This window comes from Amblyraja radiata, chromosome 8, assembly GCF_010909765.2.
Source record: "Amblyraja radiata isolate CabotCenter1 chromosome 8, sAmbRad1.1.pri, whole genome shotgun sequence".
Taxonomy (NCBI): domain Eukaryota; kingdom Metazoa; phylum Chordata; class Chondrichthyes; order Rajiformes; family Rajidae; genus Amblyraja; species Amblyraja radiata.
The window spans coordinates 36406212-36478300 of NC_045963.1; the positions used below are offsets into that span (position 1 = coordinate 36406212).

At 43.0% G+C, this 72089-nt stretch overlaps 1 long non-coding RNA gene across 2 annotated transcripts; it reads right to left on the reverse strand.

Moving 5' to 3' along the window:
- Positions 1-12740: 12740 nt before the first annotated feature.
- Positions 12741-40906, reverse strand: LOC116975750. Of its 2 annotated transcripts, none has more exons than XR_004412748.1 (4): positions 40725-40906; positions 27959-28064; positions 27710-27818; positions 12741-13025 (listed from the first exon to the last, which is right to left on the reverse strand). It is a non-coding gene; the product is annotated as an uncharacterized LOC116975750 (long non-coding RNA). The 2 variants fall into 2 exon arrangements; XR_004412749.1 differs by having other exon boundaries at positions 27959-28098.
- Positions 40907-72089: the final 31183 nt, after the last annotated feature.

Here is a 72089-nt window from a genome sequence, read left to right on the forward strand (position 1 = left end):
AGCCTTATCTCAATGCACCCTTGAAAGTAAGAATGTCACCATTTTTCGATTTTTATGGTTATAGTGATACAGGTAGTGGCCAGTTACTGCATCAACTAAGGAGAACATAATATTTCTGTGAGACTTTCTTTTAAAGGTTTTGTAACCTGACTGATCCATGAAAGAACTATGGCACAATGGTAAAGTTGCTGCCAGAAACCCGGGCTTGATTCTGACTACGGGTGTTGTCAGTACGCAGTTTGTTTGTTTTCCTGGTGACCGCGTGGATCTTCTCCAGGTGCTCCGGTTTCCTCCCACACTCCAAAGACGTGCTGGTTTGTCATTTAATTGGTATCGGTAAAATTGTAAATTGTCCTTAGTGTGTAAGACAGTGTTAGTGTATGGGGTGATCGCTGGTCAGCATGGACCCGGTGGGCCGAAGGACCTGCTTCCACATTGTATCTCTAAAGTAAGGTACTAAATTAATTTGGTCCCAATTGGAGTAAGGAATAAAGGAAAGCAGCATTGCTTACCTTCCATAACATGACTGGATCCTACTCCGCCTGCCCTGCCAACACACTCAGACACTGCACTAAGCATGCAGCTGCAATTCCCTGGTTTGGCATCAATGGGATCAATTGGACTGGTAACCTTCACTAACAGTCCTTCCATGAAGCAGATCAAGATATGGACAGTAGATTGACACAAAGTGCTGGAATAACTCAGCGGGACAGGCAGCATCTCTGGATAGAAGGAATGGAGAAGAAGGAACAGATTTAAGGAAATGTAAGATGTGAAAACGAGACAACGGGGATGGAGATCAAGGAAAATGTAGAATTGTTAGCTTGGAGAAGGTAACACAAAGCAATCAGAGATAAAATGTAAATCTCCCTCTCCCCTGATTCAGACTGAAGAAGAGTCTCAACCTGAAACGTCACCCATTCATTCTATCCAGAGATGCTGCCTGTCCCACTGAGTTACTCCAGCGTTTTGTGTCTACCGGTCTAAACCAGCATCTGCAGTTCCTTCCTACAAGAAATGGGTGGTGACAGCTTCAAGCAATGGAACATAACACCCTAGATAGATGCAAAGTGCTGGAGTAACTCAGCGGGTCAGGCTGCAACTCTGGAGCCTGCTCCCTTCAAATTTAGGCAATTCATATATTTTTTTACATGATTCTAGTTTTTAAACAGTTCAAATGGATTTAACCAATTGAAAACATGCTTGAGATAAATACAAACAAAAATCACTGCAAATGCTGGAAAATTAAAAAAAAATTGTTTTAATCATTCTAGAAATACTGCAGTTCAGTCAGCATTCACAGAGGGAAGAGTATAGTCCATATTTCAGATTTTTTTCATCAGGAATAACATAATAAAGACTAGCATTTACATGGAATCAGATGAAAGAGAGACATCTTCAATAGTAGACACATCTGTGAAATTATAGCATGTGCCTAAAAAGATCAAAAATGGACACTCTATATGGCAGTGATTATGTTTCTCCAGGATACATTAAACGTATCAGGAGCTTGTGCAGACTTGGTTGAGGCAAAGTTAAACCTGAGGGAGACACAGGGAAGAACAAGATAGAATTGAACTTAAGTAAGAAAGAGCCTTGACACAATTTAATCTTTAAACAAACTATAAAAGGTATACTTTATTTGTTATCCAACTTTCAGATGGGTAACATTCTTGAAAATTTTAATTCCAGTATCTGTAACTCTACGAACCACTTATGAGTCACATGTTGGATTTGTTGATGTTCAGAATAAATTAGAAATAATAATTCAACATTGGTTTTCAAGTTTAAATGGTGTAAAATTTAAGATATTTTAAAAGACCCAGCCAATGTTTCCTACTATTTTCTGCCATCAATCCATCAAGGATATATTCTGCAACTGCTTCCATCTCACCAACCTTTTTACACAAAGGATGGTGGGTGTATGGAACTAGCTGGTGGAGGATGGAGTTGAGGCATGGACTACCACAATATTCAAGAAACATTTAGACAAGTACATGGGTAGGATAGGTTTAGATGGATATGCCCAAATGCAGGAAGGTGGGAGTAGATGGGACAAGGTAGGCTATAGGGCCTGATTCCATACTGTGTGACTATGATTCTATGACTTTATGACCTCATTCCCAAGAGGCTAATGTGGATCTGAATGTGGACCTGGTCACCACCACCATCCCACACGTTACTAACCACTAATGACCACCGACACATGAATGATTAGAACCGCCATGAACCTGAACACCAGCTATGCCTCCCATCAATGAAGCAAGATTTGCATCCTATGTTGGTGAAGAAAGGTTGCCCTTCTACAATTTGTAGTTAATTTTAAAATTTGATAAAATATTCACTTTTATTCATTCATTTAGTGTCCAACATTAATTGTTCCTGAACTGTGGAAACAATTACAAACTAAATACACTTGGGATATAGACAGACAGAGTAGGTGAAGATAACAATTATTCTTCCCTGGAGAACATGAATTAACCAGATGGTTTTACACATAATATATTGCTTTCATTGTCATTATTGCGTGGACCAAACTTTAATTCCAGATTCCGTTAACTACTTGAGTTTAAATTCTCCAGCTGCTGCGGTGGGATTTGAAATTAGTCAATAGTCCAGAACTCTGGACGCGATCCCAGTAACTTAACCACTACATTGCTGAATCCCAATGGAAACTTATTCCCCCTGTGGCTGCCATGAATATTCTATTAGTCTGACCATGAACGACAATCAACAGAAACAAAGTTAGATTCAAGAGATTTTTTTCTTTCTGAAATGATAGATAGGGGGTCTAAAGAAATGGAGGTTTAAAAGTACATAATGCAGAAACAGCAATTTAGTAGATTATTTAGGTTATAACAAAAAAAATATTTTTTGAAAAAATTATAAATATTTAGAGCAGAATACTTCAAATTACTTTGGGTTAGTAAGAGGGCTGAATTCATTTCCTGTGACCCCATGGTTAATTAATTCAGGTTATCCAAGCTGGCAGGACAATATTGGCAGAGGTTGTATTATATAACAGACTGCTAAAAAGAAGAGAAATTCCATGCAGCTCTAATTTGGAAACACAGCTAACATGTGTCAAATTATTTTTATACTCAAGCTATGTCAGTGATTTATTCATACCATCGGAAAGAAGGTATAGGAGTCTAAAAACAGTGACTCTAGGTTCAAGAACAGCTTCTTCCCAACAACCATCAGGCTCTTGAACACTCCAAACACTAGTGGCACAGTGGCGTAGTGGTAGACTTACTGCCTAGTGTCGGGGACCCGGGTTCAATACTGACTATGGGTACTGTCTGTATGGTGTTTGTGTTCTCCCTGTGATCGTGTAGGTTTTCTCCAGCTGCGTTGATTTCGTAGTGTCTAGGATGCGAAACTGGTTAACACAGAAAAAGTGTACAGTCGATCGTTGATTGGTGTGGACTCAGTGGATCAAAGAGCTTGTTTCCATGTTGCATCTCCAAACTACTAACTCAACGATGAACTGTCATGATTGCACTATGGACTTTGGGCCTTTTGCACTAGTATTGTTTTCTTTAACATATAGATTTTTAAAATTTTTATTATGTTACCCATAAGTACTGTGTTTACAGTCCGGTTATGCTGCTGCAAGTAAGAGTTCCATTGTTCTGTTGTCAGTACATATGACCGTCAACACTCTTGACTTTTGACTTGACTCCTAAATCCTAAGACTCTCTACTGCATCAGTTGCATCTATGGAGGGTCCAATGTCAGTTAAGTTGAGCCCAAGATCAGCTCAGCCATGACCTTATTGAATGGAAGGGCAGTTTTGAAGGCCCTCTTAACCTGCTACCTCTTATCTCTTCTGTTCTTTCATGGTCTCCAATAGTTTACAGCCACTGTTGAAAATGCAGTTTTATCCAATTTAAAACAGAAGGGAAATGAAGTTAATGTCTTAGGTCAGAAAGGTACTGACAAAAGGTCTTCGACCTGAAATATTAACTCTTTCTCTTTTCCCACAGATGTGACCTGACCTGCTGAGTATTTAGAGCATTTTTTTATTTTTTTATTTTAGAATTCCGGCTTCTGTCGTTTCTTAGATTTTTCATTATAAAGCTGGGAGAAACTTTGTAGAACTCATGTATGCATAGCAAATATCAGCCAGGGCGTGGAATATATTTTGTTCATAGAGGATTGTGAGTGTCTGGAATGCACTGGTGGTGGTTAAGGCAGATACGATAGCTGTGTATAGTAGACTTTGGGATAAGCGCATGGATTTGCAGGGAAGGGAGGGATATGGATATGTGCAGGCAGATAAGAGTTGGTCTTGGCATCATGTTTGGAACAAACATTGTGGGCCGAGTGTCCTGTTCCTGTACTCTACTGTTCTATGTTTACGTGAAAGGGCAGATAGGTAAGGGGGGGGGGGGGATGATCGGTAGTGTAATTAAGATGCTCCTGAACGACCAGCAAACAGCCGGATCTCATCCCTTACAAGTGTTAGCAGGGCCAATGTCACTGTCTGCCATTAAAAAAAAGGATGTGTTAACTCGGCCTTGAAAGCAGCAAGCTAAAGGACCCATGGCTTGCTCTCCAGAATGAAGTCCAGGTTGAAGGAGTTTGGAGCATCAAAAGGAGAGCTGCTGGAGGAGTTGAGTGGTTAAACGGCATCTGTGGAGGAAAATGGGCAGTCATTGTTTTGGGTCAAAATCTTTTTTCGGGAAAACTAATGAGAAATAGCTGGCAAAAGCTTCATCTCTTTATACTGGATAGTTCCCATCTACTTATTCAATCTAGTTGAAGGGTCTAAACCTGAAAAATCAACTGCCTGATCCACTGAGTCACTCTACTTTATTTCATGTGAATTCTCTGCCAAAGAAGGGAGAGGAGGCCAATTCACTGAATGTATTCACAAGAGAGTTAGATATAGTTCTTAGGGCTAACATAATCTAGGGATATGGGGAGAAAGCAGGAACGGGGTACTGATTTCGGATGATCAGCCATGATCTTATTCTTCTGCACCTATTTTCTATGTTTTTATATTTCTATTTGCAAAAGATTCCAGCATCTGCAGTCTCTCGTGTCTCCAGAAGATTGGAAATCTGATGGTATCTTCTGACGATGAGCCAAGATGTTTTTATGCTGTTTTTTGTCATTAATAAGGAATAGTGTTGATTGTCTGGATGTCACTAAGAAGTTTTACACCTTCCTTGGTGACAGGTCCATCCCAGCATACTGCCACCATGCAGCTTCAAGGACCTTCTTCCCCGAATGCCACTGGTGGCCAAGATCTTCCTGAATTTCTGGTGTCTGTCGCTTGCTTCCTTCTCAGCATCACAGTGGCACCCTCAAGAAGCGCAGCAGCTGAAAACAGCATGAATTGGCTCCGATGCAGGTGGATGACAATGGGCAGATCCAGCTATTTCACTGCGGACATACTCGCCCTTATTCTCATGTTACTACCTTGCAGCTTTGTCTGCAATTGTATTCTTCACTATCTCCACAATCCCTCCCCACTGAAATCCATTTAGTAATCTCACAGTTTAGCAATCTGTGATTAATTGCACATTTATCCAACCAGGAGCATGGTAGCCAATTGTAGTTAATATCATAAAACCTCAAAAACTCTTCCACCCCATCTCCCACCCGCCACCCGCCACCCGCCACCCGCCACCCGCCACCCGCCACCCGCCACCCGCCACCCGCCACCCGCCACCCACCACCCACCACCCACCACCCACCAACTGAGTTTCTCTGGCCCAGCATAGATCAGGATTTTTCTTCCTTGCCTTATAAGTAGTAGGTAGGGAAGCCTGTCAGTTAAAGAGTCTATTACTGGCTTCTGAATCCTAAATGAATCTGAGCGCTCATTCCTATCCTTCAACTGCTTGCAGTTGCACGGATATAAACTCCAGACTGTGCTGCACGATGTCCATCAGTGAACTGCACAGAATAACAACCTCCGGGTTCATTCTAAAATAGCAAGTATTCCCTTTCGTCTAGAATGTTCCATATGCCGTTTCTGCATATCAGCTGAGGTGGTCAAGACAAAACTGTCTGCAAGCCATTCATTCAATATTCATTCATTAAACTGTACATTAGTGAATATATTTAGATTGCAAAAAGAGGAAGATAATAATATCTACTCCACTTGCATACATTTAAACATTAACAGACCCATACTCATAAACATAATTAACTGAACCATCCTACAACAACTAGAGAGTAGACCTGGGCTATTAATTACCTCATCGGAGACCCCTGGACTATCTTTGATCAGCCTTTACTGGCTTTATCTTGCACTAAACATTATTCATGTTATTCCCTTTAGCATGTCTCTGTACACTGTGGATGGCTCGATTATAATCATGTATAGTCTTTCTGCTGACTGGTTAGCATGTAATAAAAGCTTTTCACTGAACCTTGGTACACGTGACAATAAACTAAACTGAACTAAATACATGTTAAATATTAACAAACACACACAGGATGCATTTTAACCAACAGACACACACACACATGTTAAAATGTCCACACACATATTAAAATCTAACAGAGACACACATTTAAACACTAATTGCCTCACGCACACAGCCACACACATACACAGAAAAATGAAGCGGTGTGTACACATGCTAAAGCACTATCAAATGCATGCACAGACACAGATTAAGGGTGGGAGTATTTAATTTATTTGCTCCTGTAATTATGAGGTTGAAAGCCATGATTCCTCTAGATGTTATTCTTGCGGGGAGGAGCTCAGTGTTAGAAGGTGCCAAGAGGGTAATTTAATCTGTTCATTAATCCTTTGGATTTAATCAAAGTACCGTACCACAGCTGGCCAGACTCCAGCATGACTCATCAGCCTATTCTCCTGTTACCTTTATTTATTTTATCCTAAGGTTACACATTTCTCACGACGGACCAGTACCCGCAAGACGTAACATGCCGCTCACTCGGAATGGCTCGGGGATGTGGGGAGACATTCCATGGTACATCATACTGCACATCATTCCTTGTCCCGAGCTCATAAGCTGGGGCAGCTGCCGGTGTGGTAAAATTACAAACTGGCAACCTCTAGAAGAGGCCAACCATAGAAACTTGCAAAGTTTGACAAATACATTTACTCATCCAGATGAATTTTGGCAGATGCAAGATGATACAAGTTTAGCATCAAGCTTTCTGGGTACAATCCCAGCTTTGATAAACCACCTGAACCTGGACTTAGTACTATGCTGTTCATATGCTGTTTCTGTTCAAAGACTGAGAAAAGGATGGCATAGTGGTGCAACGGTAGAGTTGCTGCCTTACAGCACCAGAGACCCGCGTTCGATCCTGACTATAGGAGTTGCCTGCACGTGTTTGCACATGGGAGTTTGCATGTTCTCCCTGTGACCATGTGGGCTTCCTTCGGTTTCCTACTACATCCCAAAGATGTGGGGGTTTGCCGGTTAATTGGCCCCTGTAACTTGCCACCATTGTGTTGAGAGTGGATGCGCAAGTGGGATAACATAGAACTAGTGAGAGTTGGTGATCGGTAGTTGGCATAAACTTGAAGGGCCTATGTCCATGCTGTGTCTCGAAAACTAAAACTTGAAGACGCAGTATTTATACAGGTTACACAAACAGAACAACTGGGAAACATTCAGCATTCTTTGCTTTTGTTATAAATATTAAGCATCTGGAGTTTTTTTATGTTTATAAGCCCAGTGTTTTATCTTGCAAATGGATGGTTATCTTTTCTGCTGTATTTTTACTGAAGGCTAATGCATTTGTTAAGACTCTACATGAAGCTGTTAGGAAACCAAGCAGCTGTCACAAGAAGTCACAATATATTTTTTGTATTGTAGTTACTACGATTAATGTGGAAACATGGCAATTGCCATGGCAGCGTCAAACTCCCATAAATAACAATGTGGTAATGACCATGTCGATCTGCTTCAACGATGCTGAGTAAGGCATCTTCTGGGAACAGTTTCCCAGTAGTGCTCCATGAAAAGAATACTGTCCAGTTGCATCACAGCTTGGTTTGGCAACAGTTCCGTCCAAGACCAAAGTTGTAGATGTAGCCTAGTCCATTAGACAGACGCCCTCCACGACACCATCTAAACTTCACGCTACCTCAGAAGTAGCATACCATCATCGGCTCTGACCTTCCTTCCATCGAGAGGATTTATCGCAGTCGCTGCCTCAAAAAGACTGGCAGTATCATCAAAGACCCACACCATCCTGGCCACACACTCATCTCCCTGCTACCTTCAGGTAGAAGGTACAGGAGCCTGAAGACTGCAACAACCAGGTTCAGGAATAGCTACTTCCCCGCAGCCATCAGGCTATTAAACCTGGCTCGGACAAAACTCTGATTATTAATAACCACTTTCTGTTATTTGCACTTTACCAGTTTATTTATTCATGTGTGTATATATTTATATCATGGTATATGGACACACTTATCTGTTTTGTAGTAAATGCCTACTATTTTCTGTGTGCTTAAGCAAAGCAAGAATTTCATTGTCCTATACAGGGACACATGACAATAAACTCACTTGAACTTGAACTTGAAGTGATCACATGGTTTGGGTGGGAAGGGATGAGTGAACCATGCAGTTGCGGAGGGAACATTTTATGCAGAAGGTGGAAAGGAATGCAAATGCCACAAAATTGCAGTGCTATAATTAATGTTACGAAGGCTAGGTCATGCTAATTTTACAGATGAATGATCTAAGCACGGCTGACCAATTTTCATATAAGCCGAGAGCATGAGTTATCCCCAGCTCTGGAATTTCAATGGTGTGTATGAAAAGCTGCAGTGTCCAGGCAGATCATGGGCTGGTGTTCCTCAAGCCTAAGGTACAGACAGATGTACCAGTGTCGGAATGAGATGGAGATATGCAGTGGCAGGAAACAGGTAACTCTGCAGAAGAGTGGGCAGAGAAGTGGCAGATGGAATATAATGTAGCAAAGTGTGGAGTCATGTATTATGGTGGTTGGAATAAAGACATAGATTATTTTCTAAATGGAGAGAGAATCGAGAAATCGGAGGTGCAAAGGGACTTGGGACTGCTGGTGCAGGATTCTCAAAATGTTCATCTGCAAGTTGAATCGGTAGTAAAGAAAGCAAACACAATGCTAGCATTTAATTTGAGAGGGCTTATGTACCAAAACAGGGATGTATGTAATGCTGAGGCTCTCTAAGGTGCTGGTCAGGTCGCATTTGGAATATCATGAGCAATTTTGGGCACAATATCTGAGGAAGGATGTGCTGGTTCTGAAGAGGGTCCAGAGGAAGCTTACAAGAATGATACCAGGAATGAGTAGGTTAACATCTGGTGAGCGTTTGACGGCACTGGGCCTATACTCAGTATAGTTTCGAAGAATGAGGGGAGACCTCATTGAAACATGCAGAATAGTGAAAGGCTTGGATGTGGAGAGGATGTTTCCTCTAGCAGGAGAGTCTAGTACTAGAGGTCAAAGCCTCAGAATTAAAGGATGTTCTTTTATGAAGAATTTCTTTAGTCAGAGGGTGGTGAATCTGTGGAATTCTTTGCCACAGAAGGCTGTGGAAGCAGTCAGTGGATATATTTAAGGCAGAGATAGTTAGATTCTTGATTAGTGCGGGTATCAGAGGTTATGGGGAGAAGGCAGGAGAATTAGGTTAGGGGGAAGAGATAGATCATTAATGATTGAATGGTGGAGTAGGCTTGATGGGCCGAATGGCCTAATTCTACTCTGATTACTTATGATCTTATGATCGAATGATTGAACTCCTGGTCACTCCTGCCGACTGAACACAGGTACTCCCGCAATGTGCATTAGGTTTCCCCAATGCAGAGGGGACCACATTGTGAACAGCAAACACAGTTTATTTGATCAGAAAAAAGGTGTGAATGAATTGCTGCTTCACCTGAAAGGACTGTTTGGTCCTTAGATCCAATGTGAAAGTTAAAAGACCTGTGTTGTATCTCCTGTTGTTGCGTGGAAAGGTTCTGTGAGAACTGAAGAGTTTGGTGGAGATGGCAGAGTGAACCAAAGGATCGCAAAGGGAACATGTCCATTGGAAAGTAGAGAGAAGATGCCATGTCTGATGGTGAAATCACATATAAGATTTAGTTTAGTTTAGTTAGTTTAATTTAGATTACAATTGTCATGTGTACAGAGGTACAGTGAAAAGCTGTTTGTTGCATGCTATCCAGTCAGAGAAAAAAACTATACATGATTATAATCATGCCGTCCACAGTGTACAGATAAAGGATAAAGGTACAATGTTTAATGCAAGTTGAAGTGCAATAGAATCCGATTTAAGATAGTTTGAAGGTCGCCAAAGAGGTAGATGGGAGTTCAGGACCGCCCTCTAGCTGGTGAGAGGGCAGTTCAGTTGCCTGATTACAGCTGGTCAGAAACTGTTGCTGAATCTGGAGTTGTACATTTTTAACTTCCTCTTGACTGATGGGAGAAGCGAGAAGAGGGAGTTACCAGGGTGAGACTGATGCTTCATTATGCTGGTGGCCTTGCCGAGGCAGCGTGAAGTATAGATGGAGGCAATGGAAGGGTGGTTGGTCTGCGTGATGGGCTGGGTTACATTCACGACTCTCTGCAATTTCTTGCGGTCTTGGATGGAGCTGTTCCCAAACCATGCTGTGATACATCCCTATGAAAAACTTTCTACAGCATTTCATTAGAAGATGGTGAGGATTGTTAGGGACATGCCAAACATCCTAAGCTTTCTTAGGAAGTAGAGGTGTTGGTGTGCTTTCTTGGCCATGGCTTCAATGTTCTTAAGAATTGGTCAAGGACAAATTGATACTGATATTTATTCTTAAGAACTTTAAGCTTTCAACCATCTCTAATTTGGTGCCATCAATGTATTCCGTGTGTGTGGACCTGTTCACTTCCTGAAGTCAATTACAATCTCCTTAGTCTTGCTGACATTGTTGGAGAGATTATTGTCTTGGCACCAGGTTATAAGCGTGGCAGAAATGACAGAAGCTGAACCATTGAGTGCAGAGGCTAATAGTATGAAGAGTAGGAAATGACAATCTCCAGCCTTGCACTGTTTGGGAAGAGAGGAGGTGAGAGGACATGTGTGGATGGATGTGTCAATGGTTCAGGCAGCCATGGTGCATCAAGAAGCAAGACATTTCAGCAGCATCTACGTAAGAAGTCTTGTTGTTGGAGTAGATCTGAGAAACACAGAAGAACTGAGAGAATGAAACAATATTCTTACAAGAGACAGGGTTGGAGGAGTTGTGGTTGAGCTAGCTGTGGAAGCCTTGGACTTGTAATGGATATCTGACACTATCAAGTTTCCCGAGATGGAGACAGAGAACAGGAGAACCTTTGCTGGTTCCTGGCCCAATGTTTATCCTTCAGCCAACATCAGAAAACAATTATCCAATCATTATCTCATTGTTGTTTGTGGGGTCCTACCAAATACAAATTCATCGGCAGGTTTCCTGCAGTTGAGCAGCGAATGCTCTTCAAAGATCTGTCATTGATTGTATAGTTTCTGTGATCTCCAGAGGCTATGAAATGTGATAGTGTGAATCTCTCTGTCTTGATACACACTGTTTTTCTTTCATAAGATCATGTGATAGAAGCAGAATTAGGCCATTCAGTCCATCAAATCCACTCCACCATTCAATCATGGCTGATCTATCCCTCCCTCATAACCCTATTCTCCTGCCTTCTCCCCGTAACCTCTGATATCCATATTTTCCCTCATGAACTTTATTTTCCCTCATGAACTTTACCACTGCTGTGCCAAGCACCTTAATTCCCCTTGCTGGCCCAAGCTTTTCCAAGCTCTTGGCTCTTTTCCATAACCTTGACCAAATAATTATCATTCATACGCATGACTTGATGTTGGCAGAGGTTTTTCCTCAATGTATACTTAAACCGAGTCCAACCTTGTCCTCGTTTAACCTCACACATGTGTACACTTCTCATAGGGATTTCTTGTGGTTAGCAAGCGAGAAAATGGTTGGTACTGAGGTCACCTATGGAGACTTGGATATAAATGGTACAGAAGGATACGGGCCAATCACTGATAAATGGGACTAGCTCAGTTAGACAATTCGGACAGTATGTTCAAATTGGGCTGAAGAGCCTGCTCCCATGCTGTCATTCTATGACCTTATTGCCAGTTCAGTTCCATAAATAAACAAAGCATAGTCCAAGCTCCATGATGCCAGGTTGATGAGACCTAATCATCACAGGTCGAGGGCAAACCTATTTAGATGTGAAAAAAATGCATTAAAGGATTGCTGTAATAGTTGATTAGTAGAATACATGTTCATAACTCTCTGATGGGCATTGCTTTGTAATTATATTAAAATTATTGTTTTGCTGGAGAAACCTGACTTACTGTAGCTGATACAGGTACCTCAATGATCAGTTGAATTGATGTGGTGATGTCGATTTAAAAACATCGATTTCCAGGCGGTGGGGAGGGGGGGGGGGGTTGGGTTGCGGTGGGGTGGGGGGGTGGTGGTGAATAGCATTTCACACAGCTTTATAACGGTCTGCATTGGCTTTAGTTTTGTTTAGAGATACAGTGTAGAAACAGGCCCTTTGGCCCACCGAGTCCAATCCGACCTGCGATTCCCTAACACTAACACTATCCTGCACACTAGGGCCAATTTACAATCGTTACCAAAGTCAAATCAACCTACAAACCTGCAACTTTGGAGTGTGGGAGGAAACCAGAGCTCCCGGAAAAAAACCCATGCAGGTCACGGGGAGAACGTACAATCTCCGTAGAGATAACATCCATAGTCAGGATCCACACAGCATATTCCTCCTCATGAGTATCGCCAATATGGTGAGGGTCTTGAGACATGAAAGGAGCTCCTCATGTGACGGCTGGTTATCACAATGCATGTAACAAGATAGGAAAGGTGTTCACTCCCATGTAAAAACTTCTGCTGGTTGAAGAAAGCCAGCCAAGCGATCCCTGGCCTTGCATGTCTACACCAAACACGACTATAGCAGGGATGAAAATCCACATTAAAGGTCAATGGTAAGGGTCAATGTGTCTTGATTTATGTCCCAACAACTGCCTAGGTTTTGAAAAACATAAAAATCAGTAACAGTCATTTTTTAAGCATTACTCAGAGAACATACACAGGATTATTAAATATTACAGTTAATGGCAAGACCCTTAGCAGCATCGATGTGCAGAGGGATCTTTTCATATCTCCAAGTTCATAGCTCACTGCAGGTGGTCAAGAAGGCATACTGTATGTTTGTCTTCATTGCTTGGATCATCGAATATAAGGGTCAGGAAGTCATGATTAGTCTAATGTCAGGGCTTTGGTTAGGCGGCAGTATTACATGCTGTTCTGATTGCCCCATGACAGCAAAGATGTGGAGGTTTGGAGAGGGTGCAGAATGCTGCCTAGATGATAACGTTGCAGCTGCAGGAAGAGGTTGGATAGACCTGGATCCTGTCTATGCCTCTCATAATTTTATATACTATCAAGTCTCCCCTCAACTTTCAACTTTCAAGAGAAAACAATACAACTCGATAGAGCTACATCACAACTTCCTGATTCCTGTGCTCAATGTCCCTAGCAAAGGAGGCAAGCATACTACAGTATATGCCTTCTCTACCACCTTATCTACTTTTGTTGCTACCTGCAGTGAGCTATGAACTTGGGAATAACAGCAAGCTTGACCTCAATTGTGAGAAGACATACAGGTTTGTAGGTTAATAAGCTAGGTAAATATAAAAATGATCCCTAGTGGCTGTAGGACAGTGTTAATGTTCGGGGATCGCTGGTCAGCTCGGACCCGGTGGGCCGAAGGGCCTGTTTCTGCGCTGTATCTCTAAACTAAACTAAACTAAACAATCCAAGCATGAAAAACTTTTTCACTCGGAGGGTTGTGAATCTGTGGAATTCTCTGCCTCAGAAGGCAGTGGAGACCAATTCTCTGGATGCTTTCAAGAGAGAGTTAGATAGGGCTCTTAAAGATAGTGGAGTCAGGGGATATGGGGAGAAAGCAGGAATGGGGTACTGATTGTGGATGATCAGCCATGATCACATTGAATGTCGGTGCTGGCTCAAAGGGCCGAATGGCCTACTCCTGCACCTATTGTTTATTGTCTATTGTCTGTTGAGTGGCACAGTGGATATTGTCTGTGTGGGGTTTGCACGTTCTCCTGTGACCGTGTGGGTTTCCTCCGACTGCTCTAGTTTCCTCCCACATCCCAAAGACGGGTGGGTTTGTAGGTTAATAGTAAGATTAAACAAGAACTTACCAGTTCGAATTTCTGATCGTTATTTTATGAGGAGTACATTGAGGGAATACATGAAGAACCCCGCCAGGACGCATGCGTGTCATTTTTCAAAGCAGCGGTGTGAAATCACAGATAACTGTAATGACTGAACATAGTAAGATTAGAGAAGAAAATACCAGTTGAGTATATGATCAAGGATGGGAGCGGAGGGCACGTATTCCCCCAACGTACTCCTCATAAAATAACGATCAAACTTCGAACTGGTAAGTTCTCGTTTAATCTTACTATTTTACTTCGGAGTCACGTGAGTGACTACGTGAAGATTTCAAAGCTCTGTGATTTCATGCCGTGGAAACGAGTCCATGCATCACATCTGCCTTAATTGACTGTGGGAGGAATTGTGTTAACATGTTTAGACATGAATCCAACATTGAAATCCATGATAAATTGTTAACAACAAATTATAGCCCCTATTTATGGGGTGAAATTATATTACCAAACTTAAAATTGGCTCTGCAAAGTTCCAGTTTAACTACTGGTTTGTGGTAGAATAGTTGGAACATTTTCCCCTGATCCATCCTGCTGTCTCGAGGATTTGGTTCATTGGTACATCCAACTCCATAGCTGCCGATGTAGCTGCAGCCCTGGTGGAATAAGATTTGAATATGTTAGTATCCACCCCAGCTGTTGTTAAAACCTGTTTCAGCCATCTGGAAATAGTTTGAACCGACACTTTTTTGTGGGTTGTTTGTGGCTGATTAGTAGTGCCATCTCATAGCCTCAGATGTGTTTGGTGTTCTCCATATATAACAATAATTGTCTTATTATACAGAGACGATATCTGTAGGGTAATCCCTAAATTCTATTTTGAGGCCTGATGATCCCGGTCTGTTCTGTTTGGCTAATTCGTAATATGAAACGTTATATTCCTGTTGAAGAAGTCATATAGTCCAGCCTTAACATGTACGACTGTACCCTTAGTGCCGTGACCAAAGCCATCAGCATGACTGTTTTGTGCGTCAGTCTTTGCAGGGACAGAGCTGTTGCTGGAGACCAATTCCTTAGCAACGTTAGGGCAATACTCATATCCCATTTTAGAGAGTACCTGGTTCTTGGGGGATTGATATTAAAAATTCCCCTCATAAGTTTGGTTACCAGGGGTGAGTCCCAACAGAATGACGCTCTGATCCTCGCCATAGATATGTTGAAAGGGCACTTCTGGCGCAGTTAATGGCACTGTAACTGAGCCCCTCATCATAATGGAGGCCTGCCAGGAATTCCAGAACAGACGTTATGTTCATCGAACTGTAGGTGATGTTGTTTCTGTGACAATATATCTCCCATTTCCTGGTGTATACCAGATATAGTTTTTGGTGGACTGTCTGTGGCCCGCTGAGATAATGTTCAATGTTCGGTCCGCCAGTCCCAGTTGCAGTAGAGGTTTCTTTAGACTCTACAAATTGATAGGTCTGTTGTTTTTGACATGGATGGGTTCCCCTGTTACGGGATGAACCAATAATCTGGTTGTTTCAGGATGGTGATACATGGTTAAAACCCATGTCGAGTATCACAGGGAACCATGGTTAAGTAGGCCAATCGGCACTACCAATTAACAGATGCTGAATCTTGTTGTATTTTTCGTAATACCCGACTGATGATGCAGAAAAGGAGGGAATGCATAGATAAACAATTGCCCCCTCAATGCAGTGAAAAGCATCTGTCCCTGCTGTCCCAGGGTCTGGTTCCCAAGAAACACAGTTTGGTAACTGGTGATTAAGTCCTATTTTATTGAATTTACGTGACGATGTCTGTCACTGAATTTTGTGTTACCTGGTAGGTAAGTAGCTGATATTCAAATATTTCTCTGGATACACCATTACCAAATTGTATTAGTCAGATTGTCACTCTGTAGTCTAACATGCTGGTGATTTATCCCAGAGCAGTACGACTTTAGGCCATAGAATGCACCCCACATTTCCAGGTAGTTTATGCCCAGTGTCTGTGATAATGATGCCTCCTGTGCCTTTCATCTACCTCCACAGATGGAGATGGAAATTGGTAGTACCCCAACCAAGCGCACTGGCATCAGTTTGTAGCACCACTAAGGGTTTGCTGATAACGATAGGGTTGGAACAATGCCGAATGTTATCCCTCCACCATTTTAATTCCATAAACTTTGATTGGTGGCTTATTGGTCTGTCGAAATGACCAGTATTACTTTGAGTGTTTGTATTTTTGCCCTTTGTAGATTTTTGGTAATACAAAGGTCCAAATTGTGTGGCTGGAAAGGCAGACACTATATGCCAATTACCCTTGCTACCAATCTGATAGACGGTTCACTGATGTCAGTGGGGTTGTTGCAGGCCTCAGTTAAGACTGTAGCCTTGTCCTTTGGTAAAGTCACCGACATGTGAGCTGTCAATAGCGAACCCCAAATAATCCATTATGTTGGTAGGCGTTAGTTTAGATTTAACTGGATGGATGATAACCCCAGTTTTCACCCAATTGTTTGGTGGCTGTTACAGCTAGTTAGGCCAACACCAAAGTTATGCCCACAATTAGTATGATCATATGATTATGTATTTGGTAGAGCTCTATACTCCCAGAGCTGCCCCATCCAGTTGAATTTTTTAAAATAACGTTTGTGATCAGTCCGTGTAGGCACTGAATAGTAAGCATCTTTTAGGTCGATGCTAGCCATGGAGTAGCCTTAGGAAATCAATTATTTAGCAGTTACCAGTTCCCATTTTGTACTGAATATATAGTACAATGTATTCAATTTGGTCAATTCGATGATGATGCGACTGTCACCATCTATTTTGTTTTTGGTAAAGATATAAGACACAAATTCCAGCTAATCGTGTTGGGTTTACCCATTACCCCTTTTGCACAATTCAATGGTATATCCCTGGATACTGCTTAGGATATAAGTGTCTGTAGTTGATATACACCATGTATCCAAAAGTGTGTAATCTCCCACCAATGTGTGTATTATCCACTCTTCCTATAATTTGTAAGGGACCAGACCCACCTACCTCCATTGTTACCAGTGGAAGTTTGCTTCTTCTGTGTGGTCTTCATGGAGGTTGAGGCGCCGGTGTCTGGGTTTGTTTTTGGGTTGGGGGTTTGCGCATCTTCCAGGAAGGCCGGTCTGGGCTATGGTCTAAAAGACCGCTGTCCTGTATGCCCGGCCTTTGAGCTTTCACCAGCTTCTCTTGTTCTGCTGGTGGGTGCATAAGGGTGCTGTCTTTGGCTGTAGGAGATACTTAATGTTGTCGCCTTTATGAGCCCCAGGGCTTTCCTAAGTCCTGCTCCGACATGTTTCCAGATGCTATTTCCACGACTGGAACATTCAAGGATTCACAGTTTCCTGGTCCCAAGTATTTTTGCAGTGGTGTCCATCGTGGTCTGGCTGTATGTATTTGGACACCATGACCAGTAGATTTTGCCTTCCTGCACCCCCTGCACACTTGTAGTTTTGTTCGTCAAAACCCCTCTTCAGGGTCAGCCCAGAATTGACCCCCCAGTACTCCCCTCTGACGAGGGAGATGCACTGTGCAGCCCTACAAGAGGTGCTGCTGTGGGTTTTACATAGTGCCCACAGTGACTAGACTCCATCTCCCGGAGCCTGTCATGTTGGAGCTCGGCACCATAAGCCGCTCCAACCGGCTCCAGCGCTCACGGTCGCTGGCCGCTCGCGGCTGCTCAAAGTCGGACTCATCAGTCAACGACTCTTTTGGTTTTCTTCTTGCCTTCCCGCCCAGACGCAGTGTTTAATCTGGCCGGTGCGGGGGCGAAGTCGGGCACAGCTGTTCCCTTACGGGTGATTCCTGTGCCGCCGGCCGCTGCTGGCGTCCGCAACTCCACGGACGCCAGCTTTGTCGCAGCTCTGGTCGACTTCTTTGCCTTGTGCATGTTTTCCCCACCTGTAGAACAGTATGGGAACAATAAAGACCGCAGTATCTCTTACCTGCAGGTCCAGGCTTAAAATTTGCCGTTATGGGGGAACGTCCTTCCACCCCTCCTCCTGCCGTTTTGACTTGTCAAAGCCAACGGCTCCGTTCTGTATAGTCTCCCGCCCAGCCATGGTGTTTAATCTGGTCGGTGCGGGAGCGAAGTCGGGCACAGCTGTTCCATTACGGGTGATTCCTGTGCTGCCTGCCGTTGTTTGCACAGCTCTCCATGTTTCCCCACCTGTGAAACAGTATGGGGAGAATAAAGACCGCAGTTTCACTTACCTGCAGGTCCAGGTTTAAACTGTCGCTACGGGGGAACGTCGTTCCACCCCGCCACCTGCCGTTTCGACTTGTCAAAGTCAATGGCCCCATTCTGAATAGTCTCCTGCCCGGCCGTGGTGTTCTGGCCGGCGCGGGACCAAAGGTCGGCACAGCTGATCCATTACGGGGCTTGTGCCTTCAGCTGCTGCTGGCTCCCGCAACTTCGCGGGGTCCTCCCCAGCCAGCTTCACTCGCAGCACTTGTGGACACTATTTTGTCCAGCTTCCCCCCCCCCCTGTGTAAAAACAGCGCGGGGACAAAAACTACCGCAGAGTAAATCTCTTACCTGCAGGTCGCGGTTTCAAACTTACCGCTGCGAGGGAACGCTCCACCCCGCCTGTCGTTTCGCAAGCGTGAAAGCGATATGACACGCATGCGTCCTGGCGGGGTTCTTCACGTAGTCACTCACGTGACTCCGAAGTAAAATTAGCCTCTGTAATTGGTCCCTCGTGTGTAAGTAGTGGAGATGAGAAAATGGGATAGCATCGAAGTAGTATGAATGGTCGGCATGGATGTTGTGGGCTGAAGTGCTTGCCTCCATGCTGTATCTCTAAACTAAATAGTTACCTTCACCTTTTATTAGGATGAAAGATTTGCTTTCTCATCTATTAAACTGCTGACAAATAGCAGATTTTTACAGTTCTAACTAAGAACACATATCCAATCCTCTCAGCTGAACTCTATAACACTTTGAACCAAGCAACTTTGAACCAAGCAATTACTGATAATTAACAGATCTGTTTTATGATCAATAATGCTCTAAATTGTCTTTTAAGCATATAAATGCAATGTAAGCCAATACTCAGATCTAGATTCTCCCTGCATCTGTCTGACATGTTCACATTTACTAAAGATGAATAATAGAATTCGGTTCACTACTGTAGTGGAAAAATAGTTTCTCCAACAAAGCTGTTTGGCTTCAGGGTCCAGAAGCAAAATCTCTCTGCTTTGTCAGAAAGGATAATTACCTCAGAGAGATCCCATAGAAATTAACAAACTTTTGGAAATAATATTCATTCACAATACCTTATGGGAGAGACATAGCATTTAAGTAGATCATCCGGCAGAAAATAAATAGACAGGCATGCTTTCCTCAGGAACTGAGTGTTTGACACTGTAAAATCCTAGACTAAGTTCTCCCTGTCTTCACTCCCACATAAATAGTCCACGGCTTTAGGCAATAAACACAGAATGGAGGTATTGTTTAAATCAACTTTGCTTCCTAGTCCTAATCTTCTACAGTTGAAAACGATTCATTTGATATGGCTTAGCGTAGATTAAATCATTGCTTTTGGCGGATCATTTCCATCATGCAAAGCCCACTTAATTGCACCAGGAATCATTCGGTGTCTGACAGCGTTCTTCTGGTAAAATGCCACATCCGAGTTAACGGCCTTCACCACCTGAAAATTACAGAAGGATACAAATGCATGCAGTGGGAAATCAGGTACCCTGTCAATGAATTGGCCCGAATATATTAATTTAAGTTTTGTTATCCTTTGAAAGAAATGTTCATAATATCTTTGAAGTAATATCAGTGAGAAACAGCAACCTGTACAGGCAATTCATGGATACATGATACAGAACAGAATAGCCACCAAGCATCCAAATTATGGCTTATCCTCAAGGAACTCGGTAATAAAAACAAAAACTACAAACGAGTTTTCAGTAATCTGATGTAAAAATTCAACTGCAAGGCTCCAAGATATGATGGAAATATTGCTGCTTAATATAAGCAGTCGAGTGAAATGTATTTGAAGATATGTAACCTATCGATAAGAAAAAATATTGGTGAGAAATTTATGTCACTGGATGAAAAGACTTAACATACCTTATGTTCCAAAGCATCAATATTCTCTCCATAATTAAAATATGCCTTTGTCTTTTCACAACAGCAGCCACTGCTATCTGATATGTGTCAGCAAACAAAGGTCTCTACTCAGAGTATTCCAGATTAACTTTTGCTGCAGTAATGCTATAAATCGTATATTTTGTAAAGAGTCTTAAATATCAGTGATGTTCTGCAGATAATACTTGTTCTCGATGAAGTCTGCAATGACCTGTGCAAGTGCGGCACGGTGGCGCAGCGGTCAAGTTGCTGCCTTACAGCGCCAGAGACCCGGGTTCGATGGTGACGACGGGTGCTTCTCTGTACGGAGTTTGTACATTCTCCCTGTGCCCTCGTGGGTTTTATCTGGGTGCTCTGGTTTTCTCCTACATTTCATGATGAAACCAATGATAGCAGAGGCTAGAAAAAGGAGATCCTGCACATACTCCAGTCAAATAACTCAAGGCAATCCTGAAGTAGTCCAACTACCTCCTCAGATCACTGGTGTATTACTCAGATCGTTGCTATCTTGCATTTCAATCTCTGTTTGTAAGTAGGTTGGAACAGCACTGACAGATGATCAGACTGTGACCTTCACATTGGCTTGAGGTATTATGTGGACCACCTGTCCTTACACAGGGAAAGTACTGAAGCTACGTTAAAAAAACTAGTGGATGTCATTTCCCAATTATTTTCCCAGACAGGGACTATTGCATTTAAGAAACATTTAGAAAAGTACATGAATAGAGGAAAATGGTCCAAAAGCAGGCAGGTGGGACTAGTGTCGATGGGATATGTTGGTTAGCATGGATAAGTTGAGCCTAATGCCTTTTTCCATGCTGCATAACTCTATAACATAAGTAAACCATGTAGATTTACTAATGTGGGCACACACCACAGAGTGAAACAATTAGCTATTGTAATAGTATATACTTGATAGAACCACTTGATTATTCCCAACCACCATCATCTTCCACAAAAAAAGTACACAAAGTGCTGGAGTAACTCAGAGGGTCAGGCAGCATCTCTGGAGAGCATGGACCCTTCTTCAGACCCCGACCTGAAATGTCATCTATGCGTGTTCTCCAGAGATGCAGCCTGACTCACTGAATTACTCCAGTGTTTGAGCCCTTTTTTCTAAACCAACATCTGCAGTCCTTGTTTCTATCATCTCGCACGATCTTACTCACTTTTCCATATCACTTTATTATATATCAATATATTTTCTTATTTACCGAGCAGGTAAATAAGAAATGTATTTACCAAACAGGTGTAGCCTTCCCTTTGGTTATTCTTGAATTGGCTCCCATCAACCTTTCAGATGCCACAATCTTCTAGTGATCCGAATGTTTAATGATGCAGAAAAAAATCACTTTTGTAAGACCATCACAGATGTAAATGTGAAGAGGTTGACCTGCTGCAACCTCTGTGATAGCCTGTTTTGTGAAGTGCTGAAGTTGAAGACTTATGTGCTTTAATACAGAGATAGGAGGAGCTGCAGATGTTAGAATCTTCAGTAAAACACAAAGTGTTGGAGTAATCCTAGAGTACTGGAGTTTCTAATATGTCCCGGTCTAACTCCCAGGGTCACTTTAGTGTCAGAAATCCACAAACCATTTGGATTTGTACTTAGATTATTCTTAGTAACTCCTCCTTATTTCCTGAAGGAATCTTAGATTAAAGAACCAGGATCACATCTTCACAACTTGTGAAAGATTAAATCTTCAAAAGGACACAAAGTGCTGGAGAGACTCAGTGGGTCAGGCAGCATCCCTGGTGAACATGGATAGGTGAAGTGTTTAAGAAGGAACTGCAGATGCTGGAAAATCGAAGGTACACAAAAATGCTGGAGAAACTCAGCGGGTGCAGCAGCATCTATGGAGCGAAGGAAATAGGCAATGTTTCGAGCCGAAACCCTTCTTCAGACTAGATTCAGGATAGGTGAATCAGGGGGGTGGGGTGGGGGGGGGGGGTGGGGGGGGGGGGGGGGGGTGGAGTATGGAAAAGGGGAGGGGCAGGACAGAGTATAGAAGGTAATAAGTTGATGGGGAGGGGGATTGATAGGTAGATGGTTGGTACAAAGGCCAGAGATAAGTAAAGAAGGAAGGTGTAAGGCAGGTTTGAAGAGTTTTGGATTGTGAAGCCAGACAGAGGAAAGTTACAGGGAGGGGGATGGGGGGAGAGTGAGTGGAGGGGAGAAAGAGGTAGGAGTCCAGGTGGGGCATAGGGGAGGGGAAGGAGGGGAAGAGAAGGGGATGGTGGGGATGAACAGCAGGGGGGAGATGGGTAATATGGTTAATGTGACCAAAGATAGACACAAAAGCTGGAGTAACTCAGCGGGACAGGCAGCATCTCTGGAGAGAAGGAATGGGTGACGTTTTGGGTCGAGACCCTTCTTCAGATAGAAAGTCACGGGAAAGGGTAATGAGAGATATAGACAATGATGTAGAGAGATATAGAACAATGAAAGAAAGATATGCAAAAAAGTAATGATGATTAAGGAAACAGGCAGGGCCGGCCTTAGGAGGTGCGGGGTCCAATTGGGAACAATTTTAGTGAGACCCAGGTTCCCAGCCAATGTCTGTAGAATCATAGAAATATAATTAAAGTCTATTATAGACTTTATATCTCTATGGTAGAATGGAAAGTAATCAAAATGTGCGCTTAAAAAGTGCATGCGACTTAATGGACCAAGCAGATTAAGCTACATTTTAATATAAAATTGCATACATGGAAGCCTACAAGTAACAAACACAATGTGTAGATCACCTCTGAAAAGTACATAGTTACAATACCACTTGTTTTAGTGACTGTGAAATGAAAACAAATGTAATGTAGGTCCTGGAAAACCAAAAACCAGTCCAGGGCATTAAATTTTGGGCTTCAGCCCCATCCTATCCTTTGGGCTTCTATCCCATCCTAACTTAGTTGTGTGTGTTAGTTGTCTGTGCGTTATGTGTGTGTGTGGGAGGGAATCAGAGAAGGGAGGGAGGGAGAGAAGGGAGGAAGGACAGGATGGAGGGAAATAGAGAAAAGAGGGAGGGAAGGAGGGAAAGAAGGGATGGAGCAAAGGAGAGAAGGGAAAAGAGAGAGAGGGTGGCGGGAGGGAAGAAGAGAAGGTAAGGGAGGGAGGGAAGGATAGGAGAGAAGGGAGGGAGAGGGTCGGTGGCGGGAGCAGATGACGGGGTCCGGGCGGACTGGTGTGAGCTGAGGCCGATGTTTGTAAACATTGCTCCAACCCCCGGCCCGGCCCTCCCTGTAGTGTTCGCTGCATCTCCCCGGGGAGAGAGAAGGGTGGAGCCGGGGCTGTGTGCGTGAAGCACGGCGACTGGAGGAGCGGGAGCGCGGCCCCGGGAACATGAGCGAACGACCCACCTCCCCCTCTCCCCCTTCCCCCTCACATCCCCCTCCCCATCTACTCCTTTCTTCCCCCTCCACCCGGGGTCGATCTACCCGAGCCGAGAGTAGATTACTCTGGCACGGGGCCCCCTTACTCGCGGGGCCCAATTGGGAGCAATCGGTCCAATCGGCTTAAGGCCAGCCCTGGAAACAGGCCATTGTTCGCTGTTTGTAGGGTGAAAACGAGAAGCTGTTGTGACTTGGGTGGGAGAGGGATAGGGAGAGGGAATGCCAAGGTTACCTGAAGTTGGAGAAATCAATAATCATATCACTGTGCTGTAAGCTGCACAAGCAAAATATGTGATGCTGTTCCTCCAATTTGCGTTTAGTCTCACTCTGACATTGGATGATACCTAGATCAGATAGGTCAGTGTGGGAAAGGGAAGGAGAATTAAAGTGTTTAGCAACCGTGATGTTGTAACGTTACCTAAAATTGGAGCATTCAATGGTCGTACCTTTACCTTACTAAAGATTAAATCTTTACCTTGTGTGTACTGTATATGACACCTTCTGGAGCAATGGATCTCACAGAGAAAGGTGTATCCAGTTTCACAAGGCAAGACCAGCATTGCTCACAGGTATAAAGTTCCGTGGCGCACAGTTTGAACAGGGATTGGCATATTTACACTTTAAGAGGATGTGAGATTTATGGAGCTATTCTCCTCCATGATCACCGTTATCTCTTCTCCCCATTCTGTGTAAATATAATTAAAGCTTTAATTAAAGTGAAACCGCACTAAACACTGTGATAGGATGAGGTGGTACAAGAGAACACATTGTAAAGGTTTGGATATCTATTTCAGTTGAACTCAGTGGAACTACAAGCGTCAAATCAGTTCCGAATGATAAGAAGCTGGAATAGTGCTGCAGATTTTCCATTCTCACAGCAACACTATCGTAATTGTAGTTACAAAGAGATTTACAACCTTCTGAAGCGCCTTCCTTTGATCCCAAAGAATGCTAATCACTATGGGAAGCACAATGTGACATGGGTGTTGAGAGGTTGCAGAAGGATCTGGGGGGGAGATGAGATAAAGGAAGTCGAGGGGTTTCTTAGTGCAGGCAGTTCTATGTTTAGTTTAGTTCAGTTTAGAGATACAGAGCGGAAACAGGCCCTTCGGCCCACCGAGTCTACGCTGACCAGCGATCCCCGTGCACTAACACTATCCTACACAAACTAGGGACAATTTACATTGATAGCAAGCTAATTTACCTACTAACCTGTACGTCTTTGGAGTGTTGGAGGAAACCAAAGATCTCGGAGAAAACCCACACAGGTCACGGGGAGAACGTACAGACAGCACCCGTAGTCAGGCTTGAACCAGGGTAGAGTTGGAGATGTGAAGTGGTTATGGTGATAGTACACAGGAATCTTCAGCAATGTATAATGTTGGGCAATTTGGACACTTCATGAAAATTCATTTTAGCATTAAAGGAAGAAAAGTCGTCATGGAGACATGAATGAGGTCAGCAATTTGAGGAGGGCATGAAGAACAGATGGATAGGAAAGGTTGAGCGGGCTATGGGGCAATCGCAAGCCTAGATGGGGCATCTTGGTCGGCATGGATGGGTTGGGTTAAATTACATGTTTCCAAGCTGTGTGACTATGACTCTATAACAGGCAATAGGGAATAGTGAGTGGGTGAGAAGTTAGTAGATGGAATATCATGTGGAAAGTGTATGGCCATCTGTTCCAAATGTTCCCAATGTTGGGCGAGTCCAGAACCAGGGGCCACAGTCTTAGAATAAAGGGGAAGCCATTTAAGACTGAGGTGAGAAAAAACGTTTTCACCCAGAGAGTTGTGAATTTGTGGAATTCCCTGCCACAGAGGGCAGCGGAGGCCAATTCACTGGATGGATTTAAGAGAGAGTTAGATAGAGCTCTAGAGGCTAGTGGAATCAAGGGATATGGGGAGAAGGCAGGCATTGGTTATTGATTTGGGACGATCAGCCATGATCACAATGAATGGCGGTGCTGGCTCAAAGGGCCGAATGGCCTCCTCCTGCACCTATTTTCTATGTTTCTATGTTTTGGATGGAAGAATGAAAAAGCAAATTTTCATTGACATGTAGGGGATAGAATCATTGAGTCACAGCATCATAGAGCGTGGAAACAGGCCCTTCAACCCAACTTGCCCTCTCACAGACCAACATGTCCCATCTACACGAGTCCCACCTGCCTGCATTTGGCCCATATCCCTCTGAACCTGTCCTATCCATGTACCTGTCTAATTGTTTCCTAAACGTTGCAATAGTCCCAGCCTCATCTCCCTTCTCTGGCAGCTTGTTCCCTACACCATCACTCTTTGTGTGAAAAGATTACTCCCTCAGATTCCTATTAAATCTTTTCCCCTTCATCTTAAACCCATGTCCCCTGATTCTTGATTTTGCTACTCTGGGCAAGAGACTCTGTTGTTCTACCCAATCTATTCCTCTCATGATTTTATTTATGATTTTATGAATTTTAAATATTCTGGGGCAAAGAGACCTGAGAGGAACCTTTGCACTGCAACATTCCTGTGCTGGAACCACAAATGGTGCTCAGAATCTCATTGAATAATTGTAACATCCTTATTACACATGGAATCCATCGTGTAGGACTGCTTAAAGAGGAGCAAAAGCACACAGGAAAGCACTAAGTACCTTGAGAGTCTATGCCAGCACTGAGATGATTTGCAATCAGTGAAAGCAGCACAGTAGATACCACTAACATTATTTGGATGAGGAATGTTAGTTTTCAGTAGATAATTCTTCTTGTTCTAGTCTGAAGGGGTCTCGATCCAAAACGGCATCTATTCTTTCTCTCCAGAGATGCTGCCTGTCACACTTAGTTACTCCCACATGTTGTGTCTATCTTCATTTTAAACCAGCACCTGCAGTTCCTTCCTACTCATCTGGTTCACTGAATTGTTGGAGTAACTATGCCTTTATCACAAGGCTGTGCTGTTCAGATTCAAATACATTATTATTCAGAGCAGCAGAATTAAGTTGCAACACTTTATATTTTACAACTTATCTTAACGGAATCTCTGATGATACAGGACTGTTGATTGTTCCCCTGACCTGGCTTTGGAAAAAGAGAGCAAGGATTAGCACATGGTAAAGATAAAGCCCTTCTTTTATATATATCAGATAAGACAGCAAATGATTACACATTTAAACACTAACCATATTCCTGGGTAAATTTGGGATTGTTTTGTCTACAGCAATTAGAAAAAAGAATATCATTGCAGAAAATCCAGATGAGACAAACCAGATTGAGATAAATTTTAAAAATACTTCCTTTGCAATTTCTTAAACTATCACTTGATATTCACGAGATTGAGCTAAAAATAATTTAATTCTATGTAGTAACTAGTTTCTAATTGCTTTTGTAGTCGTTCCAGCACTAAATGTTGCTCATTGTTCATTGTATCAGAAAAACAAGTGCTATTGAAATAGGTGGAGTCTGAACACTGCCCTTCGAACGTTTGAAATATTGTGGTACCATTTCTATGCCTGTTATATGGCTGACTTAGTTTAGTGTAGTTTAAAGATACAGTGCGGAAACAAGCCCACCGGGCCACCAAGTCCGTGCCGACAAGCGATCCCCGCACACTAACACTATCCTACAAACATTAGGAACAATTGACAATTTTACCAAGCGTATTAACCTACAAGCCCGTACCTCTTTGAAGAGTGGGAGGAAACCGGAGATCCCGGAGAAAACATATGACAATACATATGACAATAAAGTATGTGTTGGAAGGAACTGCACATGCTGGTTTAAACTGAAGATAGACACAAAATGCTGGAGTAACTGGAGTAAGAAGCAGCGTCTCGACCTGAAATGTCACCCATTCCTTCTCTCCAGAGATGCTGCCTGGCCCGTTGAGTTACTCCAGCATTTTGTGATAATAAAGTATTGTTGAATCATTGAATCATTATGTAACAACGGTGTCATTTTGCATTGGTTTACACACTTTGATTAAAAATAATAAAAAGATAAAAAGTAATTACTCTGTATGTTGACATTGAAACCACCACACATGTCCAAAGTCCATGTTGATTTGTGGCAGCTTCAACACCTTCTCATTTGTAATTGGAGGAGCTGATAGCCTCAAGTAACCTGTGTGATATCACCAAAAGTAAACAAAGTAGTTCAAAGTCTTTGTTAGTCTAGTTGCAGAAGGAAAGGGGCTGGTTTCAGTTAAATAAATGTCTGGCAGGGCATTATTTGCAAGCTCAGGGTTTGGCTGTTTGACTCACTGTGCAGGATGCCACCTCCATGGTGATGACAAAGTGAGTTTTCCTACTTGGCCGACAGAAGAAAGCTGCTTTTGTGCTCCCATGTTCTTTGTTGGTGTCCCTGTGCCTGAAATGACCGATCTCTTGAAATCTGCAAATAACTGAAAATGCAGTGCATGTTTTCATGTAAAAGATAGACACAAATTGCTGGAGTAACTCAACGGGTTAGGCAGCATCTCTGGAGAAAAAAATGGATGGGTGATGTTTCAGGTTGGGACCCTTCTTAGGCACAAAGTGCTGGAGTAACTCAATGGGTCAGGCAGCAGCCTTGGTGAAAAAAGATGGATGATGTTTCAGGTCAGGACCCTTTGACCCGAAACATCACCCATCCCTTTTTTTCCAGAGATGCTGCCTGACCCACTGAGTTACACCAGCACTTTGTGTCTGTCTTTGTTATAAACCAGCATCTGCAGTTCTTTGCTTCTGTGTGTTTTCTTGTGATTGGTAGCTGGGAAGACCAAGAGAATAATTAGCCCACCAATCTTGAAGAAGGTTCCCGACCGTTGAAAAAGTTATCTGTCTGTTTCCCTCCGCAAATGCTGCCTGACCCATTGAGTTCCTCCAGCAATTTGTTCTTTGCTCAAGATTCCAACATCCGTAGATTCTCCGTTGCACATCTTGATATTGGTCATGGTAAATTTTTATGGGGTTTGCTGCTGACTCTTTGACACTTATTCACTCAGAGCAGGTGGCACTTGGCTGCAATATTTAAAAAAAGCAAAAGCAAAAAAAAATTGCTGCCCTTGTTGTTTTACAGCAACAGTTTGACACAAGTAAATGATTAAACATAGACATTACCCTCAAAAAACACTGGCACCATTTCACAAAAATTGCAATCTACACGTTCACGAGAGGCACAGGACCTGATCTTTGGCACTACCCTAGTTGCAATAAAGGTGTTTCTTCTTGAACTCATAACTTTAAGCTACAGTGGCGTATTTTTAGTTTGTTTAGTTGAGTTGAGTTGAGTTTAATTTAGTTTAGTTTAGTTTAGTTTAGTTTAGTTTTAGTTTAGTTTAGTTTAGTGAAACTGACCCGTGGAAACAAACCCTTTGACCCACCGAGACCGCTCCGACCAGCGATACACTAATTCTATCCTACACATTAGGGACAATTTACAGAAGACAATTAACCTGCAAATTGGCACATCTTTGGAATGTGGGAGGAAACCAGAACACCAGGGGAAACCCACGCAGTTACAGGAAGACCGTACAAACACCGTACAGATAGTGCCCGCAGTCAGGATCGAACCTGGCTCTATGGCACTGTAAGGAAGCAACTCTACCACTACGCCACTGTGCCGCCCTATTTTTGTTTGTATTTTAATTATACCAGAAGTGAAAGAAGAAATTATATGAAAAATAAAGGAAGAAATAGTTTACAGCAAAATTGATTAAAAAAATAAGCTCCTAATTCAGGTTCGATAACATTGTATACTGGGTCAATTGAAATGTTTAGGAGTGGGGTTATCCCTTTGGAGGGCAAAGCTCCAGCTCTCCATTGCCCTTTCCATTGAAAACATGTTTCCCGTTAAGCCTTACACATGCCCTAGCTCTAATTTTAAAACAATGTCATCTTATTCTTGTAAACATTTCCTTGATAATCCCTTTTGCATTCTCAGATCCCAGTAGCCAAATATTCTTCCTTCCTTCCTAAAAGGCATTCAACAGCATAACTTTATGTTGTCACCCACTCTTGCATTTTAATACATCAGGCCTGCAGCTATGCGCAGTGGCTGGCCTGGCTCACCGCTGCGAAGGTGGACTCAGCGGGCCACTGCCTGCAGGGGATGCTCGGAAGCCACCAAGCTTGGCCCCGAAGACTGGAGAGTTGAGGAGGAAGGAGCTGCTGGCGACGACAGATGACAGGAGTGGGCTGGTAGGAGAGGGACCGGGATGTTGCCTCCAGCACCATCAAGGTCGGTTGCAGGAGGCCGCCCCTCAGGACACAAAGTCGGTCGGGCAAGGAAAGGGACATTGGTTTGTGGTTTGAGTCGGTCGGGGATGACAGAACAAGCTCTGCAGCAGCCTTGGGTTTACCTGGGTTTACATGGATTGTGGGAGCTCCAGCACATTGAGCACGTGGACAGGACTTTGGACTTTTTCTTTTTGAAAATGGGGCCAAAATATGGCGACTCTTGCATGTGTCAGCTATTCAAAGAGAATTTCACTGTGCAGTGTATACGTGACAATAAAGAACCGTTGAACATTGCACCAATGGACCATAACTAATATTGACAAAGCTCAATAGCCTTGTTTTATTTCCAAACTCACAAGCAGTCCTGCAACATATGTTGTCATAGAAACGTGAAGAATTTTCAAGGTACTATTTTAACACCTTTTCTACAACAGCAGAAGAAGATGCACCCTGGATGTAGGTGGTTTGGTTTAGTTTAGAGATACAGCGTGGAAACAGGCCCTTCAGCCCACCAAGTTTGTGGCGACCTGCGATGCCTGTACCCATACACTGGCACTATCTTACACATTAGGGACAATTTACAATTTTTACCGAAGCCATTAAACCTACAAATCTGTACATCTTTGGAGTGTGGGAGGAAACCGGAGCTCCCGGAGAAAACCCACGCAGGTTACAGAGAGACAATACAAACTCCATACAGACAGCATCGGTAGTCAGGATCAAACCAGGGTCTCTGTGCTGTAAGGCAGTAGCTCTACTGCTGTGCCTCTGTGCTGGCAGAGCCTGGCATTTGTCAAGGAGATGATGCAAAAAATTCAGATTGTTATCCTTGTTGGCACAGGAGAGGAGTTGAGGTCAGTAAAGTTCAGCCAAAATACTCAATGAGTTCTTAACCGCTCTGTCCATACCATAATATTAAAAATTGATATACCTATGACACAAGGAGCTCTAACAAAGTGTATCTAGTTCATTCAAGAATGACAGGAAATGGATAGGTATGAGAGGCAAAATGGTGCAAAACCTCTCCCAGGATAGAAATGTCAAAAACTAGAGGGTATAGCTTTAAGATTAGAGGGTGGTGGGTGCCTGGAATGTGCTATCTGAGGTGAAGATGGTGGGCAGACACAATAGTGGCACTTAATAGGGTTACATATATGCACATGGATATATGCAGAGAATGAAGGGATATAGATTATATGCAGGCAGGTAAAAGTTGGTCTTGGCATCATGTTCAACACAGGCTGTGCAGGCAGAAGGGCCTGTTGCTTTGTTTTATGTTCTATGTTCAATTTTTAAGGTGGGAAGGGAAAAGTTTAATGAAGATGTGTGGGACAAATGTTTTACACAGAGTGTGGTGGGGGCCTGGGACCCCCTGCCAGGGGTGTTGTTGGAGGCAGATATGATAGCGGCATTTAAGAGGCTTTTAGATAGGCACATTGAAGTGCAGGGAATGTCTCTGTACTGGACACTGCACAATGACAATAAAGATTGAATCTGAATCTGAATAGAGGGATATGGATTATGTACACATGCAGATTAACTTGGCATCATGTTTGACTCAAACATGTGGGCCTAAGTGCCCATCCCTGTGCTGTACTGTTCTACATTCCATTTTTCTCTGTGTCTATGTGTTGATGTATGACTATTAAACTGTAACCTAAATAATGCTGCAGCCTGAAAAACAGTTTGTCATATAGCACAATGTGCAAAGGCCTTTAAACAACAATCGTTGTCCACAATTGCAATGGAGAGCTTCCAAACTTCTTATTTTCTTTCCTTCTCTTCATTAGCCAAACAGGGCTCAGCTTTGTAGGATGGTGTCCACAATCTATTATCTCAATCAGTCAGCAATCTTCATGTGTAGGAGTAGCCAGCTATGATCGGAAGATTAGCAGAACCACAAAGTGTAAAACTGCAAATAGAGAATGGATTAAAATAATGACTTTGTTATTTAAGATTATGTTCATTGTAGAACTGCAACAATCGTAATCTCCTCACTTCTATTTTTATCAGTCACCTGTTGTTGGGTAAGCAGTCAGGACCTTAGGCACAGCAATGTTTATTCATCTATTTTCATCTGCAAATATGAATACAGACAGTGTCTGACTTCTAACAAACAGCAGATGGGATCAGCAGATCTTTATCACATTCTACAAACATTGCATTTTTTCAAAGCCAATTCTGCCCTACCTAAGCTAGGTTAAAGGGAGTATTGAAAATATAACAAATATTCATGTCAGAAGGTATATGTGCACTGAAGAAGACTCAAGGCACTGAAGAACAGTGAGGGGAGATTAGCTGAACACTGTGAATGAAGTATTGTGGATAGAGGCATAAAGTCAAACAGTGTGGAAACAGCTCCTTCGACCCAACTTGCCTACACCGACCAACATGACCCATTTACACTTGTCCCATTGCCTGCTTTTGACTCATATCCCTCTAAAGCTGTCCTAACCATGTACCTGCCTAATTGCTTCTTAAACATTGCGCAGCACAGAAGCTGCGGTGGCGGCAGCAGCAGCAGCAGCGGCGGAGACCCGACTCGGCCCTGGAGTTGCGGCGGAGGCAGCGACCACCCGCGGAGTTTGAACCGTCGCCTCGGCGCAGAGGGAGAACAAAGGGGGAAGAGACAGAGACTTTAAGATTTTGCCTTCCACCACAGTGAGGAGGTGTTTGGTGAACTCACTGTGGTGGATGTTAAATTTGTGTTGATTGTGTGTTTTTGCCATTTTTAAAAATTATATGTATGACTGCAGGGAAACAAAATTTCGTTCAGACCGAAAGGTCTGAATGACAATAAAACGAATCTAATCTAATCTAATCTAATCTAAGATAGTCCCTGCCTCATCTAGCTCCTCCAGCAGCTCATTCCACACACCCACCTTTATGTGAAAATGTTAGCCCTCAGTTTCCTATCAAATCTTTCCCCCTTGACCTTAAACCTGTGCCCTCTGGTTTTCGACCAGCCTACTCTGGGCAAGAGCCTACTTGCGTTTACCTGCTCTATTCCTCATGATTTTATACACCTCTATAAGATCACCCCTCACCCTCCTGCACGCCAGAAAATAGGGTCCCAGCCTGCTCAACCTCTCCCTATAGATTGGACCCTCGAGTCCTGGCAACATCCTTTGTAATTCCTCTCTGCACCCTTCCCAACTTAACAACATCAACATCATATCCACCAGATCAGAGGTCTTTGCTGGATTGGAAGCAGTTAAATTAATTTACTGATAACAAATATTATTAATGATGACAACTGGGTACATGGATATATTTATGGCTTCTTGGTGCCAGATTTACTCAGTGGTCTTACTCTTGCCATCGGGCCTGAAGGCTATGAACTCAAGGTCACTCTTCACCCCTGATAGGACTGGTATGAGGAATATTGCACCATCAAACATACTGTTTTATTTAGATGAGATAGAAAACCAGGGCCATATCAATATTCACAGCTGTATGTAAAAACACATTCATGGCCTATAGCACTACTTGAAAAGCAGCAGAGTTGTATCAAGACTTTCTTAAGTTCAGCTCACCATGAAAATAGAAATCTGATCATATCTATGTTTGTGGGACTTTGCTAATTTCAAGTTTCCCTTCATTAAAGCAATTACACTCTGAAGGTAATTTATTGGCTGTGCACCATATAATGCTGCCCTGAGGTTATGAAAGGCTCTGTATTCTTCCTTCATAATATCTCAATGTGAAATAATAAGCACGGATTCAGAAGGAAAGATACCTACTTGATAACATTCCTCACCTTGAGAATGTTAAGAGCAAAATAAGGCATGTTCCTGGCACACAGGCCAAATCCACACCTCCATGCCGGAGCAGGCAAAATGAGTAGGAAGGAATCGCAGATGCTAGTTTATAAGATCATAAGGTCATAAGGCTTGGATAGAGTGGATGTGGAGAGGATGTTTCCATGAGAATACAGAGCCTTTCATAACCTCAGGGCAGCATTATATGGTGCACAGCCAATAAATTACCTTCAGAGTGTAATTGTTTTAATGAAGGGAAACTTCCATGAGAGTATAGAACTAGAGGTCATAGCCTCAGAATGAAAGGACATTATTTTAGGAAGGAGATGAGGAGAAATGTCTTTAGTCAGAGGGAGGTGAATCTGTGGATATATTTGCCATAGAAGGCTGTGGAGGCCAAGTCAGTGGATATTGTTAAGGCAGAGATAGATAGATTATTGATTAGTACAGGTGTCAGAGGTTATGGGGAGAAGGCAGCAGAATGGGGTTAGAAGGGAGAGATAGATCAGCCATGATTGAATGGCGGAGTAGATTTGATGGGCTGAATGGCCTAATTCTGCTTCTATTCCTTATGACCTTATGACATGATAATATCATATCCACTGATGTGGCCTCCACAGATTCACCACCACCCACAGATTATACTGAAGATGCAGGTGTAACTCAGCGGGTCAGGCAGTATCCCTTCCTTTCTCCAGAGATGCCGCCTGATTTGCTGAGTTTCTCCAGCATTTTGTGTCTATCCTCACTTCCACACATTCAGGAACAGCATTGTGAACACAGAAGTGCATCAGGAGAAAATAATGGAAGAATATGATGTTACAAGCTTCAAGAAGGCACAAGATCAATTTTGGATTTAGCTATGAAGTGCATAAGCCTATAGATTGAGAAAGAAAAGTTAGGATTGGTGATAGTTAAATAAATTTAAAGAATTTTGATGGGTACTGTTGCTTATGTTGCTTATTGAAATTGTTGCTTATGTTCTGTTACATATTTAACCCATAAGCCACAATTTCAAAACATGGTTTAAGTCTTCTTAAAATCTTACAATTGAAAATTTTACAGAGTGTATGCTCAAATGGATAGGGGAAAATAAATGGGCCTGATGGTTATTATAATATTGATTTTATATGTACTTTGAACTGCTAAGAAGGCAATTTCAGCTGTTGAAAGACATGGGTGATGTTTTCAGCACGTCCCTGTACTCAACACTTCTCTGTACTCCAGCGATGCTGCCAAACCCACTGAGTTGCTCCAGCACTTTGTGTCTTTTTTATGTTAGGTCACTGGGAATAGTGACAAAACTCATAGGACTCAACAAATCCAATTTTAATCCTCACACCTTATTTAAAGGTATATTTGTAACCATCCATCCATACATTCTAAACTTTTGTAAATGCAAGTCAAGATTTGATTTAGTCCATCCACAAGTGTAAAGTGGTACTGATTTTGGTTGATCAGCCATGATCATATTGAATGGCGGTGCAGGCTCGAAGGGCCGAATGGCCTACTCCTGCACCTATTTTCTATGTTTCTTTGTTTACTATGTTAGGTTCATTATTGTCACGTGTGCCGAGCTACAGTGAACAGCTTTGTTTTGCCTGCTATCCAATCAGATCGGATTATACTATACATAAATTGAATCAGGTCAAACTCGAGTACAATTGGTAGAGTAAAGAGAAAATACAGATTGCCAGACATAGTTCTCAGCTTTGTAGCGCACCAGTTCCTTAGACAAGTCCAATGGCTGCAATGCAGTGAATACCATTGAAATGGTGCTAGATTTACTGCTAGAAAAGAGGTTGAAAAGGGCAGAGTGATTGTAGTGGATGATGGTGGATCCTCCTCCTCGTTGATTGGACTGATCACCACACTCCAGTGTCATCTTAACTTCCCTCCAACGAGAGATGATTGGTCTCAACATCACAAGTCGCTCTGGTTATTAATCCAACATAGCCATGTCTTGGCATCAGGCATTATATTATGGACCAAGAAGATATTAGACAATAGACAATAGACAATAGGTGCAGGAGTAGGCCATTTGGCCCTTCGAGCCAGCACCGCCATTCAATGTGATCATGGCTGATTATCCCCAATCAGTACCCCGTTCCTGCCTTCTCCCCATATCCCCTAACTCCGTTATCTTTAAGAGCCCTATCTAGCTCTCTCTTGAAAGCATCCAGAGAACCTGACTCCACCACCCTCTGAGGCAGAGAATTCCATAGACTCACAACTCTCTGTGAGAAAAAGTGTTTCCTCGTCTCCATTCTAAATGGCTTACTCCTTATTCTTAAACTGTGGCCCCTGGTTCTGGACTCCCCCAACATCAGGAATATGTTTCCTGCCATTATTTGAAGAAGAGTATGGAAGAAGTCATAGGAGCCTGAAAACAATAACATCCAGGTTCAGGAACAGTTTCTTTCCAACAACCATCGGGCTAACATACAATACAAACCTCAATTAAACAACAAACTATAAATTGTTTTGATTGCACTTACATCTTTGGGCTTAGTTTTTGTTTTGCACTATATTGTGTTTTTTAAATTTATTTAACTTTTTTTTGTCATTTCTTATGGTATCTACTGTGTACTATATTTACATACCGTTCACCATTGTGTGCAGATGTCGAGAAGTGTGTTCAGCTCTGGCTGAACAACATCTAATCTTGTGTATGGACTTGATAAGAACACATACCTGTTGTGCTGCTGCAAGTAAGAATTTCATTGTTCTGCTTCGGGACATATGACATTAAAACACTCTTGACTTAAAATATCACAGGAAGTAGTTTTTGTCATACGTAGACAGTGGTATTTAGAGATAGCTAGGTACATGGATTAGATAGGTTTAGAGGGATATGGGCCAAACAGGCAGGTGGGACTAGTGTAGATGGGCTATGTTTGTCAGTGTTGGCGGGTTGGGCCAAACGGCCTGTTTCCACGCTGTGTGACTCTATGACTATGATAACATAGGATAATCTAGGACAGAGGTTGGGCACCTTTGGGTTCAGCCTGCATGAGCAAATTAGAGGGAGTGCAATCCAAATCTTGATACACTCTGCAAATTGACACCCTCATGGAATTTAATCTTCATTGCTTGCATATGATTAACGCAGCATTATGTAATTCAGCAAAAGATATGTTATACATTAATTTCAACCAAATCCAAAGCAGCTGGTCAAAATGCCTTGATAAGCAATTCAAAATAAAAATGCACTTCAGTATGAGACATTCAGTCACACAAAAGCATCCTGGTTTTATTACACAAATCAGCCTCGAGCAATCGTTGATTGATTTTTAATGATGATTATTCTAAAAAGAAATGTTTATCTTCTATGTCACAACTGAACTACGTAAGCACTGCCATTAAAAAAATCTACAGCACTCTGCTTTTATCAGCAGAGGTTCCATCATGATCCTAGCCCATAATTCCTCAAAGTGCAGTCAGCAGCAGGGCCGATATGATAAGGAAGAGTCAAGGCTGAACATTGGCACATTTCTCTATTTGTTGACTGCTGATATAACAAAGAGCTGTCAGGAAAATGGAGTCATAAGATTTTTTGAGTTGGTTCAAAATGGCCATAGCTTATTCTGCAGATTAATTGTGGACTTGGGTTAGGGGTGGTATTATTTTACAGTTTGTTGTGAATGGTCATGGAAGTTTTCGGATTCTCATGAAACCACATTTTCCACGAGATTTTCCATTGCTTTTATAATAAAATATAGGAAAGCTTAGAACATCAATTTCCTACACTGAATTCATCATATCAGCAACTCTAGTCTTATCCAGTGAATATCTGTGCAAATGGCTAATAGCAGCTAAATTTGATTATATTAGTCTGGAAAATGCTATAACTCCAATGTTCTTGGTTTAATAGATATAAGTAGATATACACAAATACTGCATGGTTCATTTTGTGTAAACTCACAACCTGGAATTTATAATTTCATGTTCAAAGGTTATAGGAGCAGAATAAGGCCATTCGGCCCAATAAATGTCTACTACACCATTCAATCATGGCTGATTTGACCTTCCCTCTCAACCCCATTCTCCTGCTTCCTCCCCATACATCCCGACACCAAAGAATCTGTGAATCTCTGCTATTTTTTGTTATTTTTGCAAAAATAACTTGAATGACCAACTCACAACTGCAATGATAAAATCAGATTTCATAGATTGTATACACAAAATGACAATTTTACATTTTCTTAGAACACATAAGTTTGGGCCAAAGGACTTGTTTCTGTGCTGTATAAATCTATGACTCTGTTACTTTCTAATTGAGTGGCAGTTCTTTACAGACATAACTAGCTCGAGTCTAGGAAGTAGCTTTGGTTAGTACGGATTAATGAGAAAGCATGGGGGAAGCTTTTAACTTGCAAATGCACTAACCAAAGTCAAGAGGCATAAGCTATTTTCATGTTAAATTAGACAAATGCTTGAAGTACCCTATGTGTGCTCCTGGATCAGTCTGCTTCAGGAAATGGGTGCACAGGGTGAGTTGGGGTGCAGAAGAAGAAATAATTAACCCCACAATTGGAGTGGCTAAATGCCATAGAGTAATTGACACAGAAACAAGCCCTTTGGCCCAACTCTTCCATGCCAACCAAAATGACCCATCTAAGTTAGTCCTATTTGCCCGTATTTGGTCCATATCCCTCAAAACCTTTCTTATCTATGTACCTGTCCTAGTGCCTTTTAGAAAGGTTTAGAGGGATATTGAGTCAGTATTTACTTTAATGTCATTTTAACTGAGTACTTACATACACAGAAGAAACGAAAAATTGTTTCTCAATCAGTTCCCATTAGTGCAGTTAATAAAAACAGAATAAATACATACAACTTTAAAATTAAAATTAACATATCTAAAAATAGGCCTAAAATTTGAACTAAAAACAGACATTCAGAACGAACAGTGGCTTTGCTTTGACAGGTGCCTAGCTGTCAAAGTATGGGCGAGGTTAGATGTGTTGGTGTATGATGTATGGGGAGGGGACACAGTCCGTTAACCCATATTTCTGGTATATCAGCCCATTGGTACTGTAGCACACGTCGAGCAAAATAACAACTACATTATTGTATCGCATAACTTATTCATGCAATTTTCACTCTTCCCACTATGACCTGAAATGTCACTTATCCATGTTCTCCAGCAATGCTGCCTGACCGTTTGAGTTACTCCAGCACTTTGTGACTTTTTAAAACACTGATCTCATCTGCTTGCACGTGATCAATATTCTTTCATTCCCCTCCTAACTGCCTGAACTTAAATGTAGGTGCTTTTACCAGGAAATGGGAGAATTTTGTAATACTCTACTTCTCACTCACCATTAAGGCTCTGCTTAATGTCACAGCCCTGTCCTCAAATCTCCATTTTTGATTGCTATTCATTTTTGTTTCATCAACCTTAAAGTTAAAAACAAGTTAATACAAGTTGTTATTGTAAGAAATCCAACCCATGTAAAAAATGCAATATGAAAAAAAATGTGCTGACTGATGGATTGCTTAAGAGTTTTTTTTTAGATACCTGGATCTCTAAAATGCAAGAGTGCACCAGAAACGATGCTAGAAATTGCTGACACATTAAGAGTGTCACCTGTAAATGATGAAGGTGATCGGTAAAGGTTTAGTGGCTGATGGTGGTGGTGGTTGTGATGGGGATTTTAAGTTAGAACCTCTGTGTACGATCAACGGGATGGCATGGTGGCGCAGCAGTAGTGTTGTTGCCTTACATCGCTATTGACCCAGTACAGGTGCTGGCGGTACAAAGTTTGTACGTTCTCCTCGTTACCACATGCGTTTTCCCAGGGTGCTCTGGTTTTCACCCACATTCCAGAAACGAAAGGTTTATGCTTAATTGGCTTTGGTAAATGTTGTAAATTATCCCAAGTGTGTAGGATAGTGCTAGTGTACGGGGATCGCTGGTCGTCTGCATGGTAGGCCAAAGGGCCTGTTTCCGCACTGTATATCTAAACTAAACTAAACTAAACTAAACTAAACTTTCAGTATGTGTCTCCAAGGAAGTCCTCTATCCATTGCCAAAGGCACACCGAGAAATACTCTTTCAAGAAGAGGCAAAATAACATGTTGATTATATTTCCCTAAAACATCAATGCATAGGAACGTGATTTTCATGATGAAAGTATTTTATTTTTGTTTGCTCCCTTATTTATGAAAAATAATAATAAGGCACCTCTATTAATCATTTGCTATGGGCGTACTCCTTTAATCTTGTTCTCTCATGCTTGCCTTGTTTTGAAATTATAAAGAGCAGATGCCTGTATATTGCTCACTCACTGGAGTGCAGTAATGCAAAACAACGCGCCTGTTTTACACGACTGCACAAAAACAAAATAGCCCATGTGCAAGTCACAGTCCAAGAATCACTTTTCTAAACTTAATAAAAGGTTGGTAGTTGCCCAAGTCTCCTCCCACGACAGCTCTTTGTACGAATATGCCACCTTGTTCCAAAATAAAGAGAAAACTTAAGGAGCTCCAGATGCTGGAATCTTGTGAAGAACACCGAGTGCTAAAGTAACTCAGCGGGCAAGGAAACATCTAAAGAGGACATGGATAGGTGAAGTTTCAGGTCCGGGACCCTGAAGAAGCAGCACGACCCAAAACATTGTCCATCCATGTCCTCCAGAAATGCTGTCTGACCCATTGAGCTCCAGCATTTCAGCACATTGTGTATTTCTCCAGACATCTTTCCTCTATCAGCGCCCACATCTAGCACACTGCCTCTCTCACCCATCATGCCATGAGCTTCCTCTTTGTTTGAACCACATGCCTGGAGCTCATTTGTTTCATGTTTGTGTGGCTGGCCATTGATGTCAGAGAGCGAGCCCTATCTAATGAAATTACCCAAAATTAAACCCACTATGAATGTTGCACTTACAGTCTGTGTGTTGCAGCTGAATGATTTCTCTGGGGTTTGAAAGATGATCTGTATAATCGACAGAATGGTCTGAAACAGATAGATCTCTGAAAAGGGTGAAAGAATCCATGAATCTAAAATGCTATTGAGAAGCAGAAGATTAAGAATTACTCACCAAAGCTAAAAGGGTTAATGAGTTGGTGAACTTGTTGATTGTTGCAACAAATAGATGTCTGCTGATGACTTAGTGGCCAGTTGTCCTTTGAATTTAGAGCGAGAAGGGTTATTTCCTGCCTATAATTTGCACAATAATCAGGTTAAATACAGCTCGGTTTAAAACAGTGGTCCTTCTAATGATTAATATATAAATAGTGTGCTTATGTCTGTGTGTGCGCTAGGGGGTGGAGGGCTGTGGAACATGGGGGAGTGCAGCAGGACGTACAATATAACTATCTTTTGACATTTTGCCACTTCTTGGCTGCCCACATTTTTAATTATTTAGCATTTCACAACCTCCAAGATTCTGAAAACAGAAAGCTCCACTGTGGTGTTCTCAAACACATCCATACTCAGACAACCTCTTCCAATAAACAGAGATATTTACTGCATGGTATCAGATTTTCCAATCAGTGGGCCGATAACAGTTGAGACAGTATCGCGAATGAAAGCATCGGCTAGTTGCAAATGCCTCAGTCATGCGGTTGTACAGCATGGAAACAGGCCCATCGGCCCAACATGCCCACACCCACCAACATGTCCCATCTACTCTTGTCACACCTGCCTGTGTTTGGCCCATATCCCTCTAAATGATAATAAAGCTTTTCTGCACCGTTGCCAACAGTGGCGGACTGGCCAGGGTGTCAGCTTGGCAAGTGGGCCCCTGATGAAGTGGGCCCCCTTTGTCTCCTTGCAACCAATATTTTTAGACCCAGTCCGCCACTGCTTACCAAAGCCTCCACATCCTTCTTGCAAAGGAACAACCAGAAGCGCACACAATGCTCTAAATAGTGTGATACAGTGTGGAAACAGGTCCTTTGGACAACTTCCCCACATGTCCCAGCCACACTAGTCCTATCTCCCCACGTTTGGTCCATATCCCTTCAAACCTGTCCTATCCATGTATCTGTCTAGATGTTTCTTAAACATTGCAATAGTCCCTGCATCAACTACCTCCTCCGGCAGCTTGTTCCATACACCCACCATCCTTTGTGTAAATATGTTACCCCTCAGGTTCATATCAAACCTTTCTCCCTTCTATAATATGCACAATAATCAGATTAAATACATCTCAATTTAAAACAGTGGTCCTTCTAAAGATTAATATAGAAATACTGTGTTTATGTCTGTGTGGGCTTAAGGGTGGAGGGCGGTGGAATGTGTGGGTGTACAGCAGTCAACTGAACTTTACAATATAACTCTATCTTAACCCGATGTAGTCTTCTCAAATGGAAGTATTTAGTTTCATTTTGTTTATTTTAGAGATGCAGCACGGAAACAGGGGGAAGGCTGGGGAATGGGAGGAAATAATAGATCAGCCATGATTGACAGAGGAGCAGACTCGATGGGCCAAATGGCCTAATTCTGCTCCTATGTCTCATGATTTTATGGTGTGATTCTCTTATTGCTTCAGGCTCATAGATGTTCTCAGTTCCTCCCCATGTGTGCGGTTGAAACAACTGTTTGAACAGGTGCGGCACAGCAGTAAAGTTGCTGCCTTTCAGCGCTGGAGACATGGGCTCGATCCTGACTACGGGCGTTGTATGTATGGAAATTGTACCTTCTTCCCGTGACCGCACTTGTTTTCTCCGGGTGCTCCGTTTTCTCCCACACTCCAAATACGTACTTGTTTTTTGTAGGTTAATTAACCAATAAAGATTGTAAATAGGAGATAGGAGCAGAATTAGGCCATTCGTCCCATCAAGTCTACTCCACCATTCAATCATGGCTGATCTATTTCACCCTCCTAACCCCATTCTCCTGCCTTCTCCCCATAACCCCTGACACCCGTACTAATCAAATTGTGTAGGATAGGACTAGTGTACGGGGATTACTGGTCAGCACGGACTTGGTGGGCCAAAGGGCCTGTTTGCACACTGTATTTCTAAACTAAAACTAAACTAAACTGAAGTTGGATCTATAGTGTCAATACAATATAATTTACTGTCATATGATCCTCAGTGAGGCTCAAACGAAATTCCGTTTCCACAGCCATACAAACAAAGACAATTTCCTACAGACATACACACAATTTAATTCACACAAACATCCATCACAGTGAACCCACTGTGATGGAAGGCAAAGTATTTTCTCTCCCCTGTTCTCCATTTCTCGCCCGATGTCCAAGCCCCAGGCGGGCGATGATAAGTCCCACGGCCATTTCAGGCCGTGCCGGGCGATTTACGGCCCCGCTCCCGGTCTAAAAGTCACAGTGTTGGAGCCCCCGGCGGACGCTGTAATGTCCCACGGCCATGAAGCCGCGCCGGGCGATGTACGTCCCCGCTCCGGGTCGTTCCAACCCCGCGACACGGGCTGGAGAAGTCGCATTGCTGGAGCTCCGGGAAGAGGTCTCTCCACCCGGACCCGTGAGTATATTCCGTGGTGACAAATCCTTCAGGGTGATGTCAGTCTGCATGTCTGCAGTCTGTACTGAATGAGTCATCACTTATCTTGGTGAATAAATGAGAAGGAGAAAAAAATACAACACTTTTTAAAGACATTGAGCCAAAGTTAATTCAAGTAGTTGTATTTATAGGAGTTTGTGAAAGTGGACACCATGTGAGACTAATCTGTACATTAAACTGTTGCATCTATTATTGGAAACAATAAGTGATGTGCATCCCTCTTCAGGTGGCAGAGTTTATCATGTGTAAATTCCTGTGTCATTCTTAAAAATATCTGCCGAAAAGTGTAAAAGTCAGTCACTCAGAGCAACAGTCCTGCAATTGAACATGTTCTCCCTCCCATAGACATATCACGATGAGCCATTTGCGCTTTCGGATTTTATCTTCTAACCTGAAAAGTTAGGTGCTCCTTCACATACTATCAGACGACAAATACATTGTGGACAGAATTTTACTTTCAGGTCGGTAATTTCCCCAAAAAATGTTTGGTCTCTGGGTTTGACGCCAGTCTTCAAATTGGAATCAGCTCAATTAAGAGTTTACTTTAGCTTATGTGTCGGAAGGAAGTGCAAATGCTGGTCTACACCGAAGATAGACACAAAATGCTGAAGTAACTCAGCGAGACAGGCAGTACCTCTGGAGGGAAGGAATGGGTTATGTTTTGGGTCAAGCCCCTTCTTCAGACTCGTTTAGTTAGTCAGTTTAGTTTAGTTTAGTTTAGAGATACAGCATGTAAACAGGCCCTTCGGCCCACCGAGTCTGCGCCGACCAGCTATTCCAGCACACGAACACTATCTTACACACACTAGGGACAATTTAGAATTTTACCAACCCAATTAGCCTACAAACCTGTACGTCTTTGGAGAGTTGGAGGAAACTGGAGCTCCCAGAGAAAACTCACGCAGGTCACAGGGAGAGCGTACAAACTCCGTACAGAAAGCACCTGTAGTCAGGATCAAACCGGGGTCTCTGGCACTGTAAGACAGCAATTGTACCGCTGCGCCACCTTGTCCGACCAATAGACAGTTGGCATTTCGGAGAGCGTGAAGTGGTTAGGCTACATTTGTAATATTGCGAGCAGTTCTGCTCACCCCATTACAGGATGGATATGGAAACTTTGGAAAGTATGTAGAGATGATTTACCGGAATGGTGCCTGGATTAGGGGGTATTAGCCACAGGGAGCAATTGGTCAGACTTGGATTGTTTTCTCTGGAACGCTGGAGGTTGCGAGGAGACCCAGGAGAAGTATATAACATTACGAAAGGCATAAATTGGGTAAATAGTCAGTATCTTTTTTCTAGGATGGAAAACTCAAATATTAAAAGGTATAGCTTTAAGGTGAGAGGGGAAAAGCTTAAAGGCGATGTGTGGGGCAAGTTTTATCCAAAGAGGGTGGTGAGGGCCTGGAATGTGCTGCTGGGTTTGGTGGTTGAGGCAAATACAACAGTGATATTTAAGAGGCTTTTGGATAGGCACATGGATATGCATAGAATGGAAGGATATAGATAATGTGCAGGCATCATGTTTAGCACAGACATTGAGGGATCATGCAGGCATCATGTTTAGCACAGACATTGTGGGATGAAGGACTGTTGTACTGTTCTGTGTTCTATTATTTCTTGAATCCCTTACATCTGAGGAGGGAATGGATAGGTGACCTTTCGGTTTGGGACCTTCTTCAGACTGATTCAACGTCCCAACCCAAAAGTTCAGTTTAGTTTAGTTTAGAGATACAGTGCGGAAACAGGCCCTTCGGCTCATAGACTCTGCACCGACCGGCGACCCCTACACACTAGCACTATCCTACGCACTAGTGTCAATTTACAATCTTAACCTAAGCCAATTAACCAAATTAACAAACTTGTACGTGTCTGGAATGTGGGAAAAAACCAGAGCACCCGGGGAAAACGCACGTGGTCACGGGGAGAACATACAAACTCCATACAGACCCTGTGGTGCTCCGTGGTGGTCTCGGCCCAGCCATTAAAAAGGAACGAATTTGGGGATACCTGGGGCTGGGGAGGTTGTTACAAGATAAAGAGGTTGTCTTTTAGAACTGAGGTGTAGAGAGAGTGGTAAATCTCTGGGATTCACCGCCCCGGAGAGCTGTGTTATTGGAGGTATTTAAAGAGGTGATGGATACATTTTTGAATGATCAGGCAATTGAAGACAATGTAGAACCAGCACACAAGAGGGGTTGGGGCCCGAGGTGTATCGGCCATAGTCGTATCTAATGACCAAGAAGGTACCAGATGCTAAACTCGCTGGAGGAACGATGAGGTGGGACCGCATTGAAAATTACCAATTAGTGAAAGGCCTGGCTAGAGTGGATGTGGAGAGGATGTTTCCACTAGTGGGAGAGTCCAGAACCAGAGGGCAATGCCACAGAATAAAAGGACGTACCTTTAGAAAGGAGATGAGGAGAAACCGTTAGAAATTGCAGAGAATTGTGGACGCAGCTCAGACCATCACACAAACCAATCTCCCTTCCATTTACTCCATTAACACCTCATGCTGCCTCAGCAAGGCCACCAGTATCATCAAGGATGGATCTCATCCTGGTAACTCCCTCTTCTCCCCTCTCCCATCAGGCAAGAGGTATAGAAGTGTGAAAATGCACACCTCCAGATTCAGGGACAGTTTCTTCCCAGCTATTATCAGGCAAGTGTGCTCCAAGTGGCGGCGCGGCTCTGGCTGCAGCGGCTCTCCGGCAGTCCTGTTTGTTTTGTGTTTTTTGGGTTGTTTATTTTCGTTTTGGTTAGTCTAGTTTTGGTTTTTAGTTTCTGTTTTGAGGGGGGGGGGGAGGTTGAAACGGGGCTTGCTGTCTCTCCCTGCGGGGGAATGCGACTTTTATGTCGTATTCCCCTTCTCTGCCTCCGTCTGCGCTGAGGCCTAATGGCGGAGCTGGCGACCTCGAGGCTCAGGAGGCAGAGCCCACCAGGACTCATCCTGGGCTCGCTCCCGTGAGGACGGCCCGGCTCGGGGCTGGAACAGGGCTTCCGTGAGGGGCTGTGACGCTCCCGTGAGGACGGCCGGCCCGAGGAAGGACGGTGCTCCCGTCGGAGTGGCCGAGCTCGGGGAGGTACGGCGTTCCCGCCCGAGGAGGAGCGGTGGCCCCGGTCGGGGCGGCCCAGCCCGAGGGAGAAGGCGGTGCCCGGATCGGGGCGGCCCAGGCCGCGGGAGGAGCGGCGCCCAGTCGGGGCGGCCCAGCCCGAGGGAGGAGCGGTGCCCAGTCGGGGCGGCCCAGCCCGAGGGAGGAGCGGTGCCCGGTCGGGGCGGCCCAGCCCGAGGGAGAAGCGGTGCCCAGTCGGGGCGGCCCAGCCCGAGGCTGAGACGGTAACGGCACTCACGTGAGGGAGATTCGGCTCGGGGCTGGAACGGTGCTCCGGTGGCTTGGACGGTGTTCTGGCGGCGGTGGCCTGAGTCTGGGGTTCGGCCGCGGGCCAGCGGCTGCGTCAGCAGGACTGGTGGGCGGCAGCTTCGACCACCCCGGGCCGCGGTGTTTGAGCCGCGGGACAGTTGTAACATCGCCCGGGGGGTATCGCCTCAGCGCAGAGGGAGAAGAGGAGGGAAGAGACTGGAGACCTAAGACTTTTGCCTCCATCACAGTGAGGAGATGTTGGGTGGACTCACTGCGGTGGATGTTAATATGTGTTTATTGTTGTTTTTTATTGTATTGTATTGTATGTATGACTGCTTCAATTTCGTTTAGACTTCGGTCTGAATGACAATAAAGGCTATCTAATCTAATCTAAAAAATCTAATCAACTGTATCAACAACTAGAGAGCAGTCCTGAGCTACTATCTTCCTCATTGGAGACCCTCAGACTATCTTTAATCAGACTTTACGGAACTTTATCTTGCATTAAATGTTATTCCCTTCATCATGTATCTATACACTGTGGATGACTTGATTGTAATAATGTATGGTCTTTATGCTGACTGGTCAACAAGCAACACAAGTTTTTCACTCTACAATAAACTAAACTAAACTACATTTCTTCAGAGTGTGGTGAATCTGTGAAATTTATTGGCACAGACAGCTGTGGGGGCCAAGTCATTGGGTATTTGTAAAGTGGAGATGGATGGATGAGACAAATAAAAAATTGATTAGTAAGGGTGGAAAAGGTTATGGGAGAGAAGGTAAAACAATAGGGTTTGAGAGTCTGATCAAATGGCAGAGCAGACTCGATGGGCTGCATGGCCTGATTCTGCTCCTATGACTTATGAACTTATTTGAATTGTATTTAAAGTACAGTTATTTTCTAGACATTTTGTGCCCAGAAAAGTCTCAAATAGCAATGAGATGAATAATCAGTTGATCCGTTTCCAATGGCATTGGTTAGAAGTTAAAGATTGTCTCATTAACAGGGAAAACGGTTCAGCTTTTCTTTGGACGGTGACATGGAATCTTTTTCATCAACCAGAGCAGGTGGAGGCAGCTATGCCTTAAATCCATTAGACAGATATTTTCAGGGGAATATTGGTAATAATTGCCAGTGGCAGCATAATGTATTAAAAGATCATTACTTTATCAGGACTTAGTTATGGTGACAAATTACACACAAAAATAGAAACCTTAGATCACGAGGGAGACTTAGTCATGTGAGTGGTGTTGACCCACTGCTCTTTCAAGCATTTCCACTTTGGCAGTGTAGTTTAAGTTTCAGAGCAGGGGACTCCTTTTTCAGCACTCCTTCACCTTCCTATCACTTGCAAACCTCCTATTCCATCAACCTGAAGAAGGGTCCTGACCCGAAGCGTCACCTATCCATGTTCTCCAGAGATGCTGCCTGACCCGCTGAGTTACTCTTTGTCTTGCATTTAGTGTCTTATTTCCAACCCCTGCTTCTGTTTTCCTTCACTGTTCATGTGGTCTTTTGCTGAAGGCTTCACGCTTGACTACTTTGTCTACTGTCCTGTCTGGCTTCAATGTGGTTTCACTGGGCCTGGGGTGTTGCTGGAATCAAAAAGCATCCACTGTATAACTTTGTTTTTGCTGCTGGGCTCAGACAGTCTGGTAACTATGACCAAGTGTTTGGATTCCCATAACATCAGTGTAAGGTGCCCTACCCTCAGTGAGGTGATTGCAATACTTGGTGTCAGAAATTTAGGGCAGCACAGTGGCTCAGCAGTAGAGTTTCTGCCTTACAGCGTCAGAGACCCGTGTTCGATCCTGACTACAGGTGCTGTCTGTACGGAGAATGTGTTGTACGTTCTCCCTATGACTCCGAGGGTTTTCTCTGGGTGCTCTGGTTTTCTCCCACACTCCAAAGACGTACAGATTTGTAGGTTAATTAGCCTCAGTGTGTAGGATGTGTAACTGGGATAACATAGAACTAATGTACGGGTGACCGATGGCTGGCGTGGATTCGGTGGGCCAAAAGGCCTGTTTCTCTAAAACTAAAACTAAAAACTAATTTCTGCCCTTTGAAATATATAATAATGTTTCGATCAGGCAGATTTTGTGGAAGTACATTAGTACTCAAGGCAACACAGTGGCACAGCTGGTAGAGCTGCTGCCTCACGGCGCCAGAGACATGGGTTCAATCCTGACCTTAGATGCTGTCGATGTGGAGTTTGCACACTCTCCCTGTGATCCTGTGAGTTGCCACTGGGTGTTCTGGATTCCTCCCACATCCCAAAGACATCTGGGTTCATAGTAATTGGCCTCTGTGAGAAAAAAAATAATTAATGAGCAAGTGGGATAACGCAGAACTAATGTAAATGGGTGACTGATGTTTAGCGTGGACGGTGGACTGAAGAGCCTGTCTCCATGTTGTATTTCTAAAAAAAAAAACGCATCTCTAAGCATATCATAAATGGCAAATATTTACAGCCACACAAAGAAGCATAAAGCACAGAAAATAGAAAAATACAGCACAGGAATAGGCCCTTTAGCCCACAACGTCTCTGTCAAACATGATGCCAAGCTAAACTGATATAATCTGCCTGTACATGATCCATATCCCTCCATTCCCAACATATCCCAAGTATCTACTGTCCAAATGTCAGAACTGCATTTACCTACTCAAGTGGCTAGTTTTTCAAGGAAAACGAGAATGAAACCTACAAGGAGGGAAAGGTTACCGATTGGCTAAACACTTTTCATCTCCTTTGCAAGCCTATTTATCAACTTGCAACACATTTTGTTTGAAGGACACAAAGTGCTGAATTAATTCAGTGGGTCAGGCAGCATCAATGGAGATCATGGATAGTTGACGCTTCGGGACAGGACCCATTCTTCAACTATTCAGATGCTGCCTGTCCCACTGTGTTACTCCAGCATATTGTGTCCTTTTCTGTAAAGCAGCATCTGCAGTTCCTTGTTTCTACGCTTTGCATTGATGGGTAACACCTAGCTCTTTACCTGCAGCTCATAAGATGTGCTGCTCTGGATTTGAGGATACTAAAATGCATGTTGAAACAAATAAGTTTTAGAGCTTGAATTAACTGAATTCTAATCTATGCAAATAGCCAACGTAATGGGGAAAAGAAAGTGGAAGGGGATAGAAGAATTGAACTCCAGGCCAGATCTTCACAGCCCTCTGGCTGTTGAAATCACAACCAAAAGGTAAAGATACAGCAAAAAATTAGTTGTAAACCAGTCTCAGGGGACAGGACCCCTCTCATCAGCCTACTGTCACATTAATAGAACAAAATGAAACTACCCTTGGAAATAATTTAAATGCTAAGTTGCCTTGGTAATTGTATGCACATGGTCTAAATGCATGTGAAATGAAGGGCCAGGTCAAAGTAATATCTGTGTTCGAACATGCCCATTGAGCGTGTCACTGTTAACACAGGCAAAAAGAACAAAGTAGTCTTGTTTGTGACGTTTTCTTTTCTCCACTGGTTGTGGGTTGGAATGATCATTTCTGATGCACATTCCCCCTGTTTTCCAACACTGTACAACTCTACAGACCCTGGGCGTAGTCAGAGGGAGTAGACAATAACAGAGAAAGTTTGTTTCTAAATTAACTCAACAACCCCACTGTATGTTTCAATGCTGCCATATTATGCCAGTTTGGAAAAGTCATGAGGGGTGCCTCCATGGTGTTCAGGAGGCAAATATTTATTCTGCAAATACCACTCAATCTGAGGCCATAGGCATTTTATTTATACGTTGGGAAATGTTTTAATCACTTTATGTCAAATTAGAAGGAGGCTGTATAAATGAGGCGATAACTAATCTCATTCATTTTTTTGCTCCAACAGCCTGCAATGTAAACATGTCATTCTCAGAAATATCATTTAAATGAATTGGCACATGTTAATCTTGCACTGGTTATTGCACAGAAATCCTCTTGAAAGTTTCAGGATGTCAAGAACATAAGGGCAGAACAGAGGAGAGAAAAAAAAGTAAGTTCCAAAGGGGGGTAGTGTAATAAATTATTATGTCAAACATGAACTTAAACCATATGTGGCCTAATCTTTCATCTGTCCACAGAGAATGTGACCATGGGTTAAAATTACACGGTTCTGATCACAATGTTCCCCAACACGGAGTTTACTGGTATCTCAGTTGGTCTTGTGAAAATAATGCAGAAAATCTGGTAGCAAAAGATTTGTAAATACATGTTCTTCTCAGCAGAGATAAACAGTGGAGTAGTTTCAGTGTTTGATAGAAATATATGAATATAATGTACAAAGTCTACTGATTTTATTGGCAAACTCAGGTATGTGTTCATGTTATGCACCCCATGTCCAAATGTGTCTCTAAAGCAATTGCATGTGGTATGTGTATTGCCCAGTCATTACATAAAATAGACAATGTTAGGTCTAACAGGAAACACCACATTTTTTTGTTACTGCTGTAGCCCAAACTGCCTGTAATCAGATTTATGCAACATAATGATTTACAGGAACTTTGCCTGCATGCATAACGACTTCACCGTTAACTTGAACTAAATGTTCCTTGTAGCCTGAGAACAATAAGACCACGAGTCATATGTTTACAGTATATTTGTTACACAAGGTAGTACGGTATGTCCTATTTCTGAACATCCACCAGCTGGCTTATGCAGTGTACACCAAAGAGACAGTAGAGTCTACTTTATACATTTTTCTCATCCCATTTAGATAGCTTCAAAAAGATGGAATTGATTCATCCCAAATGAATGGCAGATTTATTTTGGAAGTTTTTTTTAACCTTCAGTTTTTTTTCACTATGTCTATAATCTCCCACATTATCATAACCATTAAAATATTTACATTTGCCGAATTCTGATCTCTTGATCTGACCCAATTTCAATTCTCCATGAGAGCTAACTGCACCTTCAGCTGCCAAGCCTCCGCACTCTGAAATGATTACCATAAACCTTTGCTTTCTTTCTCTCCTTCTTTTATTATGACTCTTGGTTAAACCAGTTTCTTTAACCTACCTCAGTGATTTTCTGCCCAAGAAAGTCCTTTTGTGGCACACTGTCACCAAGACTTGGACGTTAGAGATACAGCATGTAAACAGGTCCTTTGGCCCACCAAGTCCACAGTGACCAGCGATCACCCCGTTCACTAACAAACACTATCCTACACACTGGAGACAACTGTTTTACAACTTGATTGATGCCAATTAACCTACAAACCTGTACGTCTTTGGAGTGTGGGAGAAAACCACAGCAACACTTGAAAACCCACGCGGTCACAGGGAGAATGTACAAACTGCATACAGACCACACCCGTAGTCAGGATTGAACCTGGGTCTCCGGTTTGTACGGTAGCGACTCTACTGTTGTGCGACTGTGCCGCCTAAACGCTGTAATCTCCCCCATTATCACTTATTGTTAATAAATGTCTCGGGTGGCACAGTGGTGCAGCAGTAGAGTTGCTGCTTTACAGAACTTGCAGCACCCGAGACCTGGGTTTGATCCTGACTACGGGTGCTGTCTCTACGGAGTTTGTACGCTCTCCCCATGACCACGTGGTTTTTTGCCAAAATCTTTGGTTTCCTCCTACACTCTAAAAACGTACAGGGTTGTAGGTTAATTGCCTTGGTATAAATGTAAATTGTCCTTGGTGTGTGTAGGATAGTGTTAACGTGTGGGGATCACTGGCCGGTGCTGACTCGGTGGGACGAAGGGTCTGTTTCCGCGCTGTATCTCTAAACAAAACTAAACTAAACTAAACTACACTGGGAAGTTTGCACAGTAGAGATGGAAGATGGAAATATTGTTTCCATATATCCTGTACTTACCTTATATGGGGATTAAAAGTAATGAAGAATAAATAATTAAAGTAGCCTTCTCTGATTGTGTGGGTGTCAATTCAATTCGCAATTCTTAGTCCAATATTGGCTCCTGAGTATGGCAATGAGTTATGTGCTAATTCTTTTTCTACATCCACTGAGAATACTGCTTGTTCTGTTTTATGCATCCTGTATTTCCAGTTTTTAAATTAATATTAACCGTTTAGATTATGGTTTTGGCTCAGGTATTAACTTTCTTGTCTGAATTTGAAAGGTTTGTATTCAAAGCCTGCTTTTAAAAATGAGCATACAATCTAGGTCAACTCTTCAGTGAAGTAGCCTATGTCGACCCAGTGCCTGCTAAGCTTAGTCCTGCCTCTCCCCTTTTCCATATTTCTTCTCCTCCCTACAATGCACCTGAAGAAGGGTCTGGACCCAAGGGTGGGGAAGGGGGGCGGGTACCTCATTGAAACTTACCAAATAGTGAAAGGCCTGGATAGAGTGAATAGAGGATGTTTCCACTAGTGGAAGAGTCTAAGACCAGAGATCATAACCGCAGAATAAAAGGATGTAACTTTAGAAAGGAGACCAGATGGGTTTCGGCCCGAAACATTGCCTATTTCCTTTGCTCCATAGATGCTGCCGCACCCGCTGAGTTTCTTAGCATTTTTGTCTACCTTGGATTTTCTTTAGTCAGAAGTTGGTGAATGTATGGAATTCATTGGCACAGAAGGCTATAAAGGCAGTCAATAAAGATTTCAAGGCGGAGATTGACTGATTCTTGTTTATTTAATTATTTTCATTATTAATTTATTTGTAAAACCCATTTAAAAACAACCCACGTTGACCAAAGTGCTGTACAGACCAGAGCAGGTAGTTAAAATCACAAAAAGAAACAGACATACACAGGAATGCGCACAGTACATAGGAACAAATAATCAGCTCAAAGACACAAAACAAAGATCAGCCACATCAGGGGGATTCAAACGCTAGTGAATAAAAATAAGTTTTGAGCCTGGACTTAAAAGAGTCGATGGAGGGGGCAGATCTGATAGGGAGGGAGATGCTGTTCCATAGTTTAGGGGCCGCAACAGCAAAGGCACGGTCACCCCTGAGCTTAAGTTTAGATCACGGGACAGCCAGGAGCCTCAAGTCAGCCAACCTGAGGGACATGGAGGTAGAGTAAGGGGTAAGGAGGTCTGTGATATAGGGGGTAGCAAGCCCGTTTAGGGCTTTATAGACAAACAGGAGAAACTTAAAATCAACTCCGAACCATACTGGCAGCCAGTGGAGAGAGGCCAGAATAGGGATAATATGGTCCCTCTTCCGGGTACCTGTCAGGAGCCTGGCTGCGGCATTCTGGACCAGTTGCAGGCGGGACAGGGACGTCTGACTGATCCCAGTATGCAGGGAGTTGCAGTAGTCCAGGCGAGAGGATATAAAAGCGTGGATGACTTTCTCCAGATCTTTGAATGAGAGGAACGGTTTTATTTTGGAAATGGTACGAAGCTGGAAGAAACTGTTTTTTACTACTGAATTGATTTGCTTGTCAAACTTAAAGGCAGAATCAAATATCACACCAAGGTTTTTGACATGGGGTTTGACAAGGGTGGATAAGTTGCCAAGACTGTGGGTAATCACTTTGATGGAGTCAGGGGGACCAAATAGGATGAATGCAGACTTGTTCTCATTCAGCTGCAGGTAATTCTGTGCCATCCAATATTTTATGTCCTCAAGGCAGTTTAGTAAGGATGTCAGGAGTTATGGGGCAAAGGCAAGTGTATAAGGTTGAAAAGGAATGATAGATCAACATTGATTGAATGGCGGAGTGGACTTGATGGGCCAAATGGTCTATTCTGCTCCTGGAACTTATGAACTTATGAATTGTCACCTATTCATGTTGTCCACAGATGCTGACTGACCTGCTGAGTTACTCCAGCACTTTATGTCCTTTGGGATGGAGAGCTGTCCTTTTGGAGATTGCTATTTTTCCATATAAAATCTAAGGCCAGGGCCCTGTCCGATTTCTCTGTTAGACATAGATGATCAGGTAGCTATCTCCAGCAATGTCATAACAACAGTGTATCCAGCCATTATCATAATGCTGCTTGTAGAGCTTGTTGTTATACTCTTTACCATGTATCTGTACACAGTGGACGGCTCGATTGTAACTATGTATAGTCTTTCTGCTGACTGGATAGCACGCAACAAAAAGCTTTTCACTGTACCTTGGTGTATGTGACAATAAACTAAATTAACTAACTAAATTGGCTGCCATTTTACTAACAATACAGCAGTGACTAAACTTCAGATACTCTTTAGAGATGTGACAAACTGCAAATGCTGGAATATTGACAAAACACTTGCCGTTGGATTAACTCAGCAGGTCAAGCAGCATCTGTGGAGGGAATGGACAGATGACGTTTCGGGAACTGTTTTTCAGATTTCTTTGAGTCTGAAAGAAGAAGTTTTTTTCAGACTCGAAACGTCACATCTATTCCATCACAGATGCTGCCTGATCCTCTGAGTTACTCCAGAACCTCTGGCCAGATACTTTTTATTAGCTGTAAGTCACTTTGGACTATTGGAATCCATGAAAGCCATCAAATACATGCATGTCTTTATTTTAGAGAACATTGTTATCCATCCCTCATTCTCACCCACTCATCCCAACTGACGTTCCAAAGTGATTTCCATGGTGAATGGTGAGACTCAACATTATTTCAATTTCACAATCAAACTGAAGTCTATGTATCACGTTAACCAGCTGCATGCTTAACCGTTTCCATACATATGGAAAACAAGAGGTCTCACTTATACACAAACTGAACTTCTTATTGTTTACGAAACGATCCGATAGAACTTTATTTATCCCAGGAGGGAAATCAGTCATAAATCACAACAAAATACATGAAAATTAAAGTGATGAATGGAAAGGATTGGGATGTACAAAGATTGGGGAGGGGGGGTGGAGTCAGTCTACTCCACGACAGAAGGGGGAGGAGTTGTACAGTTTGATAGCCCCAAGGAAAAAGGATCTCCTGTGGCATTCTGTACTGCATCTCGGTGGGACCAGCCTGTTGCTGAATGTGCTCCTCTGGTTGACCAGTGTCCTCTCATGGAGGGGGTGAACTGTATTGTCCAAGATGCTCCGCAGTTTGAGCATCTCCAAGGCCACCTCCAATGAATCCAACTCTGCCCCCAGGACTGAGCCTGCCTTTCTGATGAGCTTGTTATTCCCATTGGCGTCCACGGCCTTCTTATTTATTATATTGTTTACAGAGTACGATGAATGTCATTGTTCTGTTTGGGACATATGTCAATAAAACACTCTTGACTCTCTTGACTCTTGACTAATGCAGCTGAAGCTTCATTACATTCTCATTACAAGTCTCATTGCATCAACAGGCCTGGCTTGCACAAGAAGATACCCATTCTCCTCTGACTGTTCAAAATGTAGCTCTTTGTTCCTATGGCGACAGGCATGAGGCCCACACAGGTGATTTGCATTGGTAACATTAGCCAAAAGCGGGAAACGTTCGAAAATGACATCTAACAAATTGTCAACAGGTGTAACCAAGACCCTGACAAATGATAATTAACCCCCCTAATTCCCCACAGAAGCTGGCAGTGACAATGGTGGTCAAAGTAATTAGATAAAACTAATGAGGCTCTGTGACAGAGCTGTGGGTCATTTCGATCAACTGGTCTATGTCAACGTTTATGCTGCATACAATTTTCATCTTTCACTTTCTTCATCTAAGCCTAATATTCTTTTAAATACCAAAGCAAAGGTAAATAAAGAATTTCTTGACATTGAATGATTTTTGTATTCAAGAGTTTGATGAACAGAACCTGTGGAAGACCAAGGAGGTTATGTTACATCGAGGAATAGAATAATCTTTCTGCAATGAATTTCAAAGGCTATCTGCAGTGACATCCATTATGATGGTTTTACCATCAGTCTTCTCGCAATGGGATGGCCTCATGCTGTTAAATAACTTCCATTTGATTTTCTGGCTCATTAATAAAACAGATGTCTATTAGCTCTGAAGTGTCAAAATAATGTGGAAAGCTACATAACAGAGCTGCAACACACAGCAGGCCACTGGGAAAACCTAGCAACCTAGAACACATCTCAACCACAAAACAAAATGCAATCTCATTCATTAAGATCTGCCGTGCAGCTCCACACAGTTTAGAATATATGGGCTGAGAGCCTGCCAGGCAATCCTTACTTGAAACATTATTAAAAACCTTCAGCGGTATGTTGGGATGAAAAACTGTAATAATTACAGCCAAATGGGCAGCACAGTGGTGCAGCGGTAGAGTTGCTGCCTTATAGCGCCAGAGATCCGAGTTCAATCCTGATTATGGGTGCTGTCTGTACAGAGTTTGCATGTTCTCCCCGTGACTGCATCGGTTTTCTCCAGGTGCTCCGGCTTCCTCCCACATTCAAAAGATGTACAGGGTTATAGGTTAATTGGCTTCAGTAAAGTTTGTAAATTGTCTCTAGTGTGTAAGATAGTGCAAGCGTTTGGGGATCGCTGGTTAGCTCGGAAGGGCCTGTTTCCATGCTATATCTCTAAACTAATACTAAACTGCCCAGACTGATATAATACAATTCAATATAGTCATTATGTGTGAAGTTATATTGAACATATCACAAAATACTTGAAATGGACAATTGCAAAGTGCAATGACTATTTTCATGTTTCCTTATGCTGCAGTTGCTTTGCCCATCTTTGCTCAGATTATGCAAACATGAAGAAGGTTAGTGAACAGTTAATCCATCGATGGTAAAGATGAGTGTTGATGGAATGGTGACCAGAGCCCTGGCAGGAATTTCTGCCCTCCTTCAGCTCGTGCAATTGAACCATTAACAGTCATCTAAACAAATGGCTTTAATTTAATGGGTCATCCAAAGGACTTCACCTCCAACCTTACCGCGATCTCTCAGTCATTCACTGAAGTATCAACCTACACAATTTATTCACGGCGAAGCCTGAGTTTAATCTTTTGACATGCAACTCTCAAGTAGTAACAGACATTATTTAAGTCACGATTAAATTAGTTTTCATCTTTCCCTTAACCTTTTGCAGACATGTATGAGTTTGAACAACTTTTACATGACTTTGGACTTTAGACTTGAGAGGTACAGCTCAGAAACAGGCCCTTCGGCCCGTGTTCGCGCCGACCAGCAATTCCCATACACTAACACTATCCTACACACTATGGACAATTTTACAATCTTAAAGAAGCCAATTAACCTACAAACCTGTACATCTTTGGAGTGTGGGAGGAAACTGGAGCATCCGGAGAAAACCCCCACGGTCACAGGAAGAATGTACAAACATACAGACAGCACCTGTAGTCAAGATCAAAATCGAGTCTTTGGCATTGGAAGGCAGCAACTATATTGCTGCACCTCTGTGCCACCCTTAGCAGAGATAATATAGATAGAGTTATATATATATATATATATATTTTCTCTGTACCTCAGTACCCATGACAATAATAAACCTAAATTCACACTTGTGCTGCGGTCTGTTTTTTGTTGTAATGTTGACCCTCTGAGTCAATGTTTTTTTGAAAATATATATTATTTAAGAAAATGTTTTGCATTATTTCTGCGGTTACATATACAGACAACCCTATCTAAAATCTGGGCAGTATTTCCAATATGACTACACTTGTACTGTATCTGAGATGCCTATCTAATATGTATCTAAGTGCTTATGTGAAGTGATACCTGTACTGAACCGTATACAAAAATGAATTTCATTGTACCACGGTACATAGACAATCTAAGTACCATACCAGTACCACACCATGTCCAAATGATTCAGACCACAGACCACAGTTTGTTTGAATTGGAGGAACTACTTCATCCTCAGTAACAATTAGTATGGGAGCACCTCAAGGCTGCGTGCTCAGCCCCCTGCTTTGCTCTCTCTATACCCATGACTGCGTAGCCGGACATAATACGAACTCCATCATCAAGTTCACCGACGACACCAGTGTGGTTGGACGAATCACAGATGCGGACGAGTCATAGTATAGAAGTGAGATCGACCGACTGACCAAATGGTGCCAGCACAACAACCTGGTTTGCAACATCAGTAAGACTATGGAACTGATTGTGGACTTTGGTAGGGGAAGGATGAGGACCCACAATCCTGTTCATATCAATGGGACGATGGTGGAAAGGGTCAATAACTTCAAATTCCTGGGCGTGCATATATCAGAAGATCTTTCCTGGACGCAGCACACCGATGCAATTGTAAAGAAGGCACATCAGCGACTCTACTTCCTGAGAAGATTACGGAGATTTGGCATGTTGAAGAGGATTCTCCTAAACTGCTACAGGTGCACAGTAGAGCGCATTCTGACTGGTTGCATCGTGGCCTTGAACGTCCAAGAGCGAAAAAGACTACAAAAAGTTGTGATCACTGCCCAGTCCATCACCGGCTTTGACCTCCCCACTGTCGAAGGGATCTATCGTAGTCGCTGCCTCAAAAAGGCAGCCAAAATCATCAAGGACCCACACCATCCTGGCCACACAATCATCTCACCATTGCCATCAGGACGAAGGTACAGGAGCCTGAAAACTGTAACGCCCAGGTTCAGGAACAGCTACTTCCCTACAGCCATCAGGGTATTAAACACAACAACGAATAAGCTCTGAGCTCTGATCTGCAAAAGACTATATTATTATTTGTTATTGAACTTTTTCTTTTTTTCTCTTCCCCGTTATGTACAATGTTTACATATTCACATATTCTGTTGTGTTGCTGCAAGTAAGGATTTATTAGTCGTATCCGGGACATATGACAATAAAACACTCTCTTGACTCAGTTTCTACCCCTCTGCATTGAAAGGTTAACCAAGCAAGGGTTACAGTGCTAACAAAATTCAATAGTTTCATTTAGAAACAAGACTGAAATTCTGAAAATATTTGGATGGTTAATAGTTAAAGAATTTTCTGATTGAGATTTCTGCAGCAGGTCCTCAGGCCACGCAATAAGTAGGCCATTTGATTTTCCAGCTTTATACCTTCCTTGTGTCTGTGTCAAGCAATATGTCTTGTGATATCACATGCCTTCTCGAATGTAAATTAATTGAAATGTTTTAGTTTGCGACTTAACTTTCTTCAACCAGTTTTGGATAGAAATATATAGAATTTCAGCTCAGAGGTAAAGATGCTGGAAAATTCAATGCCAGGCAACACCTCTGGAGATAAAAAAGGTTGGTGTTTTCAGTCAGTGGCATTCTTCCTTCCATAGGTATTGCCTGACCTGCCCAGTGTGTCCACGAGATTCTGCTCTCATTTTAGACTTCACTACGTTAGTGTTTAGTGGTAATAAATGATTACCACCGACGACATCAAGTTTAATGTTAAAAGGATTTGACTTGTTGATTGACCATAACCTCAGCATGGAATATTGTCTGAGAGGGCTGTGCAGACATTAGGTGGGATAAATGTACATTGATGATGTCTGTCAGAGAAATAAAGCTGACCCTCCTGCCAAATGGAGAAAGAAATGACTGCAGTTCTTTTATTTTGTTTTGTTTAGTTTAGTTTAGAGATGCAGCGTGGAAACAGGCCCTTTGGCCCAGCGAGTCTGCACTGACCAGCGATCCCTGCACGTTAACACTATCCTGCACACCAATTTACACATACACCAAGCCAATTAACGTACATACCTGTACGACTTTGGAGTGTGGGAGGAAACCGAAGATCTCGGAGAAAACCCACGTAGTCACGGGGAGAACATGCAAACTCCGCACAGACAGCACCCGTAGTCGGGATCGAACCCGAGTCTCCGGCTGCAAGCGCTGTAAGGCAGCAACTCTACCGCTGCGCCACCGTGGCCACCCTAACCCCCATACACTTTATCAAAGGCTGAAATTCAACAACAACCATGAAAATAGTTTTCTGGGACTTACTTTTATAATCATATTTTAGACAATTGTTAATCAGTTTTAATGAGGTTTCACCCACCAGTCGGAAGGTTAACTGGTAATCACAGCGATTGGGTCATGTAGTATCTCCATCAGGTCAGACACCATCACAAACAGACCTAAACCGTTCATTTATTTGGCCTGCAAAACTGGTGGCTTAACCATGGGGCAGGGGGGATGAAGGAAGGGAGGAAAATCTATGCAAAATTATTCCCTCTCTTCATGGAATGTAGATCAGGACTGGAACAGGCCCTCGGGCAACAATGTCTGTACCAAACATGATGTCAAGATAAATTAATCTCATCTGTCTGCACATGATCCATATCCCTCCATTCTCTGCATACCCATGCGCATATCTAAACGTCTCTTAAATATCACTATTTTTCTTGCCTCCGCCACCCCCATTAGCAGCATGTTCCAGGCACCGACCACCATCTGCAGACTACACTTTGCCCCATACATCTCTTTTAAACTTTGCCTTTCATGTTACCCATAACATGCGTCAAGAGCTTGAAATGCTCAGGATATTCATTGGACCTTGGAGGCCATACGCTGGGTAGGATCCGGGAGTATGATGTGTTCAGTCTAATTTAAACAATTAAAATCTGAAAATTGATATTGAAGTTGGATGTGTCATTCCTTGTAAAATTTGGGCAATTTGAATGAACGTTCCCATTTAACATTGGGTTTAGTTTAGTTTAGTTTAATTTAGGTTAGGTTAGATTAGAAATTCAGCATTGAAATAGGCCTTTCAGCCCACTGAGTCCATGCTGACTAGCAAGCACCCGTACACTAGTTCAATCCGACACTCACAGGTCATTTTACAGAGGCCAATTCACCTACAAACCCGCATACCTTTAGAATGTGGGAGGAAGTCGGAGCACTTGTGGAAAACCCACAAAGTCACCTGGAGAATGTACAAACTTCGTACAGACAGCAATCGTAGTCAGGATCAAACCCGGGTTTCTGGCGCTGTAAGGCAGCATATTGGGATATGTAATTTCTGCTGCTGTTATAAATATTTAGACTGAATTGTCCCCCTTGTCCTAGTTCCTTCAGGTAAGAGCGAGAACTTGTCGAGGATTGGATTGCACTCTGTGTAGGCTGCTTGTTGTTAAGCCCCAAGGAGCAGAACCACGGTACCAGTAGCTGAGGAGATCTCTCCCCCCCCCCCCCTCCCACCACAGAACCAGGAAAATGTCACACAGTTATTTGACACCTTTCAGCTCAAATTTCAGACAGAGTTGATTGAGCCCTGAGCACTTATGTCCTTGGATTATTCCCAGTGGAATAGATGCCCAATCAGTCAATCAGCTGTTCGCTAACACACGGAGCAGATGACAGATGCATTGTCACCCAAACAAACTCTTTCATCAGTTCCACTTGCAAACCAGCACCTGCCTAAATCATTGCATTTCTTATTCTATGTGGCCAATTCACTGGATATAGATTGGACATATATGTCTAGTTTCATTGTTTGGAGAGACAGCGTGAAATCAGGCCCTTCGGCCCACCGAGTCGAACCCCGCACACTAACACTAACGATTTACAATTTAATCGAAGCCAATTAACCTACAAACCTGTACGCCTTTGGAGTGTGGGAGGACACCGGAGCAGCCAGAGAAAACCCACGGGGAGAACGTATAAATTCCATACAGACAGCACCTGGATCGAACCTGGGTCTTTGGCGCTGTAAGGCAGCAACTCTACCGCTGTGCCACTGTGCTGCCCCAAAAATCATGACCTACCCTGAAATCAATAGTCTTCATGGGTATAGTAATAATGAACAATTTGGTTGGCAGCATATTAAAAAAATGAGGCGGGAGATCAGATTAAATTTCAACTGGTATTTTAGGCAATTCATGGTTCCACCACCATTTGAAAAGAAGGGAAAACTAATATATTGGCTCCCAGCTGATTGGGAAGATTGTTCACATCATTCCCAAACATTACAGTGAATGGGATGAACATGAGACACCCTTTTCCAACTTTCATCACCCCATCCTCCTTTGGTCACTCTGAAGAAGAGTTTCGAACTGAAATGTCACCTATCCATGTTCTCCAGAGATGCTGCCTGACCTGTTGAGTTGCTTCAGCAGTTTGTGTCCTTTTTTGATATCTCTGCCTTTAGCGACCACTGGGATCATGCGGAAATATGCCATTGGTTCCAATTCTTGGACAAATCTTGGAACATTTCCAAAGCCCCACACTATCAAAAGCAGCAAAGATTCAAACAAGTTTATTGCAAGGGGAAAGAAACAATCACCTCTTTCACTAAGTCCATCACATTCACCAATGGTGCAGCCTCACTCAGCAAATGTACAACATCAAACAGCAACCGTGCACTCTCATACACACTCACCCAATGCTTGTGAAAGGCAAGAAAGAAAGGTTTGGGCAATTTTTCTCCATAAAGTGCAAGTGAAATGAATTTGCCAGCAGCGGTACAATGAAAAAAGAACACACAAAAACACAATATAAATTTAACACAAACATCCACCACAGCATTCATCACTGTGGTGGAAGGCACAAAATTTGGCCAGTCCTCCTCCATTTTTTGGGAAAGGCCGCACCAATCCTCGATGTTAGGCCACGGGATTGGCGACATGGAACAAGTCTCCTCTCCATGGAGGAAGTGACCGAAACGGTTTCCCCCTTACCCCCCCACACAAGACACACAGAGAAACACCAAAAACACACATTAGGACAATTGAGCAGGCATGTCCAATGGGCCAGTTACAGTCATTAGCAGGTGAAACACTGCTGAACCCTGAAGTTTGACCCCGATTGCTATCAGAAAGAATCACTAAGCAAACAGAAATAAACAGCATATTCAACAAAATGCCAACCTCAATTTTCATGGAGTTTTAGCCACAATTCACAGTCCTTTGTGTCGATACATCTTTGATCTTTAAACTTTAGAGATACAGTACAGAAACAGGCCATTCGGCCCACTGAGTCTGCGCCGCCCAGCAATCACCCCATACTCTGTCTAGAACTAGGGACAATTTATAATTTTACAAAGCTAATTAACCTACAAGCCTATTAGTCTTTGGTGGGAGGAAACCGGAGCACCCAGAGAAAACCTACATGGTCACAGGGAGAACGTACAAACTCCATACAGTCAGCACCCATTGTCAGGATGAAACCCAGGTCTCTGGGACTGTAAGGCAGCAATTGTACTGCTGTGCCACTGTGCCGCCTACTAAAATAATTTGCATCATATTTTGACAGGCAAAATATGTCAGAATACAATGACATTAACCATGGTGTCCATCAACTTAGATTCACATCTTACACACTCGGGACAATTTACTGAAGCCAATTAACCTACACACCTGCATGTATTTGGAGTGTGGGAGGAAACCAGAGCTGCCGGAGAAAACCCATGTGGTCACAGGGAGAACGTGCAAACTCCATACAGACAGCACTCCTAAGGATCGAACCAGGTTCTCTGGTCACCCCCTATCTCTTTAAGCTGACTCATGAGCTGAATCTGTAACGGTATCATCTCATCTTGATCTTGTTTCTTACTTTCTGATGGATCTAAGTTCAGAGGGAATAGTTATTTAGCTCTTTAGAGATGCAGCGCAGAAACAAGCCCTTCGAGCCACCGTGTGCATGCCGACCAACGATCAATATGTACACTAGCGCTATCCTACACATTAGGAGCAATTTTATTAAAGCCAATTAATCTGCAAACCTATACGTCTTCGGAGTGTGGGAGGAAACCGGAGCACCGGGAAAAAACCCACGCGGTCACAGGATGAATGTACAAACTCTACACAGACAGCACCCGGAGTCAGGATGGAACCCGGGTCTCTAATGCTGTAAGGTAGCAACTGTACCTCTGCGCCACTGTGCCGCCCACCCCTAATACTTCAGGGATTTCTTCAAATTGACACCCAGTTTTTCTCTGTTTTTGTTTTATCTCTTCCACAGATAATGCCACTCAAAATACATTGGCTGATACGTGGTTGCACCATTAACAGCCTCGTGCCTGTTACTAGTGAACATGCAAACCTTGGGGATATTGACAGATCCAGAGTGTAAACTATTTACCCTGATTATTCCATCCATGCAGACAGCAGCCTTATATGTGCTTGTCCAGCTAATAATCTTGTCTCTTACTAGCCATTTATATGAATGAGGGAACTATCTGATTAGTGATAGTGTCAGCAAAGGGCTGAATAATTGTGCTCTCTATCTGATCCCTTAACCAAAAGAGACCAATGCAGATTGCTAGAATCGGGAGTAAAACACAAAGTGCTGGAGTAACATAGCAGGACAGGCAGAAACTATAGGAATAGATAGGCCATGTTTTGGGTCAGGATCCTCAGATGCAGATTGGAGTCTCCAGAAACAAGTGTAGGAAGGAAGTGCAGATGCTGGTTTAAATCGAAGATAGACACAAAACGCTGGAGTAACTCAGCGGGACAGGTAGCATCTATGGAGAAAATGGATAGGTGACGTTTCTGGTTGAGACCCTTCTTCAGGCTGCCACCGAGATGGAAGTCATTGCTAACTTCATCTGCACGGCAGACTTCCCAATGAATCTGTGCTCCCTTATGTAACCTTCTACAGTAACATTCATGGCTAAACCGAGATGGAAGCAGTCTCTCAAAAGATGCTCCAAATGTCTCCGCCATGATGCTGTGACACAAATGCAAAATATGAAAGTCTCCTCCATCTTCAGATCTTATCTTCAGTCTTTCTCATCCCATTATGCCAATCACAATTATTCAGATCATACCTCTTAAGATCACACCTTCCCTAGCCAATAACTGGCCTTCCAGGGAACCACCCTGCCTGCGGTTAACTTGTCCTGGTCTTTTCTCTCCTCTAGTTCCCCCCCTCCCCCCCTCCATCACTCCCACCCCATCTTCTTTCAGTCTGCAGAAGGGTCCTGACATGAAACGTCACCTATCCCTTTTCTCCAGAGATGCTGCCTGACCCGCTGAGTTACTCCAGCACGTTGTGTCTATCTTTGGTATAAACCAGCATCTTCATTTCCTTCCTATTACAATTTATTCCTACTCCATTATTACCAAATGTTTCCTGATCAGACATATTGCCTTGATGCTCCAGGCATTTGCAACCGGAGAAGTAAGAGACTTAATTGCTGGCTTCATTGACAATGTTGGGATCTGGAATCGTTGCTATGAACTGCTGCCTGAACAGATTACCTTTCAGTTGAGCTCACAGTGCAACAGTACAATGTATTGTATGTTGTGTTGCGCTGTTGCTGTGAGTAAGAAGACAAAAGAGAAGGTCAATAGCCCCGAGCTTGGGGCAGACTCCTGGCTTCAGCTTTCTTCTTCAGTCTTCACCCTTCCTCACCCCATCCCCGTAATTTGGTTGTTTCAATGGTTCTTTTTATTGTCACGTGTATCTAAGATACAGTGAAATACATTTTTTGCATATAGATCAGTGATTATTGTCATACATAAAGACAATCTCCAATTAAGCACTCCATGCATGGAAACAGCCCATTGAGTCCATATGCTTACTTATAGACATCATCGAGTAACTTTTAACAAACTGAAACTGAAGAAAATGTAGATGGAGTTACCAATTCAAATCCAATACTAGAGTTATACGGACAAAGCATGGTTCAATGTAGAAACAAGGAAAGGTTTCCGATTTGATTTATAACTAAATATGATTTCGACCCATGGAATGACTTCATCTGCACATCAGACTTCCGAATGAATCTGTGCTCCCTTATGTAATCTTCTGCAGTAACATTCATGGAAAAACGTGCCAGAATGGTTTCATAAAGCAATTCAAGCCATTTACATGGTCATCTCCACCCACACTCCCAATGCCCTCCCCTCAGCTTCAATGCATTAGCAGCTTTGGCACCATTCCCTTGACCTTTAGGCGCAGCAGCTGATAGTTTACAAGAAATCGCCTCCTTGAACGAGTTTTAATGAGACTTTCTGAGCAGAAAATAACAAGCTGAGGGAATAAGTTGTTGAAGGTGGTTGCTTTTGTTCTACCCGATCTTCTCAACCATATTCAGACGGTCTTTCCTGGCGAGAACTGGTGAGAACGTTTAGAAAATTTGCCTCCCCCTTGTAATGAAACTCAAATGTTTCCACGTACCAGTTTCCCAGACTTGATTTATCACCAAAAGATAAATCGAGTCTGCACATTGAGTCACAAACTACTTACAGCCAAGGTTATGATTTAATCCATAATGAGAATATTATGGGGCACGAATCATTATGAGAAAGATTCTTATTAATTAAGTGTAGTATATTTTAATCAAGAAAATCTCTACAGAAATGCCGGTGCTGTGGCTAAACACACTGGAAAATACAGAGCATTTTGCATGCTTTCTAATGAGCCTGAATATGCACATGGCTTGTAAACAAATGGAGTTACAGCCAGTGCAAATATTTACCAAGGATTGGGGCAGCATAAGGAACAAAATCACATTTGTCTGATTAACCTGTGTATGTACTTCACTGAAAATGAACCCAAATGTTTGTAAGTAAGCACATCAAAATGTCCTTAGTGCCTGTTGTTTCTGTAATGCGGCAGAATGTGTTCCAATTAATGTTATCAGTTGCTAAATTTGGAATGAATCATTTCTCAAATACGAGAAAAATCCAAAGCACGGACTATTCTCTGGAACCAAAAGCAGCTACTTTACTGTTTTAACTCTGTTGCCTAAGATTATTAGCTCTGCACATAGAGAGAGTGCAGAGAAGATTTACGAGGATGTTGCCAGGATTTGAGGGTGTGAGCTATAGGGAGAGGTTGGGCAGGCTGGGACTCTACTCCTTGGAGTACAGGAGGTTCATCTTAAAGAGATATGTAAAATCATAAGGGGAATAGGTCAGGTGAATGCACAGAGTCCCTTTACCCATAGTAGAGGAAATCAAAAACAAGAGGACATAGTTTTAAGGTGAGGGAGCTAGATTTAATAGGAACCTGAGGGACAACATCTTCATTCAGATGTTACTGGGTGTATGGAATAAGTTGCCAGAGGAGGTAGTTGAGGCAGATCCTCAAACAGCAATTTGAAAGACACTTGGACAGATACATGGATAGGATAGTTTTAGAGAGACAGGAGCAAATGGGACTAGCTTAGAAGGGGCATCTTGGTCAGCGAATTGGGCCAAAGGGCCTGTTTCCACGCTGTATGACTCATGACTCTTTATCATCATTACACCAAGTCTCCAGGTCTAGTTAGTTAATGATTAAATATACATTAACTCATGTTGCAAAGCCTTCCACTTCTCATGGGCACTTTTGAGGAGGGTGATTTATTTGTACCCTGTATCCATCTCTACACAAGCTCAATGAATGTGTATTGTGTGAGAGTAGGGGGGAGAGGATATAGGAAGAAACCAGAATATTGAACCCTGATGAGTCAGCAATGGACCAGCATTTTGAACAAGCCCCTTTTTTAAATTATTGCTGTGCTGAAGTCTGAAGAATGGTCTCAATCTGAAATGTCACCCATTCCTTCTCTCCAGAGATGCTGCCTGACCCGCTGAGTTGACACTTTGTGTCTATGTTAGTTTAGTTTAATTTAGTTTAGTTTAGTTTAGTTTAGAGATACAGCGTGGAAATAGGCCGTTCAGCCCACCGGGTCCACGCCAACCAATGATCACCCATACACTACTTCTATCCTACCCACTAGGGACTATTTACAGAATGCAATTAACCTACAAAGCTGCACATCTTTGGGATGTGGGAGGTAACATGAGCACCCAGAGAAAGCCGACGCGGTCACAGGGAGAACGTACAAACTCCATACAGACAGCACCTGTAGTTTGGGTCAAATCCAGGTCTCTGGTGCTGTAAGGCAGCAACTCTACTGCTGCATCACAGTACTGTCCAAAATTGACTGGACAATCCAGATTTTCGTCTGGAACTGCGACACATCCATATGTTTCCATTGCTCCACTGCTATGTCTCCTGTTAACCAGAAGTAAAACAATAAAAGTGGGAATAAAAAAAAGTGAGAAGCAAACAAAGTAAAAATGAGCAGCAAGCTGCTATGGTCTGCCAGAGAGGCTGACACAAAATATTCAACAACAACTAAGGGAAAAATTAGGAAATGTTGTAGGTGGGGAAACACTGCTGCTATGGGGAAAAAAATGTTTAGTCAATTGCTCTTTCAAGCAGGAACTGTCGTGTTGGGCTAAATAGCCTTATTCAATGGTCTGATATTTTACCCGAGCTCTCTGTATTCCACTATCATCATTCAATACAATACCAATACAGCATTTTATCTCCTGACATATAATTGAACTCTGGAAGGTATACGTATGATGTAAAATTGGGAGGAAGCATTGTTCATGTTTAAGTTAAAATAAGTGGAATGAAATGTCATTATTCTGTCTATCACAGTGTGGAAACCTGAGAAGGCATCAATGAGTTAAATATGGAGTTGCTCCAGGTTCTTGTGACAGCAGTGCAGTTAAGAAAGAAACTTGAGGAAGGCAGTAAGAATACTGCAAAGAATGGAAACCACAGCCTGAGCATGTGAATGTGATGGAAAGGAATGCTGTTGAGAGCATTATAATCTGGGAGTAGATGCTTTGGTGGTTTCTAATTTAACAATTTTCATACAAATGCTGGTCAGAACGGTCAGAATGTGGGTGTTCAATTTGTTATTTTGGATAATGGATTTTATCTTGGCCTTTAGACACAAAATGCTGGAGTAACTCAGACGGACAGGCAGCTTCTCTGGAGAGAAGGAATGGGTGACATTTCGGGTCAAAACCCTTCTTCAGACTTATCTTGGTCTTTATTCCTTGCAGGGACATCTGCTTACTTATATTGATATCTGCATATGTAACAACCCAAGTCAAACCCTCGATTAATATTCTCATTATTTTCTCACGTTGAATATGCGACTTGAAGCATGGAACATTACCAGGCCTGTCATTTCTCATTCGTTTGCTATGAACTACTTATATATATATACATATATATATCTATATATATATTTTTTTTAAATAAACACAGTTCTGGATAGGTTTATGAGCTGTCCCACTCCTTTTGATCATAAATCTCATCCTTACTATTTCCCTCATGTCAGCAGCTTTGCAAACGTTGCATTTTGTCATCAAAAGTTGAGTTATAACTGCTCTGATGGGAGTGAAATTCTATATTTATCTGTGCTTGCAAGCAGAGCAATGGAATTTATAACAAAAATGAAAAACAGATTTGGTGAAGACAATCTTGTGGCCTTGGGATTTGCAAAATGTGTTGACTGCACTCCATGGTACGATGAGCAGTTGCCTAATACCTTCTTTCGAAATTTACTCATTTTAGATGGAATGCCATTTTAAGTTGTCTGGGGGTGAAGCAAACTGCAAAGTTTAGGCTAATGAATGAGTTCTAAACCAGTGGGCTGCTGCTGATAGTCACACAATGTTCTGTGTTTATCATCAGTAACCACATCAGAGTCAGTGGAGAGCAGTCTTTGCTCAATAGTTCTCAGACACAGTGCCAGGTTATTAATAAAAGAGAAGTCTTCATATTTAAGTTGGACAAAAAAAACAATGTCCTGGCTCTCGATCATATGAAAAAAATAGGAAGATCAGCTCAATCCACTACTGCTTAAGCACCCACCACTGCTTAAGAATTTGGAAACGCTATTGAAAATGTTTGTTTATATTTAGAAATGTTTTGACAGTTTTATCATACTGGAAACATTCTGCAGAGTTAAAATTAATCCAAAGTGATCAATGTGACTAACATTCAATTTTATGTGCCAATAATTCATGACAACTAAATCTGGATATGCAACAATATTTGTTTAATGTTGCACAGTTCACTTGTTATAATAGTTCAAAAGGTACATGCGATACCAAGTTAAATAGACCAAATTCCTGGGTTGATTGCTACTATTCTGGGCTAACTGATCCGCTGAGCCAGCACACATGATACTAGGACTGCCCATCAGTGTATGTGGTTAAAGAATGAAGAAATGAACAATTCAGCCTTCGTTGCAGCTCTGGGTTGCAAATTAGAGACTTGGAGGAAAATGTGCACATGTTGGATGAAGTGAGATACCGACCAAGCTGTATCCACTCATTGTGTAGGAAGGAAGAACAGATGCTGGTTTATATCGAAGAAAGACACAAAATGCTGGTGTAATTCAGCGGGTCAGGCAGCACCTCTGGAGAAAAAGAATAGGTGACATTTCGGGTTGGAACGCTTCCTCAGATTGAAATCACTGATGGGTGGTGGGTGGGGGGGTGGGGGTTGGAGGGCGGAAAGCCAGCACAAATCAGGGCCGGCAACAGATGACCTCAGGAAGGGTGGAGTCCACAATGGACCGTTGTTGGCTCATTGTTATATGCACAAGAACACAAAGAAATAGGAGCAGAAATAGATCAGCCCCTTAAGTCTGCCCCACCATTCAATATGAAAATGGTTGATCTATGGTGGCTTCAACTCCTCTTTTTTGGAACTTTTTTAAAATTTCAAAATAGTCTTTATTCGAGAAATAAATATATACAGTACATGATCCTTGCAAAACTCCATCCGACATTCTCGGAGGCTATACTTACATACTATACAGTTTCCCCAAATCACAAATTTATCCCCCCACCCTTGCCACTCATGTGGCCCACTGGCGTGGAATCCCTTCCCTTATTTTGAGGGACGTCTCCACCACACCCTGCCCCCCCGTCCAGCAGTGGAAAGGACTCTAGACTGTGGTCCTCCCCCACTGTGCCTTGGCGTTGGCTGCACCGAGCTTCAGTGCTTCCCTCAGCACGTACTCCTGCAGTCTGCAGCGGGCCAGTCGGCAACATTCCCCGACAGACATCTCGCTCCGCTGGGTGGTCAACAACGCTTGGGCAGACCAAAGGGCGTCTTTCACCGAGTTGATGACCTTCCAGCAGCACTCGATGTCAGTCTCTGAATGCGTCCCTGGGAACAGTCCGTAGATCACAGAGTCCTCTGTGACGGAGCTGTTCGGAATAAACCGTGACAGGGACCCTTGCAAACCTCTCCAGACTCTCTTTGCGAATCCACACTCTGCAAAGAAGTGGGCAACCGTCTCCTCTCCATAGCAGCCATCCTGAGGGCAGCGTGCGCTCTCATGGACTTGGCAGTGAGGTTCCAATGGTGCAGGAAGGATCTGACTGGGAGGGATCCCCTCACTGCCAGCCAAGCCAGGTCTTGGTGCTTGTAGGTGAGTTCTGGCAATGAGGCATTTTGCCAGACAAGCTGGGCAGTCTGCTCTGGGAACCACACCACAGGATCCATCGAGTCCTTTCCCTGCAGTGCCTGCAGGACATTCCGTGCTGACCACTGCCCGATGGACTTGTGCTCAAAGGTGTTGGCCCAGAAGAACCTTTTCACGAACGACACCGGGGACAGGTAGAACCTCAGCAGGTAGTGACACTTGGTGCCCACGTGCCTTGGCTCTACGCTCCGCCTGATGCAGCCACACACGAAGGCGGCCATCAGGGTGAGGGCGACCTTGGGCACGCTTTTACCCCCGTTGTCTGCAGACTTGTGCATTGTGACCGGTCGCACCCGGTCTATCCTCGACCCCCAGATGAACTGGAAGACGGCCCGGGTGATCCCTGTGGCGTAGGAGGGAGGGACAGGCCACACTTGTGCCAAGTACAGCAGCCCCGAGAGCACCTCACACCTAATAACCAAATATTTCCCCGTTATAGAGAGGGAGCGTTGCTTCCACAGCTCCAGTTTCTTCCCCACCTTGGCTATCCGCTCCAGCCAATTCTTGTCACATGCCTCAGCAGTGTGATCCAGATCCCCAGC